Genomic DNA, 62,718 nt, shown 5'->3' on the forward strand with positions numbered 1-62,718 from the left:
GAATTTGAATTCAAACCTCTCAGTATACCCCCACGTATTCATGTGTAAAATTCTGACACTAGGACTTCCCTGGTGGCGCAGTGGTTAAGAATCCGCCTGCCAATGCAGGGGACACGCCAAGATCCCACATGCTCCAGAGCAACTAAGCCTGTGCGACACGACTACTGAGTCTGAGCTCTAGAGCCCGTGAGCCACAACTACTGAGCCCTCGAGCCACAACTACTGAAGCCTGCGCACCTAGAGCCTGTGCTCCGCAGCAAGAGAAGCCACCGCAATGAGAAGCCTGTGCACCGCAACGAGGAGTAGGCCCCACTCGCCGCAGCTAGAGAAAGCCCATGTGCAGGAACGAAGACCCAACACAGGCTAACTAACTAACTAACTAACTAACTAAATAAATAAATAAACATATTTATTTATTTATTTATGGGGAAAAAAATTGTGACTATAATAACCCCTTACTACAGAGAGCTATTATACCATTGAGATAAAGAATATAAACTCCACACAATAATACTTGGCTCATGTTAGGTGCTCAAGAAGATGTGGTGTACATATATATGAAATATGATGCAGCCATTAAAAAAATGAAATAATGCCATCTGCAACAAAATGGATGGATGTAGAGGTGATCAAACTAAGTGAACACAGTCAGACAAAGACAAATATCATAGGATAACACTTATAGGTGGAACGTAAAAATTGATACAAATGACAACTTGACAAAACAGAAACAGGCTGGCAGACTTCAAAAAGACATTTATGTTTACCAAAGGGGAAAGGTGGGCAGGGGGGATAAATTAGGAGGTTGGCATTAACACACACACACACACACACACACACACACACACACATAAAATAGATCATCAACAGGGACCTACTATACAGAACAGGGAACTCTACTCAGCACTCTGTAATAACCTAAATGGGGAAAGAATTCGAAAAACAATAGACATATGGATATCTATGACTGCATCAAGTTGCTGTACACCTAAAACAAAAACAACATTGTAAATCAAGTCTACTCCAAGTTAAAGTAAAAGTTAAATGAAAAACAACACAAAAAAAAGTAAGGAAAGAAATGCCTACTCTGTTACCCTCAGGCCTAGTGACCTGGGCTGGTGTCACATCCCTGGAGCCTGAGCAGCCTTGGGTCCCATGGCTGGAGTACGCTGGTGCTGAGGGAGCCAGCGGGGAGGACGTGCCAACAAAGGAGCCCTGCCCGGACTCAGAGTGCCCCGTCCCCTCTAGATGGGACTACGATCACCAGATCCAGGCAGGCCCTCCTACACCTAAGCCAAGCCTACTGCACCCCAAAGATGGTGGACCCTCTGGGCTCAAAGAGCGTTAACAAGGGACCTGGTCACCAGGTCCCCTAGTGGTAAGGTCCCCACCTCCAGCCTCCTTCCTTAGAGTAGCCCCATGTACGGACGACAGCACCCTCAGCAGAGTGGTTATGCAGGGATTGGCATCTGCCAGGGTAAGGGGGAAAAAGGAATGAGGCACAAGCCCTTGAGTCCTTGTGCTGGCACACTCCCCTCTCTTTTACAAGCCAGGACACAACTTTCCCTAAGGCTCTGGTTGCCTGAGTCACCACACTGGAGCATGAAGAAATCCTGCCGCCGTGTGGCCGCTTCCTGTAACAACAGCTATAAACCCGCTGCTGCTGGGCACTTAATGTTCACAAGGCCTGAGGGGCGTTAGGTGATACCTGCCCTCAAGTAACGTGCTGGGGTAGGTCATCGAAGAAGAATTCAAAAATGGGAAGACTTTCCAGAAGCCCATTTCAAGAGATAACTTTTACTCACACTGTTTAAGGGAAAAAAAATAAAAGCACATGAAAAGATGCTCAACGTGGCTAATTATCAGAGAAACGCAAATGAAAATGACAACGAGCTATCACATCGCACCAGTCAGAATGGCCATCATCAAAATGTCTACAAACAGTAAATGTTGGAGAGGGTGTGGAAAAAAGGGAACCCTCCTCGCTGTTGGCGAGAATGGAAATTGGTTAAGAGCCACTGTGAAGAACAGTATGGAGGTTCCTTAAAAAACTAAAACTAGAGCTACCAAATGATCCGGCAACCCCACTCCTGGGAGTATATCCACAGAAAATCCTATTTCAAAAAGACACATGGGGCTTCCCTGGTGGCGCAGTGGTTGAGAGTCCGCCTGCCGATGCAGGGGACACGGGTTCGTGCCCCGGTCTGGGAAGATCCCACATGCCGCGGAGTGGCTGGGCCCGTGAGCCATGGCCGCTGAGCCTGCGTGTCCGGAGCCTGTGCTCCGCAACGGGAGAGGCCACAACAGTGAGAGGCCCGCGTACCGCAAAAAAATTAAAAAAATAAAAAATAACAATATGCTTCCTTGTATCCCATACTATAGTAGGATATTTTTACTCTCCTGTCAAAGATAAACTTTACTTTGACCTGTAGCTGTGCTCTTATCAAGTGTATGTTTCATTGATTCCTAGCATCAGTCCAGTGTGATAACATCAAGCTAAATATCCTCTCAACAAAGGCATTTGACCATGGGAAACAGGATTCTACTTACTAGGTTTATCTTATGAACCTGCAACAGCAGGCTTATAAACTTATAGGAATTAGTTTCCAGCTCTCCAAAAATGTCCATCTACTTTGTATCCACAGGTTTGTTTTGGTAGAGCAGCTGTTTGTCAGTCAGTTACTTTGCATCTGTAAATTCATCAGATGGGCTATCTATGTCTGAAATGTCCATCATTTTTAAACACTCTGAAGCATGTTGGATGTCATCATAAGTTAAACCTCTCTTTCTCAGGGAAAATAGTTTAAAGCACAGAGATAATCTGAAGTTGTAAAATTAAATTCTAAATCAGTTACAGTTTTAATAAATAAATTGGGATTAATGGATACACACTACTATATATAAAATAGATAACCATCTAGATGGACCTACTGTATAGCACAGGGAGCTATGTTCAATATCTTGTAATAACCTATAATGGAAGAGAATCTGAAAAAGAATACAAGTATATATATATCTATATATCTATCTACATATATGTATACGAACCACTTTGATGTACACCTGAAACATTGTAAATCAACTATACTTCAATTAAAAAAATTTTTTTTTAATTAATTGAGAAAGTCCTGTTTAAACTGGCTACCCTTTTCTGGTGACACTTTTTCGGAGTTCTAAAGCAGTCTTACTTCCAAATATCAAGTCATTTTTTGCTTGTATGAGTTTTTGTTGCAACCTATCCATAACATCTAATGACTCAGATGTACTCAGTTCATCCTTTTTCAGACTTTGTGGCCTCTTCAAAGATCATCAAACAGCTTTGGAGAAAGAGCATATAAATTGTTTTGCTATAATACTTTTCTCCACTCTCATTAATATATTTCCAAATTAAAGAAGGACATTGTTACAAACTGAATGTGCCCCCAACCCCAAAATTCATATGTTGAAGCCCTAACCCCCCAGTGTGGCTGTATTTGGAGATGGAGCCTCTAAGGAAGTAATTAAGATTAAATGAGGTCATAGGTGGGGCCCTGGTCCATTAGGATTAGTGTCTTTATAAGAAAAGACTCCAGAGAGCTTGGTTTCTCTTTCTCTCCACATGCTCACAAAGAAGAGGTCATTTGAGCAGCCGTCTGCAACCCATGGAGAGAGGCTTCACCAGTCACCAACCCTGCTGGCACCTTGATCTTGGACTTCCAGTGTCCAGAACTTTTCTCCACAGTGTGCAGTATGCTCTGTTTGGTTATTCACTGCCCTAATCCAGATGTACACGTCCTTCAATCTGTCATTAAAATAAGTCATTTAGCAATGGAATAGAATAGAGAGCCCAGAAATAAACCCACACACCTATGGTCAATTAATCTTCGATACAGGAGGCAAGAATATAAAAGGGGAAAAAGTCTCTTCAGCAAGTGGTGCTGGGAAAGTTGGACAGCTGCATGTAAATCAATGACATTAGAACACACCCTCACACCATGCACAAAAATAAACTCAAATTGGCTTAAAGGCTTAAACATAAGACACAACACCATGAAACTCCTAGAAGAGAGTATAGGCAAAACATTCTCTGACATAAATCGTACCAATGTTTTCTTAGGTCAGTCTCCCAAGGCAATAGAAATAAAAACAAACATAAAAAAAATGGGACCTGGGCTTCCCTGGTGGTGCAGTGGTTGAGGGTCCGCCTGCCGGTGCAGGGGACACGGGTTCGTGTCCGGTCCGGGAAGATCCCACATGCCGCAGAGCGGCTGGGCCCGTGAGCCATGGCTGCTGAGCCTGCGCGTCCGGAGCCTGTGCTCCACAACGGGAGAGGGCACAACAGTGAGAAGCCCGCATACCACAAAAAAAAAAAAAAAAGGACCTAATCAAACTTACAAGCTTTTGCACAACAAAGGAAACCAATGAAATGACAACATATGGAATAGGAGAAAATATTTGCAAATGATGCAACTGACAAGAGCTTAATCTCTAAAATATACAAACAGCTCATACAACTCAAAAAAAAAAAACCCAAAAAAACCCAACCCAACCGAAAAATGGGCAGAAGGGGCAGAAGACATTAATCGACATTTCTCCAGAGAAGACATACAGATGGCCAGTGCACACAGGAAAAGAGGCTCCACGTCATTCATTATTACAAAGTCTACAAATAACAAATGCTGGAAAGGGCGTGGAGAAAAGGGAACCCTCCTACACTGTTGGTGGGAATGTGAGTTGGTGCAGCCACTATGAAAAACAGTATGGAGGTTCCTCGGAAAACTCAAAATGGAATTACCATCTGATCTAGCAATCCCACTCCTGGGCATGTACCTGGACAAAACTCTAATTCAAAGAGATACATGCATCCCTATGTTCACAGCAGCACTATTCACAATAGCCAAGACATGGAAACAACCTAAATGTCCATCAACAGATGAATGGATAAAGAAGATGTGGTACATATATACAATGGAATACTACTCCGCCATAAAAAAGAAAGAAAGAATGCCATTTGCAGCAACATGGATACAACTAGTTATTATCATACTAAGAAAGAGAAAGACAAACACCATATGATATCACTTATATGTGGAATCTAAAATATGCCACAAATGAACCTATCTACAAAATAGAAATAGACTCACAGACATAGAGAACAGACTTGTGGTTGCCAAGGGGGAAGAGGAGAGGGAGAGGGATGGACTGGGAGTTAGTAGATGCAAACTATTACATCTAGAATGGATAAACAACAAGGTCCTCTTGTATAGCATAGGGAACTATATCCAATCTACTGGGATAAACCATAATGGGAAAGAATATAAAAAAAGAGAATGTATGTATGTGTATAACTGAGTCACTTTGCTGAACAGCAGAGACTGGCACAACATCGTAAATCAACTATATTTCAATAAAAAAATGAGTCATTTAGCCTTCTTTTTCAGTGATGTCTGTGTCATACTGGCACTGGTAGGATAATCATTCTTGTTTTCATTATCTGAACTCTTAGAAAACATGGTCATGATATTCAGTGTCAAAAATTAAACTAGCACTATCTCAATACAAAGTCCAATAGTTAATCCACAAGCAAAATGAAAAATAGACTGTTAGTGCTCATGATTACAACACACTTAAGGTGGACATTTAAGACACATCATTTGGAGTGACGTTACAATGAATGCTCCAGTTTTGTGAACCATAAATCATGGTTGCCTGCATCAATGGTAAGGGAAAAAAATAAGCAACAGCAACTACAGAAGGCAGATAATCTATGCCATATCCATCTGACACTAAAAATCGTATTGATTTCAGCCCCTATTTTTCAGGTAGCCTTGTGGGGTTCTATATTCTCCCCCAGACTTCTGCATCCATCACCCAAAACTGGGACTTTTTGTGTCCTGAGGAGGGGTTTCCTGGGATGCTAAACTTTCAGTGCTAAAACTGGGACAGTAGTGAGCAAACCAGGGGGTTAGTCACCCTTGCCTAAAGGAAGCTCGGAGTCTATATCAGTTATATCAATTTCCAGAATGGATGGATTCAATGAGTAATTAGCTACACTTACTGAGCATCCACAATGATCAGGTATATAGTGCAAGGTTTCTTCATGCGCATTTAATTTCTTTAAAAATATTTATAATGGCCCCACAAGTAGATGTTATAGTCTCCATTTTATAGATGGAAAAAGTAAGCCTCAAAATCTAGGCTGCACCACTCATGGAATTGGGGAAAAGTGTAAAATGGATTTTTGTCCTTGCCTTGGCTAGAGAGGAACCATATCTGAGTAAACTAAGGGTCAGACACACTGTCAAAGAGGAGAAAATTCAGTAACTCTAAGAGAAAGACAACAAATTATAGAGGGGTGAGTTAGGGCCTGCCAGTCCCACTGCCCTTTGCGCCCTCCAGGTGGCTCCCTTTGTTTCTGGAACATTAGGACCTTGTTTTATTAAGAGGTGCATCCCTTATGCAGTAATTCTTAAACTTTGTCTCTAATGGCAGGTCAGAGAAAATTTAGACTCAAGGCACATGACCAGGGATGAGGCTGTAAACCACCTTATGGTCAGCATGTACTTTAACATTAAAATAATTAAATCATTATTAAAATGTTTAAATACACTTTGACTTTGTATTTCAAAATCCTTGTCTGAAATTACTGCTCCAGAAAGCAGTAACTATGGGCAAGCTAATTAACATTTATATTCCTTATAAAAGCAAATATAATATGATGCCTTCCCTCTCTATTCCACAGTCTCTGAGAATTGAGAAGAAATAATTTACATAAGACATATTCTTTAAGCTTATTACTATTTGGGGAGTCAAGGCTCCATGCTTCTGTCACGGCTGCATTTTTTTTTTCTGAAATTCTACCACTAGTTCTCACCTGTAAAACAGTCACAGCTCAGCCAAGCAGGACATACCACATTTAAAGGCTAGTTCCCTGGTCCAGACCAGAGAGTTAAGATAATCAGTATCTCATTTTCATACTTATTTATCTTGTGTTCCAAGTGTAGGCAACAACGTAAGTATTGGCTATTTCAGATTTATTATCTTATCACCACAGATCTGAGCAACACTGTAATAAAGAGTATAACTTCATTACTGATATTTGATCACTAACAGCTTTCAAGCCTCTTTTCCCCCTCTTCTCCTATTGCCCCACACCTGGACAGGCTTGTAAGAAACCCTGCAGGCTCACTCTCCTGGTGCCAGTGGAAGTTCAAACCATGCCAGCCCCTGCAGGCACAGTTAGAACCCTCACCCCAACGCTACTACCTACACAAAAAGAATATCCAAATGGCCAATAAGGATATGAACAAGGTACTCAACATCATTAGTCATTAGGGAAATATAATTAAAACCATAACATGTTACATCTATACTAACACCAGAATGGCTAATATTAAAAAGACTACCCAGGGGCTTCCCTGGTGGTCCAGTGATTAAGACTCCATGCTTCCAATGCAGAGGGCATGGGTTCAATCCGTGTTCGGGGAACTAGAAAAGACTATGAAGGAGGAGGCTGCAAAGTATCTGAGACTCTCATACACTGCTGGAAGCAGGATACTTCATTACAACTATTTTGTAAAACTTTTGGCAGTATCTGTCTAAGCCAACCATATGCCTAACCTGTATGATGCAGCAATTCCACTCATCTAATAATTAATTAATATAAAATTATATCAATGTATCTACCTACCTATAGATATTCAAGAGATATACATGAATAGGTCAGTCAAAAGGCATGTAAAAGAACGTTCATAGTATTTACAAAAGCCCCAAATCTGAAGCCACCCAAATATCCATCAACCAGTGGTATATTCAGTCGATGGAATAGTACTCAGCAATTTTAAAAAGCCTCTGCTACACGTAACAACATGGATAAACCTCACAGACAAAATGTGGTAAAAGCATCTAAACATAAAAGAGCAGATACTAAATTATTTTCTTTGTCATCTACACTAACCTATAGTAAGAGAAATCATTACAGTGGTTGACCCTTGGGAGGAGGCTGACTGGCAGAAGACGTGAGGAAGCCGTCTGGGCTATCTTGATCTGGGTAGGGGGCACGATACACCTCACTGTTTGCCTCCACTGGAGCCTACCTTGCTATTCTCAAGCGTGCTTTTCCTTACTTAGCAATATCTTGTGGCCGTTCCCGTGTCAATAAAAGTAGCTCTCTTTCATCAACTTTGAGTTGCTGTCACCTCTTTTTATTAAACATACTTTCAGGAATCTTGTCTCCTTAAGCAAGTTACAAATGCTACAAGGGCAGGGGCTCTATCTTGCAAATCACATGAAGAAAGAGAATTTGGAGCTGCGGAGAGAGACAGACCTGGTTTTAAAACCGAATTTCACCACTTTGGGCTGTATAACCTTGGACAAATAATGTACCCATCCAGCCTCAGTTTCCTCATCTATAAAATGGGGGTATAATGCCTACCTCATGAAGTTTATTAGAAAGTTTTACATAGACAATGAATGGAAGGAACTTAATACCTAATGGGTGCTCATCAAACGACAGCTGTCTTCTCTTCCAGCCTCATCAAGGCCTTGCTCACAGAGCCCTCAGAAAAGCTATGATGATTCTCTTACCTCGTTCCTGGAACCAAGCAGCAGTCTAGAGACTAAGGGCAGGGCAGCATCAGCTCAGCGTGCTTCCTAATGCCAATCGCTCCTTCTCAAGGTCAGGAGACACTGTCCAGCTGATCACACCATTTAAGACCTGAGGATGAATTCCGAGAACGCATAGTAATGTGTATCCTGAATTGCTCTCCCCAGTCACAGACAGCAATCCCCTCAGAAGGCATAAAAATGAGGAAGTGTGCTGAACTTCAAGGCTGGCAGGTGGGGTTTGACAGAGACCACCTAGGCTAGTCCCAGAATCAGGAGTATAAGAGAAATGTGTTAAATAATGAGGATTTGAAGAAGTAAATAGCACCCCTGCGTGGCCAACATTCCATATGGAAGCTGTTCTGTGCTTTGATTCAGCCTGGGGTTTTTCCTAACTGCTGTATCATGTCCTGGCTTCACAAGGGTGGAGAGAGGACTAAGACACATTCAGGAAAATGAGTACAGTTGTTCCCATAATCTGTTCCTCACCAAGATCTGTGGTCTGAGCCCACTGTGCCTCTAGGGCCTCCTAGCTTCATAACAGGCATTAATTCAACAACCTCTTGCCATAGGCATTGTACAGATCTTAACCTGAGCAAGCCCCACCTCACTCCTTTTTTTTTTTTTTGCGGTACGCGGGCCTCTCACTGTTGTGGCCTCTCCCGTTGCTGAGCACAGGCTCCGGACGCGCAGGCTCAGTGGCCATGGCTCACGGGCCTAGCCACTCCGCGGCATGTGGGATCTTCCCAGACCGGGGCACGAACCCGTGTCCCCTGCATCGGCAGGCGGACTCTCAACCACTGCGCCACCAGGGAAGGCCCTTTTTAAAAAATAAAAATAAATTTATTTATGGCCGCGCTGGGTCTTTGTTGCTGCGCGTGGGCTTTCTCTAGTTGCAGCGAGCGGGGGCTACTCTTCATTGCGGTGCGCGGGCTTCTCACTGCAGTGGCCTCTCTTGTTGTGGAGCACAGGCTCTAGGCGTGCAGGCTTCAGTAGTCGTGGCACGCAGGCTCAGTAGTTGTGGCTCGTGGGCTCAGTAGTTGTGGCTTGAGGGCTCTAGAGCGCAGGCTCAGTAGTTGTGGCACACGGACTGAGTTGCTCCGCAGCATGTTGGATCTTCCTGGACCAGGGCTCGAACCTGTGTCCCCTGCAACGGCAGGCGGATTCTTAACCACTGCACCACCAGGGAAGTCCCCCACCCCACTCCTATATTCTGCTCTCTGATCTTTCAATGTGGGTGGGATTCATGAAACTGTATTTCTTGCCAGACTCCTGCCTTCCACTGTATATGGCTGTCTATCTTCTCGTAGGTTTCCTAAGCAATATGAGGACAGATGCCAGGACTAACTTATTCACAAATGTAATCTTGGCACCTATCACGATGCTTGGCACAAAGAATGAGCTTAATAAATGTCTGCCGAATAAATGAATGTTGACGTGCTTGAACTGTCCAATATATGCTGTAACTACTGATTGCAGAAATCATTTCACTCACTCACTTGATCCAAGATTTATTAAGTATCTCCTATGTGCCATGAACTGTATAAGGTGCCAGGGTGACAAAGATGACTAGAACATTATCCTCTGCCCACAAGGATCTCCAGGTGGGAGAGAGAAGGTGTGGAAGTGAATAATATGACCAGAGCTACCACAAAGGAATGAGCAGGCTGCCTGAATAGGTGGGCTAAGGCTTCTGAGCCAGCTGACTGTTTGGGATGAGTAGCAGCTCTCTAAGTAGGCAACTCGGGAAGGGGAGGCGTTCTACTCAAAGGGAACGGGATGCTGTGCATGAGGCTGGGTCAGGGTCACTTTGCATTGGCCAAAACAAGTCTCATGGCCAAGCCTGACTTCAACAGAGTGTGAAGAGTAACCCTCCCGGGAGGCGCACTGCGAAGACGCAGCTGGTCGGCTCCTTTCCCCCTGGCGCTTCTGCCCAGCTCTGGCGGACAAGTCTCGACCTCGTGCGCGCCCCTCCCCCTCCCGGGACCGCTCCCTCCCCCTTCTCGACGTAGTCGAAGATAAACAATAGTTGGCCGGCGAGCGCAGAGTGTGCATCCCGCTGCCGCATTCGGCGGGCTGCGTGGGACCGGCGGGATCTCGGCCAGCCTGCCATGGCGGGGCTGTACTCCCTGGGAGTGAGCGTCTTCTCAGACCAGGGCGGGAGGAAGCACATGGAGGACGTTACTCAGATCGTGGTGGAGCCCGAGCCCACGGCTGAAGAAGAACCCTCGCCGCGGCGGTCTCTCTCTCAGCCGTTGCCTCCGCAGCGGTCACCGCTGGCTTTTCCTGGCGGCGAAATCTCGGGGAAAGGCCCGGCGGTGGCAGCCCGAGAGGCTTGCGACGCGCCGCCGGACGCCGGGGCCTCGCCGGCTCCCGGCTGCTGCTGTCGCCGTCGTTCCTCAGTGGCCTTTTTCGCCGTGTGCGACGGGCACGGCGGGCGGGAGGCGGCACAGTTTGCCCGGGAGCACTTGTGGGGTTTCATCAAGAAGCAGAAGGGCTTCACCTCTTCCGAGCCGGCGAAGGTGTGCGCTGCCATCCGCAAAGGCTTCCTCGCTTGTCATCTCGCCATGTGGAAGAAACTGGCAGAATGGCCAAAGACTATGAAAGGTCTTCCCAGCACGTCAGGGACAACTGCCAGTGTGGTCATCATACGGGGCCTGAAGATGTATGTAGCTCATGTGGGTGACTCAGGGGTGGTTCTTGGAATTCAGGATGACCCAAAGGATGATTTTGTCAGAGCGGTGGAGGTGACACAGGACCATAAGCCAGAACTTCCCAAGGAAAGAGAACGAATTGAAGCACTTGGGGGGAGCGTGATGAACAAGTCTGGGGTGAATCGTGTAGTTTGGAAACGACCTCGGCTCACTCACAGTGGACCTGTGAGAAGGAGCACAGTCATTGACCAGATTCCATTTCTGGCAGTAGCAAGAGCACTTGGTGATTTCTGGAGCTATGATTTCTTCAGTGGTGAGTTTGTGGTGTCACCTGAACCAGACACAAGTGTCCACACTCTTGATCCCCAGAAGCACAAGTATATTATCTTGGGGAGTGATGGTCTTTGGAATATGATTCCACCTCAAGATGCCATCTCAATGTGCCAGGACCAAGAGGAGATAAAATACCTGATGGGTGAGCATGGACAGTCTTGTGCCAAAATGCTTGTGAATCGAGCTCTAGGCCGCTGGAGGCAGCGTAGGCTTCGAGCGGATAATACTAGTGCCATAGTAATCTGCATCTCTCCAGGAGTGGGCACTCAGGGAGATTTCACCAATGGAGACGAGCTCTACCTGAACCTGACCGATAGCCCTTCCTATAATAGTCAAGAAACCTGCGTGATGACTCCTTCTCCATGTTCTACACCACCAGTCAAGTCACTGGAGGAGGACCCATGGCCAAGGCTGAACTCTAAGGACCACATACCTGCTCTTGTTCGTAGTAATGCCTTCTCAGAGAATTATTTAGAAGTCGCAGCTGAGATAGCTCGAGGGAATGTCCAGGCTGCAGTCATATCCTCAAAAGATCCAGAGCCACTTGAAGAAAATTGCACTAAAGCCCTGACTTTAAGGATACATGCTTCTTTGAATAATAGCCTGTCAGTTGGCCTTGTGCCTACCAATTCAACAAACACCATCATGGACCAAAAAAACTTAGAGATGTCGATCCCAGGTCAAATGAAAGCTCAAGAAGTTGAAAGAACCCCTCCAACAAACTTCAAAAGGACATTAGAAGAATCCAACTCTGGCCCTCTTGTGAAGAAGCATAGACGAAATGGTTTAAGTTGAAGCAGCGGTGCTCAGCCTGCAAGCCTCCCCACAAACTCACGGCGAAAGAACTCTGTTAAACTTACCATGTGATGCAGACTTAGGGGCCAGAAGAAAATGGGAAATCCTTTACTTCACCAGCACAGAAAAACTGTTTGTGTTTGCTGAAATATATCTGGAATTTTTTTTTTCCAGACTTCTAAGAGGGCTTTATGAATTTGGTGCCGAAGCTGAACTTTTTTTAAGGGGACAAAATAAAAATAGTATACAGTTTGACTTTTTGGAATTCAACAGTTTTATCCTGGCCTTGTACTTGCTTGTATTATACCTGTGAATTTTGTAGATGTTAGGGTATAAGTTGCTATAAAATGTGTGTAAATTTGTATCCTTCACACAAACTCAGTCTCTTACACTGATACACAGTAAATGTAACAACAGGGCTAAAGGTTTAAAAAAAGATCAAAAGAATCTATTCGATTTTAGAAATACATTTAAACTTTTAAAAATGCTTATTAAGACATTTGTATAAGTCACGTGTGATGAAAGCTACACAACTTTTTAAAGTAAATTATGAAGCAAACTGGAAAAGTGATGTATTTTCATAGTGACCTGTGTTCCACTTAATGTTTCTTAGAGACAACTAGTGTCTTTTAAAAATTATTCTTTATTTCTGATTTCATAATTCAGAACTAAATTTTTCATAGAAGCAGAAGTGTTGAGCCATGCAAAAGCAGCTGGGTTTTAGTCTCCTTGTCCTAATTAAAATACTATGCAGTATCTCTTATTTCTTTCAGTAGCATTTTTTCTAAACATTAATCATCAGATTTGCTCACCAAATCTTTGAAGTAGAAGGAGGTAGGTTTGCCTAAAAAGATGCCCTTCTCAATCATCCTGGACATTCAGTGGCATTAGTGGGTCTTAAAAGTAGTTATATCCTCTTCTAGTGTTTGCATAAAATATGTGAAGTTTTTCTTGCTATGTCAATAACAGATGGTGCTGCTAATTCCCAACATTTCTTAAATTATTTTATATATCCTATGGTTTTCATTGATTATATGGACATGTTTGTTCATCGAACAAAATCAGTGAACTGTTAAAAAAAAAAAAAAAAAAAGAATAACCCTCCCACAGAGAGAATAAGTGACTCTTTGGTGAATGACAATATGAGCTCATTGCCCATGTGAGCGGTCCTCCCCACAGACAGTAAACTCCAGGACTGTTTGATACAAGTCAACTTTTCCATTCGAAGATTGACCAGAGGGCTTCCCTGGTGGCGCAGTGGTTGAGAGTCCGCCTGCCGATGCAGGGGACACGGGTTCGTGCCCCGGTCCGGGAAGATCCCACATGCCGCAGAGCGGCTGGGCCCGTGAACCATGGCCGCTGAGCCTGTGCGTCCGGAGCCTGTGCTCCGCAACGGGAGAGGCCACGACAGTGAGAGGCCCGCGTACCGCAAAAAAAATAAAGATCGACCAGAATTCAGGAATTGAGGGGAACCTACAGAGTGTCTCTCACATTTGATGAGGCCAACCCACCAGGTACTGGCTTTATCAGTTTTCTCTTTGACCGAGAAGCCCTGTGATCTGGCCATGTTGTGTGTACTTTCCTTCTTTGTCCCATTCTTCAGAATAGGATAGTCAGAGAGAAGACCTGTCCATCTTTGGCTTTGTTTAATAGAGCTTCTATTACTACTGAGCTATTGCAACAAATACTGACATTCTCATCTGGTCCCTCAACAGTCACTCAGTATGCCCTCCTAGCTCCTCCAAACTCAGGGACATTAATAAAACCTTGCTCAAATCTCCTCTACTTGCTGCCTAAGAAACAGAAACTTTCTCAGAAAAGGCTTTGAGTCATCCCTCACGATCAATTCACATCCATCTACACAAGTCTTTAAGAATGAAGAAAAGTCCTTAAGAATTGAGGCAAAAGGTAGTATTATTTGTTCTCTTCTCTTTTGTATTCTTTTCAGGACAAGATCAGTCACAAGGATGGGGAATTAGAGAGTTGGATGTCTGTGCTCAAATCATCATATTAAGTTAAACATTTCTGAGTGGCATTTTAAAATATAAAATTTGAATTGGTCATACCATATCCCTATTGCCTACAAGTTGGTAGATGCAGTGGAATTTAGAAGGACGTAACCCACTTTCTAGCAATGTTAACAAATTTTGCTGTGTCAGTTCCCATTGTACTACAACACTCAATAAAGAAAAAATAAACTTCTAATTTTGTTATAATTACACAGGCTTTTCTCAGGTATCAATATGCCTGGAGCAAAAGCTTTATTAAAGTCAAATCCAGCAACGTGGTGCTCTCAGGACATTGTTTCAGGTATTATCTCAATAACCCTCCACCTTATAGTGTCCATTTGAGGGCTTCTCATCCATTCCAGTTGCTGGACTGGTGGTTGGTTCTCCTGGCATGGATGGCATGCAATGCAGATTCTATCACAGGGTGGCACAAGACTCAGGTGCCTAATTAGGTACCAGCATATTCTTGGCATTGGAAATATACTGAGGCATAGCCACTTCTCCTCACTAAACACTGTATTGCTTAAAATTAATTCAATTTTTAGCAAGTCCAAGCAGCTATCAGCTTCTTGTCATACATGCCTATCTCAACAGTTGGCTCTGCTACATAAACGATCAGATCTTCACATACACACTCGTTTAGGTAACATCGATTGCCAGCCAGCATGGTTCTCTAGCCTTCTTCCCCATCGCCAGGCTCTGATAAATTCTAAAGTTGCTTTCCCCAACTTTTCTGTCTTTTGTTCCTATTATTTTCTGTAAGTGTCTGACTCCTCACCAGTAAGGCCTCTGAGTAAGATCTTCAGCTCTGAGTATGGAAGGGAAGACAGAGGCTGCGACTGGCCCTTCCAGGCTCCGTGTATGGAGCCAGGTCACGGGAGGTCTTTCAGCGGCAGGGCCAGGAGTAGTGAAGAGAGAGAAGCCTGGGATACCTACCTCAAGAACCTAGAGTGGGGCACAAAACAGCAATAGGGGTAGATGAAAAACGAAAGTGGTGCAACCATGGTCACACGTGGAGACATACTCACTGAATTTGAATTCAAACCTCTCAGTATACCCCCACGTATTCATGTGTAAAATTCTGACACTAGGACTTCCCTGGTGGCGCAGTGGTTAAGAATCCGCCTGCCAATGCAGGGGACACGGCAAGATCCCACATGCTCCAGAGCAACTAAGCCTGTGCGACACGACTACTGAGTCTGAGCTCTAGAGCCCGTGAGCCACAACTACTGAGCCCTCGAGCCACAACTACTGAAGCCTGCGCACCTAGAGCCTGTGCTCCGCAGCAAGAGGAGCCACCGCAATGAGAAGCCTGTGCACCGCAACGAGGAGTAGGCCCCACTCGCCGCAGCTAGAGAAAGCCCACGTGCAGGAACGAAGACCCAACACAGGCTAACTAACTAACTAAATAAATAAATAAACTTATTTATTTATTTGTTTATGGGGAAAAAAATTGTGACAATAATAACCCCTTACTACAGAGAGCTATTATACCATTGAGATAAAGAATATAAACTCCACACAATAATACTTGGCTCATGTTAGGTGCTCAAGAAGATGTGGTGTACATATGTATGAAATATGATGCAGCCATTAAAAAAATGAAATAATGCCATCTGCAACAAAATGGATGGATGTAGAGGTGATCAAACTAAGTGAACACAGTCAGACAAAGACAAATATCATAGGATAACACTTATAGGTGGAATGTAAAAATTGATACAAATGACAACTTGACAAAACAGAAACAGGCTGGCAGACTTCAAAAAGACATTTATGTTTACCAAAGGGGAAAGGTGGGCAGGGGGGATAAATTAGGAGGTTGGCATTAACACACACACACACACACACACACACACACATATAAAATAGATCATCAACAGGGACCTACTATACAGAACAGGGAACTCTACTCAGCACTCTGTAATAACCTAAATGGGGAAAGAATTTGAAAAACAATAGACATATGGATATCTATGACTGCATCAAGTTGCTGTACACCTAAAACAAAAACAACATTGTAAATCAAGTCTACTCCAAGTTAAAGTAAAAGTTAAATGAAAAACAACACAAAAAAAAGTAAGGAAAGAAATGCCTACTCTGTTACCCTCAGGCCTAGTGACCTGGGCTGGTGTCACATCCCTGGAGCCTGAGCAGCCTTGGGTCCCATGGCTGGAGTACGCTGGTGCTGAGGGAGCCAGCGGGGAGGACGTGCCAACAAAGGAGCCCTGCCCGGACTCAGAGTGCCCCGTCCCCTCTAGATGGGACTACGATCACCAGATCCAGGCAGGCCCTCCTACACCTAAGCCAAGCCTACTGCACCCCAAAGATGGTGGACCCTCTGGGCTCAAAGAGCGTTAACAAGGGACCTGGTCGCCAGGTCCCCTAGTGGTAAGGTCCCCACCTCCAGCCTCCTTCCTTAGAGTAGCCCCATGTACGGACGACAGCACCCTCAGCAGAGTGGTTATGCAGGGGTTGGCATCTGCCAGGGTAAGGGGGAAAAAGGAATGAGGCACAAGCCCTTGAGTCCTTGTGCTGGCACACTCCCCTCTCTTTTACAAGCCAGGAACACAACTTTCCCTAAGGCTCTGGTTGCCTGAGTCACCACACTGGAGCATGAAGAAATCCTGCCGCCTTGTGGCCGCTTCCTGTAACAACAGCTATAAACCTGCTGCTGCTGGGTACTTAATGTTCACAAGGCCTGAGGGGCGTTAGGTGATACCTGCCCTCAAGTAACGTGCTGGGGTAGGTCATCGAAGAAGAATTCAAAAATGGGAAGACTTTCCAGAAGCCCATTTCAAGAGATAACTTTTACTCACACTGTTTAAGGGGAAAAAAATAAAAGCACATGAAAAGATGCTCAACGTGGCTAATTATCAGAGAAATGCAAATGAAAATGACAACGAGCTATCACATCGCACCAGTCAGAATGGCCATCATCAAAATGTCTACAAACAGTAAATGTTGGAGAGGGTGTGGAAAAAGGGAACCCTCCTCGCTTTTGGTGAGAATGGAAATTGGTTAAGAGCCACTGTGAAGAACAGTATGGAGGTTCCTTAAAAAACTAAAACTAGAGCTACCAAATGATCCGGCAGCCCCACTCCTGGGAGTATATCCACAGAAAATCCTATTTCAAAAAGACACATGGGCTTCCCTGGTGGCGCAGTGGTTGAGAATCCGCCTGCCGATGCAGGGGACACGGGTTCGTGCCCCGGTCTGGGAAGATCCCACATGCCGCGGAGTGGCTGGGCCCGTGAGCCATGGCCGCTGAGCCTGCGTGTCCGGAGCCTGTGCTCCGCAACGGGAGAGGCCACAACAGTGAGAGGCCCGCGTACCGCAAAAAAATTAAAAAAATAAAAAATAACAATATGCTTCCTTGTATCCCATACTATAGTAGGATATTTTTACTCTCCTGTCAAAGATAAACTTTACTTTGACCTGTAGCTGTGCTCTTATCAAGTGTATGTTTCATTGATTCCTAGCATCAGTCCAGTGTGATAACATCAAGCTAAATATCCTCTCAACAAAGGCATTTGACCATGGGAAACAGGATTCTACTTACTAGGTTTATCTTATGAACCTGCAACAGCAGGCTTATAAACTTATAGGAATTAGTTTCCAGCTCTCCAAAAATGTCCATCTACTTTGTATCTACAGGTTTGTTTTGGTAGAGCAGCTGTTTGTCAGTCAGTTACTTTGCATCTGTAAATTCATCAGATGGGCTATCTATGTCTGAAATGTCCATCATTTTTAAACACTCTGAAGCATGTTGGATGTCATCATAAGTTAAACCTCTCTTTCTCAGGGAAAATAGTTTAAAGCACAGAGATAATCTGAAGTTGTAAAATTAAATTCTAAATCAGTTACAGTTTTAATAAATAAGTTGGGATTAATGGATACACACTACTATACATAAAATAGATAACCATCTAGAGGGACCTACTGTATAGCACAGGGAGCTACGTTCAATATCTTGTAATAACCTATAATGGAAGAGAATCTGAAAAAGAATACAAGTATCTATCTATCTATCTATCTATATGTATACGAACCACTTTGATGTACACCTGAAACATTGTAAATCAACTATACTTCAATTAAAAAAAATTTTTTTTTAATTAATTGAGAAAGTCCTGTTTAAACTGGCTACCCTTTTCTGGTGACACGTTTTCGGAGTTCTAAAGCAGTCTTACTTCCAAATATCAAGTCATTTTTTGCTTGTATGAGTTTTTGTTGCAACCTATCCATAACATCTAATGACTCAGATGTACTCAGTTCATCCTTTTTCAGACTTTGTGGCCTCTTCAAAGATCATCAAACAGCTTTGGAGAAAGAGCATATAAATTGTTTTGCTATAATACTTTTCTCCACTCTCATTAATATATTTCCAAATTAAAGAAGGACATTGTTACAAACTGAATGTGCCCCCAACCCCAAAATTCATATGTTGAAGCCCTAACCCCCCAGTGTGGCTGTATTTGGAGATGGAGCCTCTAAGGAAGTAATTAAGATTAAATGAGGTCATAGGTGGGGCCCTGGTCCATTAGGATTAGTGTCTTTATAAGAAAAGACTCCAGAGAGCTTGGTTTCTCTTTCTCTCCACATGCTCACAAAGAAGAGGTCATTTGAGCAGCCGTCTGCAACCCATGGAGAGAGGCCTCACCAGTCACCAACCCTGCTGGCACCTTGATCTTGGACTTCCAGTGTCCAGAACTTTTCTCCACAGTGTGCAGTATGCTCTGTTTGGTTATTCACTGCCCTAATCCAGATGTACACGTCCTTCAATCTGTCATTAAAATAAGTCATTTAGCAATGGAATAGAATAGAGAGCCCAGAAATAAACCCACACACCTACGGTCAATTAATCTTCGATACAGGAGGCAAGAATATAAAAGGGGAAAAAGTCTCTTCAGCAAGTGGTGCTGGGAAAGTTGGACAGCTGCATGTAAATCAATGACATTAGAACACACCCTCACACCATGCACAAAAATAAACTCAAATTGGCTTAAAGACTTAAACATAAGACACAACACCATGAAACTCCTAGAAGAGAGTATAGGCAAAACATTCTCTGACATAAATCGTACCAATGTTTTCTTAGGTCAGTCTCCCAAGGCAATAGAAATAAAAACAAACATAAAAAAAATGGGACCTGGGCTTCCCTGGTGGTGCAGTGGCTGAGGGTCCGCCTGCCGATGCAGGGGACACGGGTTCGTGTCCGGTCCGGGAAGATCCCACATGCCGCAGAGCGGCTGGGCCCGTGAGCCATGGCTGCTGAGCTTGCACGTCCGGAGCCTGTGCTCCACAACGGGAGAGGGCACAACAGTGAGAAGCCCACAAAAAAAAAAAAAAAAAAGGACCTAATCAAACTTACAAGCTTTTGCACAACAAAGGAAACCAATGAAATGACAACATATGGAATAGGAGAAAATATTTGCAAATGATGCAACTGACAAGAGCTTAATCTCTAAAATATACAAACAGCTCATACAACTCAAAAAAAAAAACCCAAAAAAACCCAACCCAACCGAAAAATGGGCAGAAGGGGCAGAAGACATTAATCGACATTTCTCCAGAGAAGACATACAGATGGCCAGTGCACACAGGAAAAGAGGCTCCACGTCAGTCATTATTACAAAGTCTACAAATAACAAATGCTGGAAAGGGCGTGGAGAAAAGGGAACCCTCCTACACTGTTGGTGGGAATGTGAGTTGGTGCAGCCACTATGAAAAACAGTAGGGGGGTTCCTCGGAAAACTCAAAATGGAATTACCATATGATCCAGCAATCCCACTCCTGGGCATACACCTGGACAAAACTCTAATTCAAAAAGATACATGCATCCCTATGTTCATAGCAGCACTATTCACAATAGCCAAGACATGGAAACAACCTAAATGTCCATCAACAGATGAATGGATAAAGAAGATGTGGTACATATATACAATGGAATACTACTCCGCCATAAAAAAGAAAGAAAGAATGCCATTTGCAGCAACATGGATACAACTAGTTATTATCATACTAAGAAAGAGAAAGACAAACACCATATGATATCACTTATATGTGGAATCTAAAATATGCCACAAATGAACCTATCTACAAAATAGAAATAGACTCACAGACATAGAGAACAGACTTGTGGTTGCCAAGGGGGAAGAGGAGAGGGAGAGGGATGGACTGGGAGTTAGTAGATGCAAACTATTACATCTAGAATGGATAAACAACAAGGTCCTCTTGTATAGCATAGGGAACTATATCCAATCTACTGGGATAAACCATAATGGGAAAGAATATTAAAAAAGAGAATGTATGTATGTGTATAACTGAGTCACTTTGCTGAACAGCAGAGACTGGCACAACATCGTAAATCAACTATATTTCAATAAAAAAATGAGTCATTTAGCCTTCTTTTTCAGTGATGTCTGTGTCATACTGGCACTGGTAGGATAATCATTCTTGTTTTCATTATCTGAACTCTTAGAAAACATGGTCATGATATTCAGTGTCAAAAATTAAACTAGCACTATCTCAATACAAAGTCCAATAGTTAATCCACAAGCAAAATGAAAAATAGACTGTTAGTGCTCATGATTACAACACACTTAAGGTGGACATTTAAGTCACATCATTTGGAGTGACGTTACAATGAATGCTCCAGTTTTGTGAACCATAAATCATGGTTGCCTGCATCAATGGTAAGGGAAAAAAATAAGCAACAGCAACTACAGAAGGCAGATAATCTATGCCATATCCATCTGACACTAAAAATCGTATTGATTTCAGCCCCTATTTTTCAGGTAGCCTTGTGGGGTTCTATATTCTCCCCCAGACTTCTGCATCCATCACCCAAAACTGGGACTTTTTGTGTCCTGAGGAGGGGTTTCCTGGGATGCTAAACTTTCAGTGCTAAAACTGGGACAGTAGTGAGCAAACCAGGGGGTTAGTCACCCTTGCCTAAAGGAAGCTCGGAGTCTATATCAGTTATATCAATTTCCAGAATGGATGGATTCAATGAGTAATTAGCTACACTTACTGAGCATCCACAATGATCAGGTATATAGTGCAAGGTTTCTTCATGCGCATTTAATTTCTTTAAAAATATTTATAATGGCCCCACAAGTAGATGTTATAGTCTCCATTTTATAGATGGAAAAAGTAAGCCTCAAAATCTAGGCTGCACCACTCATGGAATTGGGGAAAAGTGTAAAATGGATTTTTGTCCTTGCCTTGGCTAGAGAGGAACCATATCTGAGTAAACTAAGGGTCAGACACACTGTCAAAGAGGAGAAAATTCAGTAACTCTAAGAGAAAGACAACAAATTATAGAGGGGTGAGTTAGGGCCTGCCAGTCCCACTGCCCTTTGCGCCCTCCAGGTGGCTCCTTTTGTTTCTGGAACATTAGGACCTTGTTTTATTAAGAGGTGCATCCCTTATGCAGTAATTCTTAAACTTTGTCTCTAATGGCAGGTCAGAGAAAATTTAGACTCAAGGCACATGACCAGGGATGAGGCTGTAAACCACCTTATGGTCAGCATGTACTTTAACATTAAAATAATTAAATCATTATTAAAATGTTTAAATACACTTTGACTTTGTATTTCAAAATCCTTGTCTGAAATTACTGCTCCAGAAAGCAGTAACTATGGGCAAGCTAATTAACATTTATATTCCTTATAAAAGCAAATATAATATGATGCCTTCCCTCTCTATTCCACAGTCTCTGAGAATTGAGAAGAAATAATTTACATAAGACATATTCTTTAAGCTTATTACTATTTGGGGAGTCAAGGCTCCATGCTTCTGTCACGGCTGCATTTTTTTTTTCTGAAATTCTACCACTAGTTCTCACCTGTAAAACAGTCACAGCTCAGCCAAGCAGGACATACCACATTTAAAGGCTAGTTCCCTGGTCCAGACCAGAGAGTTAAGATAATCAGTATCTCATTTTCAAACTTATTTATCTTGTGTTCCAAGTGTAGGCAACAAGGTAAGTATTGGCTATTTCAGATTTATTATCTTATCACCACAGATCTGAGCAACACTGTAATAAAGAGTATAACTTCATTACTGATATTTGATCACTAACAGCTTTCAAGCCTCTTTTCCCCCTCTTCTCCTATTGCCCCACACCTGGACAGGCCTGTAAGAAACCCTGCGGGCTCCCTCTCCTGGTGCCAGTGGAAGTTCAAACCATGCCAGCCCCTGCAGGCACAGTTAGAACCCTCACCCCAACGCTACTACCTACACAAAAAGAATATCCAAATGGCCAATAAGGATATGAACAAGGTACTCAACATCATTAGTCATTAGGGAAATATAATTAAAACCATAACATGTTACATCTATACTAACACCAGAATGGCTAATATTAAAAAGACTACCCAGGGGCTTCCCTGGTGGTCCAGTGGTTGAGAGTCCGCCTGCCGATGCAGAGGGCATGGGTTCAATCCATGTTCGGGGAACTAGAAAAGACTATGAAGGAGGAGGTTGCAGAGTATCTAAGACTCTCATACACTGCTGGAAGCAGGATACTTCATTACAACTATTTTGTAAAACTTTTGGCAGTATCTGTCTAAGCCAAGCATATGCCTAACCTGTATGATGTAGCAATTCCACTCATATAATAATTAATTAATATAAAATTATATCAATGTATCTATCTACCTATAGATATTCAAGAGATATACATGAATAGGTCAGTCAAAAGGCATGTAAAAGAACGTTCATAGTATTTACAAAAGCCCCAAATCTGAAGCCACCCAAATATCCATCAACCAGTGGTATATTCAGTCGATGGAATAGTACTCAGCAATTTTAAAAAGCCTCTGCTACACGTAACAACATGGATAAACCTCACAGACAAAATGTGGTAAAAGCATCTAAACATAAAAGAGCAGATACTAAATTATTTTCTTTGTCATCTACACTAACCTATAGTAAGAGAAATCATTACAGTGGTTGACCCTTGGGAGGAGGCTGACTGGCAGAAGACGTGAGGAAGCCGTCTGGGCTATCTTGATCTGGGTAGGGGGCACGATACACCTCACTGTTTGCCTCCACTGGAGCCTACCTTGCTATTCTCAAGCGTGCCTTTCCTTACTTAGCAATATCTTGTGGCCGTTCCCGTGTCAATAAAAGTAGCTCTCTTTCATCAACTTTGAGTTGCTGTCACCTCTTTTTATTAAACATACTTTCAGGAATCTTGTCTCCTTAAGCAAGTTACAAATGCTACAAGGGCAGGGGCTCTATCTTGCAAATCACATGAAGAAAGAGAATTTGGAGCTGCGGAGAGAGACAGACCTGGTTTTAAAACCGAATTTCACCACTTTGGGCTGTATAACCTTGGACAAATAATGTACCCATCCAGCCTCAGTTTCCTCATCTATAAAATGGGGGTATAATGCCTACCTCATGAAGTTTATTAGAAAGTTTTACATAGACAATGAATGGAAGGAACTTAATACCTAATGGGTGCTCATCAAACGACAGCTGTCTTCTCTTCCAGCCTCATCAAGGCCTTGCTCACAGAGCCCTCAGAAAAGCTATGATGATTCTCTTACCTCGTTCCTGGAACCAAGCAGCAGTCTAGAGACTAAGTGCAGGGCAGCATCAGCTCAGCGTGCTTCCTAATGCCAATCGCTCCTTCTCAAGGTCAGGAGACACTGTCCAGCTAATCACACCATTTAAGACCTGAGGATGAATTCCGAGAACGCATAGTAATGTGTATCCTGAATTGCTCTCCCCAGTCACAGACAGCAATCCCCTCAGAAGGCATAAAAATGAGGAAGTGTGCTGAACTTCAAGGCTGGCAGGTGGGGTTTGACAGAGACCACCTAGGCTAGTCCCAGAATCAGGAGTATAAGAGAAATGTGTTAAATAATGAGGATTTGAAGAAGTAAATAGCACCCCTGCGTGGCCAACATTCCATATGGAAGCTGTTCTGTGCTTTGATTCAGCCTGGGGTTTTTCCTAACTGCTGTATCATGTCCTGGCTTCACAAGGGTGGAGAGAGAACTAAGACACATTCAGGAAAATGAGTACAGTTGTTCCCATAATCTGTTCCTCACCAAGATCTGTGGCTCTGAGCCCACTGTGCCTCTAGGGCCTCCTAGCTTCATAACAGGCATTAATTCAACAACCTCTTGCCATAGGCATTGTACAGATCTTAACCTGAGCAAGCCCCACCTCACTCCTTTTTTTTTTTTTTTTTTTTTTTTTTTTTTTTTTTTGCGGTACGCGGGCCTCTCACTGTTGTGGCCTCTCCCGTTGCTGAGCACAGGCTCCGGACGCGCAGGCTCAGTGGCCATGGCTCACGGGCCTAGCCACTCCGCGGCATATGGGACCTTCCCAGACCGGGGCACGAACCCGTGTCCCCTGCATCGGCAGGCGGACTCTCAACCACTGCGCCACCAGGGAAGGCCCTTTTTAAAAAATAAAAATAAATTTATTTATGGCCGCGCTGGGTCTTTGTTGCTGCGCGTGGGCTTTCTCTAGTTGCAGCGAGCGGGGGCTACTCTTCATTGCGGTGCGCGGGCTTCTCACTGCAGTGGCCTCTCTTGTTGTGGAGCACAGGCTCTAGGCGTGCAGGCTTCAGTAGTCGTGGCACGCAGGCTCAGTAGTTGTGGCTCGTGGGCTCAGTAGTTGTGGCTTGAGGGCTCTAGAGCGCAGGCTCAGTAGTTGTGGCACACGGACTGAGTTGCTCCGCATGTTGGATCTTCCTGGACCAGGGCTCGAAACTGTGTCCCCTGCAACGGCAGGCGGATTCTTAACCACTGCACCACCAGGGAAGTCCCCCACCCCACTCCTATATTCTGCTCTCTGATCTTTCAATGTGGGTGGGATTCATGAAACTGTATTTCTTGCCAGACTCCTGCCTTCCACTGTATATGGCTGTCTATCTTCTCGTAGGTTTCCTAAGCAATATGAGGACAGATGCCAGGACTAACTTATTCACAAATGTAATCTTGGCACCTATCACGATGCTTGGCACAAAGAATGAGCTTAATAAATGTCTGCCGAATAAATGAATGTTGACGTGCTTGAACTGTCCAATATATGCTGTAACTACTGATTGCAGAAATCATTTCACTCACTCACTTGATCCAAGATTTATTAAGTATCTCCTATGTGCCATGAACTGTATAAGGTGCCAGGGTGACAAAGATGACTAGAACATTATCCTCTGCCCACAAGGATCTCCAGGTGGGAGAGAGAAGGTGTGGAAGTGAATAATATGACCAGAGCTACCACAAAGGAATGAGCAGGCTGCTTGACACCTGCCTGAATAGGTGGGCTAAGGCTTCTGAGCCAGCTGACTGTTTGGGATGAGTAGCAGCTCTCTAAGTAGGCAACTCGGGAAGGGGAGGCGTTCTACTCAAAGGGAACGGGATGCTGTGCATGAGGCTGGGTCAGGGTCACTTTGCATTGGCCAAAACAAGTCTCATGGCCAAGCCTGACTTCAACAGAGTGTGAAGAGTAACCCTCCCGGGAGGCGCACTGCGAAGACGCAGCTGGTCGGCTCCTTTCCCCCTGGCGCTTCTGCCCAGCTCTGGCGGACAAGTCTCGACCTCGTGCGCGCCCCTCCCCCTCCCGGGACCGCTCCCTCCCCCTTCTCGACGTAGTCGAAGATAAACAATAGTTGGCCGGCGAGCGCAGAGTGTGCATCCCGCTGCCGCATTCGGCGGGCTGCGTGGGACCGGCGGGATCTCGGCCAGCCTGCCATGGCGGGGCTGTACTCCCTGGGAGTGAGCGTCTTCTCAGACCAGGGCGGGAGGAAGCACATGGAGGACGTTACTCAGATCGTGGTGGAGCCCGAGCCCACGGCTGAAGAAGAACCCTCGCCGCGGCGGTCTCTCTCTCAGCCGTTGCCTCCGCAGCGGTCACCGCTGGCTTTTCCTGGCGGCGAAATCTCGGGGAAAGGCCCGGCGGTGGCAGCCCGAGAGGCTTGCGACGCGCCGCCGGACGCCGGGGCCTCGCCGGCTCCCGGCTGCTGCTGTCGCCGTCGTTCCTCAGTGGCCTTTTTCGCCGTGTGCGACGGGCACGGCGGGCGGGAGGCGGCACAGTTTGCCCGGGAGCACTTGTGGGGTTTCATCAAGAAGCAGAAGGGCTTCACCTCTTCCGAGCCGGCGAAGGTGTGCGCTGCCATCCGCAAAGGCTTCCTCGCTTGTCATCTCGCCATGTGGAAGAAACTGGCAGAATGGCCAAAGACTATGAAAGGTCTTCCCAGCACGTCAGGGACAACTGCCAGTGTGGTCATCATACGGGGCCTGAAGATGTATGTAGCTCATGTGGGTGACTCAGGGGTGGTTCTTGGAATTCAGGATGACCCAAAGGATGATTTTGTCAGAGCGGTGGAGGTGACACAGGACCATAAGCCAGAACTTCCCAAGGAAAGAGAACGAATTGAAGCACTTGGGGGGAGCGTGATGAACAAGTCTGGGGTGAATCGTGTAGTTTGGAAACGACCTCGGCTCACTCACAGTGGACCTGTGAGAAGGAGCACAGTCATTGACCAGATTCCATTTCTGGCAGTAGCAAGAGCACTTGGTGATTTCTGGAGCTATGATTTCTTCAGTGGTGAGTTTGTGGTGTCACCTGAACCAGACACAAGTGTCCACACTCTTGATCCCCAGAAGCACAAGTATATTATCTTGGGGAGTGATGGTCTTTGGAATATGATTCCACCTCAAGATGCCATCTCAATGTGCCAGGACCAAGAGGAGATAAAATACCTGATGGGTGAGCATGGACAGTCTTGTGCCAAAATGCTTGTGAATCGAGCTCTAGGCCGCTGGAGGCAGCGTAGGCTTCGAGCGGATAATACTAGTGCCATAGTAATCTGCATCTCTCCAGGAGTGGGCACTCAGGGAGATTTCACCAATGGAGACGAGCTCTACCTGAACCTGACTGATAGCCCTTCCTATAATAGTCAAGAAACCTGCGTGATGACTCCTTCTCCATGTTCTACACCACCAGTCAAGTCACTGGAGGAGGACCCATGGCCAAGGCTGAACTCTAAGGACCACATACCTGCTCTTGTTCGTAGTAATGCCTTCTCAGAGAATTATTTAGAAGTCGCAGCTGAGATAGCTCGAGGGAATGTCCAGGCTGCAGTCATATCCTCAAAAGATCCAGAGCCACTTGAAGAAAATTGCACTAAAGCCCTGACTTTAAGGATACATGATTCTTTGAATAATAGCCTGTCAGTTGGCCTTGTGCCTACCAATTCAACAAACACCATCATGGACCAAAAAAACTTAGAGATGTCGATCCCAGGTCAAATGAAAGCTCAAGAAGTTGAAAGAACCCCTCCAACAAACTTCAAAAGGACATTAGAAGAATCCAACTCTGGCCCTCTTGTGAAGAAGCATAGACGAAATGGTTTAAGTTGAAGCAGCGGTGCTCAGCCTGCAAGCCTCCCCACAAACTCACGGCGAAAGAACTCTGTTAAACTTACCATGTGACGCAGACTTAGGGGCCAGAAGAAAATGGGAAATCCTTTACTTCACCAGCACAGAAAAACTGTTTGTGTTTGCTGAAATATATCTGGAATTTTTTTTTTCCAGACTTCTAAGAGGGCTTTATGAATTTGGTGCCGAAGCTGAACTTTTTTTAAGGGGACAAAATAAAAATAGTATACAGTTTGACTTTTTGGAATTCAACAGTTTTATCCTGGCCTTGTACTTGCTTGTATTATACCTGTGAATTTTGTAGATGTTAGGGTATAAGTTGCTATAAAATGTGTGTAAATTTGTATCCTTCACACAAACTCAGTCTCTTACACTGATACACAGTAAATGTAACAACAGGGCTAAAGGTTTAAAAAAAAATCAAAAGAATCTATTCGATTTTAGAAATACATTTAAACTTTTAAAAATGCTTATTAAGACATTTGTATAAGTCACGTGTGATGAAAGCTACACAACTTTTTAAAGTAAATTATGAAGCAAACTGGAAAAGTGATGTATTTTCATAGTGACCTGTGTTCCACTTAATGTTTCTTAGAGACAACTAGTGTCTTTTAAAAATTATTCTTTATTTCTGATTTCATAATTCAGAACTAAATTTTTCATAGAAGCAGAAGTGTTGAGCCATGCAAAAGCAGCTGGGTTTTAGTCTCCTTGTCCTAATTAAAATACTATGCAGTATCTCTTATTTCTTTCAGTAGCATTTTTTCTAAACATTAATCATCAGATTTGCTCACCAAATCTTTGAAGTAGAAGGAGGTAGGTTTGCCTAAAAAGATGCCCTTCTCAATCATCCTGGACATTCAGTGGCATTAGTGGGTCTTAAAAGTAGTTATATCCTCTTCTAGTGTTTGCATAAAATATGTGAAGTTTTTCTTGCTATGTCAATAACAGATGGTGCTGCTAATTCCCAACATTTCTTAAATTATTTTATATATCCTATGGTTTTCATTGATTATATGGACATGTTTGTTCATCGAACAAAATCAGTGAACTGTTAAAAAAAAAAAAAAAAAAGAATAACCCTCCCACAGAGAGAATAAGTGACTCTTTGGTGAATGACAATATGAGCTCATTGCCCATGTGAGCGGTCCTCCCCACAGACAGTAAACTCCAGGACTGTTTGATACAAGTCAACTTTTCCATTCGAAGATTGACCAGAGGGCTTCCCTGGTGGCGCAGTGGTTGAGAGTCCGCCTGCCGATGCAGGGGACACGGGTTCGTGCCCCGGTCCGGGAAGATCCCACATGCCGCAGAGCGGCTGGGCCCGTGAACCATGGCCGCTGAGCCTGTGCGTCCGGAGCCTGTGCTCCGCAACGGGAGAGGCCACGACAGTGAGAGGCCCGCGTACCGCAAAAAAAATAAAGATCGACCAGAATTCAGGAATTGAGGGGAACCTACAGAGTGTCTCTCACATTTGATGAGGCCAACCCACCAGGTACTGGCTTTATCAGTTTTCTCTTTGACCGAGAAGCCCTGTGATCTGGCCATGTTGTGTGTACTTTCCTTCTTTGTCCCATTCTTCAGAATAGGATAGTCAGAGAGAAGACCTGTCCATCTTTGGCTTTGTTTAATAGAGCTTCTATTACTACTGAGCTATTGCAACAAATACTGACATTCTCATCTGGTCCCTCAACAGTCACTCAGTATGCCCTCCTAGCTCCTCCAAACTCAGGGACATTAATAAAACCTTGCTCAAATCTCCTCTACTTGCTGCCTAAGAAACAGAAACTTTCTCAGAAAAGGCTTTGAGTCATCCCTCACGATCAATTCACATCCATCTACACAAGTCTTTAAGAATGAAGAAAAGTCCTTAAGAATTGAGGCAAAAGGTAGTATTATTTGTTCTCTTCTCTTTTGTATTCTTTTCAGGACAAGATCAGTCACAAGGATGGGGAATTAGAGAGTTGGATGTCTGTGCTCAAATCATCATATTAAGTTAAACATTTCTGAGTGGCATTTTAAAATATAAAATTTGAATTGGTCATACCATATCCCTATTGCCTACAAGTTGGTAGATGCAGTGGAATTTAGAAGGACGTAACCCACTTTCTAGCAATGTTAACAAATTTTGCTGGGTCAGTTCCCATTGTACTACAACACTCAATAAAGAAAAAATAAACTTCTAATTTTGTTATAATTACACAGGCTTTTCTCAGGTATCAATATGCCTGGAGCAAAAGCTTTATTAAAGTCAAATCCAGCAACGCGGTGCTCTCAGGACATTGTTTCAGGTATTATCTCAATAACCCTCCACCTTATAGTGTCCATTTGAGGGCTTCTCATCCATTCCAGTTGCTGGACTGGTGGTTGGTTCTCCTGGCATGGATGGCATGCAATGCAGATTCTATCACAGGGTGGCACAAGACTCAGGTGCCTAATTAGGTACCAGCATATTCTTGGCATTGGAAATATACTGAGGCATAGCCACTTCTCCTCACTAAACACTGTATTGCTTAAAATTAATTCAATTTTTAGCAAGTCCAAGCAGCTATCAGCTTCTTGTCATACATGCCTATCTCAACAGTTGGCTCTGCTACATAAACGATCAGATCTTCACATACACACTCGTTTAGGTAACATCGATTGCCAGCCAGCATGGTTCTCTAGCCTTCTTCCCCATCGCCAGGCTCTGATAAATTCTAAAGTTGCTTTCCCCAACTTTTCTGTCTTTTGTTCCTATTATTTTCTGTAAGTGTCTGACTCCTCACCAGTAAGGCCTCTGAGTAAGATCTTCAGCTCTGAGTATGGAAGGGAAGACAGAGGCTGCGACTGGCCCTTCCAGGCTCCGTGTATGGAGCCAGGTCACGGGAGGTCTTTCAGCGGCAGGGCCAGGAGTAGTGAAGAGAGAGAAGCCTGGGATACCTACCTCAAGAACCTAGAGTGGGGCACAAAACAGCAATAGGGGTAGATGAAAAATGAAAGTGGTGCAACCATGGTCACACGTGGAGACATACTCACTGAATTTGAATTCAAACCTCTCAGTATACCCCCACGTATTCATGTGTAAAATTCTGACACTAGGACTTCCCTGGTGGCGCAGTGGTTAAGAATCCGCCTGCCAATGCAGGGGACACGGCAAGATCCCACATGCTCCAGAGCAACTAAGCCTGTGCGACACGACTACTGAGTCTGAGCTCTAGAGCCCGTGAGCCACAACTACTGAGCCCTCGAGCCACAACTACTGAAGCCTGCGCACCTAGAGCCTGTGCTCCGCAGCAAGAGGAGCCACCGCAATGAGAAGCCTGTGCACCGCAACGAGGAGTAGGCCCCACTCGCCGCAGCTAGAGAAAGCCCACGTGCAGGAACGAAGACCCAACACAGGCTAACTAACTAACTAACTAAATAAATAAACTTATTTATTTATTTGTTTATGGGGAAAAAAATTGTGACAATAATAACCCCTTACTACAGAGAGCTATTATACCATTGAGATAAAGAATATAAACTCCACACAATAATACTTGGCTCATGTTAGGTGCTCAAGAAGATGTGGTGTACATATGTATGAAATATGATGCAGCCATTAAAAAAATGAAATAATGCCATCTGCAACAAAATGGATGGATGTAGAGGTGATCAAACTAAGTGAACACAGTCAGACAAAGACAAATATCATAGGATAACACTTATAGGTGGAATGTAAAAATTGATACAAATGACAACTTGACAAAACAGAAACAGGCTGGCAGACTTCAAAAAGACATTTATGTTTACCAAAGGGGAAAGGTGGGCAGGGGGGATAAATTAGGAGGTTGGCATTAACACACACACACACACACACACACATATAAAATAGATCATCAACAGGGACCTACTATACAGAACAGGGAACTCTACTCAGCACTCTGTAATAACCTAAATGGGGAAAGAATTTGAAAAACAATAGACATATGGATATCTATGACTGCATCAAGTTGCTGTACACCTAAAACAAAAACAACATTGTAAATCAAGTCTACTCCAAGTTAAAGTAAAAGTTAAATGAAAAACAACACAAAAAAAAGTAAGGAAAGAAATGCCTACTCTGTTACCCTCAGGCCTAGTGACCTGGGCTGGTGTCACATCCCTGGAGCCTGAGCAGCCTTGGGTCCCATGGCTGGAGTACGCTGGTGCTGAGGGAGCCAGCGGGGAGGACGTGCCAACAAAGGAGCCCTGCCCGGACTCAGAGTGCCCCGTCCCCTCTAGATGGGACTACGATCACCAGATCCAGGCAGGCCCTCCTACACCTAAGCCAAGCCTACTGCACCCCAAAGATGGTGGACCCTCTGGGCTCAAAGAGCGTTAACAAGGGACCTGGTCGCCAGGTCCCCTAGTGGTAAGGTCCCCACCTCCAGCCTCCTTCCTTAGAGTAGCCCCATGTACGGACGACAGCACCCTCAGCAGAGTGGTTATGCAGGGGTTGGCATCTGCCAGGGTAAGGGGGAAAAAGGAATGAGGCACAAGCCCTTGAGTCCTTGTGCTGGCACACTCCCCTCTCTTTTACAAGCCAGGAACACAACTTTCCCTAAGGCTCTGGTTGCCTGAGTCACCACACTGGAGCATGAAGAAATCCTGCCGCCTTGTGGCCGCTTCCTGTAACAACAGCTATAAACCTGCTGCTGCTGGGTACTTAATGTTCACAAGGCCTGAGGGGCGTTAGGTGATACCTGCCCTCAAGTAACGTGCTGGGGTAGGTCATCGAAGAAGAATTCAAAAATGGGAAGACTTTCCAGAAGCCCATTTCAAGAGATAACTTTTACTCACACTGTTTAAGGGGAAAAAAATAAAAGCACATGAAAAGATGCTCAACGTGGCTAATTATCAGAGAAATGCAAATGAAAATGACAACGAGCTATCACATCGCACCAGTCAGAATGGCCATCATCAAAATGTCTACAAACAGTAAATGTTGGAGAGGGTGTGGAAAAAGGGAACCCTCCTCGCTTTTGGTGAGAATGGAAATTGGTTAAGAGCCACTGTGAAGAACAGTATGGAGGTTCCTTAAAAAACTAAAACTAGAGCTACCAAATGATCCGGCAGCCCCACTCCTGGGAGTATATCCACAGAAAATCCTATTTCAAAAAGACACATGGGCTTCCCTGGTGGCGCAGTGGTTGAGAATCCGCCTGCCGATGCAGGGGACACGGGTTCGTGCCCCGGTCTGGGAAGATCCCACATGCCGCGGAGTGGCTGGGCCCGTGAGCCATGGCCGCTGAGCCTGCGTGTCCGGAGCCTGTGCTCCGCAACGGGAGAGGCCACAACAGTGAGAGGCCCGCGTACCGCAAAAAAATTAAAAAAATAAAAAATAACAATATGCTTCCTTGTATCCCATACTATAGTAGGATATTTTTACTCTCCTGTCAAAGATAAACTTTACTTTGACCTGTAGCTGTGCTCTTATCAAGTGTATGTTTCATTGATTCCTAGCATCAGTCCAGTGTGATAACATCAAGCTAAATATCCTCTCAACAAAGGCATTTGACCATGGGAAACAGGATTCTACTTACTAGGTTTATCTTATGAACCTGCAACAGCAGGCTTATAAACTTATAGGAATTAGTTTCCAGCTCTCCAAAAATGTCCATCTACTTTGTATCTACAGGTTTGTTTTGGTAGAGCAGCTGTTTGTCAGTCAGTTACTTTGCATCTGTAAATTCATCAGATGGGCTATCTATGTCTGAAATGTCCATCATTTTTAAACACTCTGAAGCATGTTGGATGTCATCATAAGTTAAACCTCTCTTTCTCAGGGAAAATAGTTTAAAGCACAGAGATAATCTGAAGTTGTAAAATTAAATTCTAAATCAGTTACAGTTTTAATAAATAAGTTGGGATTAATGGATACACACTACTATACATAAAATAGATAACCATCTAGAGGGACCTACTGTATAGCACAGGGAGCTACGTTCAATATCTTGTAATAACCTATAATGGAAGAGAATCTGAAAAAGAATACAAGTATCTATCTATCTATCTATCTATATGTATACGAACCACTTTGATGTACACCTGAAACATTGTAAATCAACTATACTTCAATTAAAAAAAATTTTTTTTTAATTAATTGAGAAAGTCCTGTTTAAACTGGCTACCCTTTTCTGGTGACACTTTTTCGGAGTTCTAAAGCAGTCTTACTTCCAAATATCAAGTCATTTTTTGCTTGTATGAGTTTTTGTTGCAACCTATCCATAACATCTAATGACTCAGATGTACTCAGTTCATCCTTTTTCAGACTTTGTGGCCTCTTCAAAGATCATCAAACAGCTTTGGAGAAAGAGCATATAAATTGTTTTGCTATAATACTTTTCTCCACTCTCATTAATATATTTCCAAATTAAAGAAGGACATTGTTACAAACTGAATGTGCCCCCAACCCCAAAATTCATATGTTGAAGCCCTAACCCCCCAGTGTGGCTGTATTTGGAGATGGAGCCTCTAAGGAAGTAATTAAGATTAAATGAGGTCATAGGTGGGGCCCTGGTCCATTAGGATTAGTGTCTTTATAAGAAAAGACTCCAGAGAGCTTGGTTTCTCTTTCTCTCCACATGCTCACAAAGAAGAGGTCATTTGAGCAGCCGTCTGCAACCCATGGAGAGAGGCCTCACCAGTCACCAACCCTGCTGGCACCTTGATCTTGGACTTCCAGTGTCCAGAACTTTTCTCCACAGTGTGCAGTATGCTCTGTTGGGTTATTCACTGCCCTAATCCAGATGTACACGTCCTTCAATCTGTCATTAAAATAAGTCATTTAGCAATGGAATAGAATAGAGAGCCCAGAAATAAACCCACACACCTACGGTCAATTAATCTTCGATACAGGAGGCAAGAATATAAAAGGGGAAAAAGTCTCTTCAGCAAGTGGTGCTGGGAAAGTTGGACAGCTGCATGTAAATCAATGACATTAGAACACACCCTCACACCATGCACAAAAATAAACTCAAATTGGCTTAAAGACTTAAACATAAGACACAACACCATGAAACTCCTAGAAGAGAGTATAGGCAAAACATTCTCTGACATAAATCGTACCAATGTTTTCTTAGGTCAGTCTCCCAAGGCAATAGAAATAAAAACAAACATAAAAAAAATGGGACCTGGGCTTCCCTGGTGGTGCAGTGGCTGAGGGTCCGCCTGCCGATGCAGGGGACACGGGTTCGTGTCCGGTCCGGGAAGATCCCACATGCCGCAGAGCGGCTGGGCCCGTGAGCCATGGCTGCTGAGCCTGCGCGTCCGGAGCCTGTGCTCCACAACGGGAGAGGGCACAACAGTGAGAAGCCCGCATACCACACACACACACAAAAAAGGACCTAATCAAACTTACAAGCTTTTGCACAACAAAGGAAACCAATGAAATGACAACATATGGAATAGGAGAAAATATTTGCAAATGATGCAACTGACAAGAGCTTAATCTCTAAAATATACAAACAGCTCATACAACTCAAAAAAAAAAAACCAAAAAAACCCAACCCAACCGAAAAATGGGCAGAAGGGGCAGAAGACATTAATCGACATTTCTCCAGAGAAGACATACAGATGGCCAGTGCACACAGGAAAAGAGGCTCCACGTCATTCATTATTACAAAGTCTACAAATAACAAATGCTGGAAAGGGCGTGGAGAAAAGGGAACCCTCCTACACTGTTGGTGGGAATGTGAGTTGGTGCAGCCACTATGAAAAACAGTATGGAGGTTCCTCGGAAAACTCAAAATGGAATTACCATCTGATCTAGCAATCCCACTCCTGGGCATGTACCTGGACAAAACTCTAATTCAAAGAGATACATGCATCCCTATGTTCACAGCAGCACTATTCACAATAGCCAAGACATGGAAACAACCTAAATGTCCATCAACAGATGAATGGATAAAGAAGATGTGGTACATATATACAATGGAATACTACTCCGCCATAAAAAAGAAAGAAAGAATGCCATTTGCAGCAACATGGATACAACTAGTTATTATCATACTAAGAAAGAGAAAGACAAACACCATATGATATCACTTATATGTGGAATCTAAAATATGCCACAAATGAACCTATCTACAAAATAGAAATAGACTCACAGACATAGAGAACAGACTTGTGGTTGCCAAGGGGGAAGAGGAGAGGGAGAGGGATGGACTGGGAGTTAGTAGATGCAAACTATTACATCTAGAATGGATAAACAACAAGGTCCTCTTGTATAGCATAGGGAACTATATCCAATCTACTGGGATAAACCATAATGGGAAAGAATATAAAAAAAGAGAATGTATGTATGTGTATAACTGAGTCACTTTGCTGAACAGCAGAGACTGGCACAACATCGTAAATCAACTATATTTCAATAAAAAAATGAGTCATTTAGCCTTCTTTTTCAGTGATGTCTGTGTCATACTGGCACTGGTAGGATAATCATTCTTGTTTTCATTATCTGAACTCTTAGAAAACATGGTCATGATATTCAGTGTCAAAAATTAAACTAGCACTATCTCAATACAAAGTCCAATAGTTAATCCACAAGCAAAATGAAAAATAGACTGTTAGTGCTCATGATTACAACACACTTAAGGTGGACATTTAAGACACATCATTTGGAGTGACGTTACAATGAATGCTCCAGTTTTGTGAACCATAAATCATGGTTGCCTGCATCAATGGTAAGGGAAAAAAATAAGCAACAGCAACTACAGAAGGCAGATAATCTATGCCATATCCATCTGACACTAAAAATCGTATTGATTTCAGCCCCTATTTTTCAGGTAGCCTTGTGGGGTTCTATATTCTCCCCCAGACTTCTGCATCCATCACCCAAAACTGGGACTTTTTGTGTCCTGAGGAGGGGTTTCCTGGGATGCTAAACTTTCAGTGCTAAAACTGGGACAGTAGTGAGCAAACCAGGGGGTTAGTCACCCTTGCCTAAAGGAAGCTCGGAGTCTATATCAGTTATATCAATTTCCAGAATGGATGGATTCAATGAGTAATTAGCTACACTTACTGAGCATCCACAATGATCAGGTATATAGTGCAAGGTTTCTTCATGCGCATTTAATTTCTTTAAAAATATTTATAATGGCCCCACAAGTAGATGTTATAGTCTCCATTTTATAGATGGAAAAAGTAAGCCTCAAAATCTAGGCTGCACCACTCATGGAATTGGGGAAAAGTGTAAAATGGATTTTTGTCCTTGCCTTGGCTAGAGAGGAACCATATCTGAGTAAACTAAGGGTCAGACACACTGTCAAAGAGGAGAAAATTCAGTAACTCTAAGAGAAAGACAACAAATTATAGAGGGGTGAGTTAGGGCCTGCCAGTCCCACTGCCCTTTGCGCCCTCCAGGTGGCTCCCTTTGTTTCTGGAACATTAGGACCTTGTTTTATTAAGAGGTGCATCCCTTATGCAGTAATTCTTAAACTTTGTCTCTAATGGCAGGTCAGAGAAAATTTAGACTCAAGGCACATGACCAGGGATGAGGCTGTAAACCACCTTATGGTCAGCATGTACTTTAACATTAAAATAATTAAATCATTATTAAAATGTTTAAATACACTTTGACTTTGTATTTCAAAATCCTTGTCTGAAATTACTGCTCCAGAAAGCAGTAACTATGGGCAAGCTAATTAACATTTATATTCCTTATAAAAGCAAATATAATATGATGCCTTCCCTCTCTATTCCACAGTCTCTGAGAATTGAGAAGAAATAATTTACATAAGACATATTCTTTAAGCTTATTACTATTTGGGGAGTCAAGGCTCCATGCTTCTGTCACGGCTGCATTTTTTTTTTCTGAAATTCTACCACTAGTTCTCACCTGTAAAACAGTCACAGCTCAGCCAAGCAGGACATACCACATTTAAAGGCTAGTTCCCTGGTCCAGACCAGAGAGTTAAGATAATCAGTATCTCATTTTCATACTTATTTATCTTGTGTTCCAAGTGTAGGCAACAACGTAAGTATTGGCTATTTCAGATTTATTATCTTATCACCACAGATCTGAGCAACACTGTAATAAAGAGTATAACTTCATTACTGATATTTGATCACTAACAGCTTTCAAGCCTCTTTTCCCCCTCTTCTCCTATTGCCCCACACCTGGACAGGCTTGTAAGAAACCCTGCAGGCTCACTCTCCTGGTGCCAGTGGAAGTTCAAACCATGCCAGCCCCTGCAGGCACAGTTAGAACCCTCACCCCAACGCTACTACCTACACAAAAAGAATATCCAAATGGCCAATAAGGATATGAACAAGGTACTCAACATCATTAGTCATTAGGGAAATATAATTAAAACCATAACATGTTACATCTATACTAACACCAGAATGGCTAATATTAAAAAGACTACCCAGGGGCTTCCCTGGTGGTCCAGTGATTAAGACTCCATGCTTCCAATGCAGAGGGCATGGGTTCAATCCGTGTTCGGGGAACTAGAAAAGACTATGAAGGAGGAGGCTGCAAAGTATCTGAGACTCTCATACACTGCTGGAAGCAGGATACTTCATTACAACTATTTTGTAAAACTTTTGGCAGTATCTGTCTAAGCCAACCATATGCCTAACCTGTATGATGCAGCAATTCCACTCATCTAATAATTAATTAATATAAAATTATATCAATGTATCTACCTACCTATAGATATTCAAGAGATATACATGAATAGGTCAGTCAAAAGGCATGTAAAAGAACGTTCATAGTATTTACAAAAGCCCCAAATCTGAAGCCACCCAAATATCCATCAACCAGTGGTATATTCAGTCGATGGAATAGTACTCAGCAATTTTAAAAAGCCTCTGCTACACGTAACAACATGGATAAACCTCACAGACAAAATGTGGTAAAAGCATCTAAACATAAAAGAGCAGATACTAAATTATTTTCTTTGTCATCTACACTAACCTATAGTAAGAGAAATCATTACAGTGGTTGACCCTTGGGAGGAGGCTGACTGGCAGAAGACGTGAGGAAGCCGTCTGGGCTATCTTGATCTGGGTAGGGGGCACGATACACCTCACTGTTTGCCTCCACTGGAGCCTACCTTGCTATTCTCAAGCGTGCTTTTCCTTACTTAGCAATATCTTGTGGCCGTTCCCGTGTCAATAAAAGTAGCTCTCTTTCATCAACTTTGAGTTGCTGTCACCTCTTTTTATTAAACATACTTTCAGGAATCTTGTCTCCTTAAGCAAGTTACAAATGCTACAAGGGCAGGGGCTCTATCTTGCAAATCACATGAAGAAAGAGAATTTGGAGCTGCGGAGAGAGACAGACCTGGTTTTAAAACCGAATTTCACCACTTTGGGCTGTATAACCTTGGACAAATAATGTACCCATCCAGCCTCAGTTTCCTCATCTATAAAATGGGGGTATAATGCCTACCTCATGAAGTTTATTAGAAAGTTTTACATAGACAATGAATGGAAGGAACTTAATACCTAATGGGTGCTCATCAAACGACAGCTGTCTTCTCTTCCAGCCTCATCAAGGCCTTGCTCACAGAGCCCTCAGAAAAGCTATGATGATTCTCTTACCTCGTTCCTGGAACCAAGCAGCAGTCTAGAGACTAAGGGCAGGGCAGCATCAGCTCAGCGTGCTTCCTAATGCCAATCGCTCCTTCTCAAGGTCAGGAGACACTGTCCAGCTGATCACACCATTTAAGACCTGAGGATGAATTCCGAGAACGCATAGTAATGTGTATCCTGAATTGCTCTCCCCAGTCACAGACAGCAATCCCCTCAGAAGGCATAAAAATGAGGAAGTGTGCTGAACTTCAAGGCTGGCAGGTGGGGTTTGACAGAGACCACCTAGGCTAGTCCCAGAATCAGGAGTATAAGAGAAATGTGTTAAATAATGAGGATTTGAAGAAGTAAATAGCACCCCTGCGTGGCCAACATTCCATATGGAAGCTGTTCTGTGCTTTGATTCAGCCTGGGGTTTTTCCTAACTGCTGTATCATGTCCTGGCTTCACAAGGGTGGAGAGAGGACTAAGACACATTCAGGAAAATGAGTACAGTTGTTCCCATAATCTGTTCCTCACCAAGATCTGTGGTCTGAGCCCACTGTGCCTCTAGGGCCTCCTAGCTTCATAACAGGCATTAATTCAACAACCTCTTGCCATAGGCATTGTACAGATCTTAACCTGAGCAAGCCCCACCTCACTCCTTTTTTTTTTTTTTGCGGTACGCGGGCCTCTCACTGTTGTGGCCTCTCCCGTTGCTGAGCACAGGCTCCGGACGCGCAGGCTCAGTGGCCATGGCTCACGGGCCTAGCCACTCCGCGGCATGTGGGATCTTCCCAGACCGGGGCACGAACCCGTGTCCCCTGCATCGGCAGGCGGACTCTCAACCACTGCGCCACCAGGGAAGGCCCTTTTTAAAAAATAAAAATAAATTTATTTATGGCCGCGCTGGGTCTTTGTTGCTGCGCGTGGGCTTTCTCTAGTTGCAGCGAGCGGGGGCTACTCTTCATTGCGGTGCGCGGGCTTCTCACTGCAGTGGCCTCTCTTGTTGTGGAGCACAGGCTCTAGGCGTGCAGGCTTCAGTAGTCGTGGCACGCAGGCTCAGTAGTTGTGGCTCGTGGGCTCAGTAGTTGTGGCTTGAGGGCTCTAGAGCGCAGGCTCAGTAGTTGTGGCACACGGACTGAGTTGCTCCGCAGCATGTTGGATCTTCCTGGACCAGGGCTCGAACCTGTGTCCCCTGCAACGGCAGGCGGATTCTTAACCACTGCACCACCAGGGAAGTCCCCCACCCCACTCCTATATTCTGCTCTCTGATCTTTCAATGTGGGTGGGATTCATGAAACTGTATTTCTTGCCAGACTCCTGCCTTCCACTGTATATGGCTGTCTATCTTCTCGTAGGTTTCCTAAGCAATATGAGGACAGATGCCAGGACTAACTTATTCACAAATGTAATCTTGGCACCTATCACGATGCTTGGCACAAAGAATGAGCTTAATAAATGTCTGCCGAATAAATGAATGTTGACGTGCTTGAACTGTCCAATATATGCTGTAACTACTGATTGCAGAAATCATTTCACTCACTCACTTGATCCAAGATTTATTAAGTATCTCCTATGTGCCATGAACTGTATAAGGTGCCAGGGTGACAAAGATGACTAGAACATTATCCTCTGCCCACAAGGATCTCCAGGTGGGAGAGAGAAGGTGTGGAAGTGAATAATATGACCAGAGCTACCACAAAGGAATGAGCAGGCTGCCTGAATAGGTGGGCTAAGGCTTCTGAGCCAGCTGACTGTTTGGGATGAGTAGCAGCTCTCTAAGTAGGCAACTCGGGAAGGGGAGGCGTTCTACTCAAAGGGAACGGGATGCTGTGCATGAGGCTGGGTCAGGGTCACTTTGCATTGGCCAAAACAAGTCTCATGGCCAAGCCTGACTTCAACAGAGTGTGAAGAGTAACCCTCCCGGGAGGCGCACTGCGAAGACGCAGCTGGTCGGCTCCTTTCCCCCTGGCGCTTCTGCCCAGCTCTGGCGGACAAGTCTCGACCTCGTGCGCGCCCCTCCCCCTCCCGGGACCGCTCCCTCCCCCTTCTCGACGTAGTCGAAGATAAACAATAGTTGGCCGGCGAGCGCAGAGTGTGCATCCCGCTGCCGCATTCGGCGGGCTGCGTGGGACCGGCGGGATCTCGGCCAGCCTGCCATGGCGGGGCTGTACTCCCTGGGAGTGAGCGTCTTCTCAGACCAGGGCGGGAGGAAGCACATGGAGGACGTTACTCAGATCGTGGTGGAGCCCGAGCCCACGGCTGAAGAAGAACCCTCGCCGCGGCGGTCTCTCTCTCAGCCGTTGCCTCCGCAGCGGTCACCGCTGGCTTTTCCTGGCGGCGAAATCTCGGGGAAAGGCCCGGCGGTGGCAGCCCGAGAGGCTTGCGACGCGCCGCCGGACGCCGGGGCCTCGCCGGCTCCCGGCTGCTGCTGTCGCCGTCGTTCCTCAGTGGCCTTTTTCGCCGTGTGCGACGGGCACGGCGGGCGGGAGGCGGCACAGTTTGCCCGGGAGCACTTGTGGGGTTTCATCAAGAAGCAGAAGGGCTTCACCTCTTCCGAGCCGGCGAAGGTGTGCGCTGCCATCCGCAAAGGCTTCCTCGCTTGTCATCTCGCCATGTGGAAGAAACTGGCAGAATGGCCAAAGACTATGAAAGGTCTTCCCAGCACGTCAGGGACAACTGCCAGTGTGGTCATCATACGGGGCCTGAAGATGTATGTAGCTCATGTGGGTGACTCAGGGGTGGTTCTTGGAATTCAGGATGACCCAAAGGATGATTTTGTCAGAGCGGTGGAGGTGACACAGGACCATAAGCCAGAACTTCCCAAGGAAAGAGAACGAATTGAAGCACTTGGGGGGAGCGTGATGAACAAGTCTGGGGTGAATCGTGTAGTTTGGAAACGACCTCGGCTCACTCACAGTGGACCTGTGAGAAGGAGCACAGTCATTGACCAGATTCCATTTCTGGCAGTAGCAAGAGCACTTGGTGATTTCTGGAGCTATGATTTCTTCAGTGGTGAGTTTGTGGTGTCACCTGAACCAGACACAAGTGTCCACACTCTTGATCCCCAGAAGCACAAGTATATTATCTTGGGGAGTGATGGTCTTTGGAATATGATTCCACCTCAAGATGCCATCTCAATGTGCCAGGACCAAGAGGAGATAAAATACCTGATGGGTGAGCATGGACAGTCTTGTGCCAAAATGCTTGTGAATCGAGCTCTAGGCCGCTGGAGGCAGCGTAGGCTTCGAGCGGATAATACTAGTGCCATAGTAATCTGCATCTCTCCAGGAGTGGGCACTCAGGGAGATTTCACCAATGGAGACGAGCTCTACCTGAACCTGACTGATAGCCCTTCCTATAATAGTCAAGAAACCTGCGTGATGACTCCTTCTCCATGTTCTACACCACCAGTCAAGTCACTGGAGGAGGACCCATGGCCAAGGCTGAACTCTAAGGACCACATACCTGCTCTTGTTCGTAGTAATGCCTTCTCAGAGAATTATTTAGAAGTCGCAGCTGAGATAGCTCGAGGGAATGTCCAGGCTGCAGTCATATCCTCAAAAGATCCAGAGCCACTTGAAGAAAATTGCACTAAAGCCCTGACTTTAAGGATACATGCTTCTTTGAATAATAGCCTGTCAGTTGGCCTTGTGCCTACCAATTCAACAAACACCATCATGGACCAAAAAAACTTAGAGATGTCGATCCCAGGTCAAATGAAAGCTCAAGAAGTTGAAAGAACCCCTCCAACAAACTTCAAAAGGACATTAGAAGAATCCAACTCTGGCCCTCTTGTGAAGAAGCATAGACGAAATGGTTTAAGTTGAAGCAGCGGTGCTCAGCCTGCAAGCCTCCCCACAAACTCACGGCGAAAGAACTCTGTTAAACTTACCATGTGACGCAGACTTAGGGGCCAGAAGAAAATGGGAAATCCTTTACTTCACCAGCACAGAAAAACTGTTTGTGTTTGCTGAAATATATCTGGAATTTTTTTTTTCCAGACTTCTAAGAGGGCTTTATGAATTTGGTGCCGAAGCTGAACTTTTTTTAAGGGGACAAAATAAAAATAGTATACAGTTTGACTTTTTGGAATTCAACAGTTTTATCCTGGCCTTGTACTTGCTTGTATTATACCTGTGAATTTTGTAGATGTTAGGGTATAAGTTGCTATAAAATGTGTGTAAATTTGTATCCTTCACACAAACTCAGTCTCTTACACTGATACACAGTAAATGTAACAACAGGGCTAAAGGTTTAAAAAAAGATCAAAAGAATCTATTCGATTTTAGAAATACATTTAAACTTTTAAAAATGCTTATTAAGACATTTGTATAAGTCACGTGTGATGAAAGCTACACAACTTTTTAAAGTAAATTATGAAGCAAACTGGAAAAGTGATGTATTTTCATAGTGACCTGTGTTCCACTTAATGTTTCTTAGAGACAACTAGTGTCTTTTAAAAATTATTCTTTATTTCTGATTTCATAATTCAGAACTAAATTTTTCATAGAAGCAGAAGTGTTGAGCCATGCAAAAGCAGCTGGGTTTTAGTCTCCTTGTCCTAATTAAAATACTATGCAGTATCTCTTATTTCTTTCAGTAGCATTTTTTCTAAACATTAATCATCAGATTTGCTCACCAAATCTTTGAAGTAGAAGGAGGTAGGTTTGCCTAAAAAGATGCCCTTCTCAATCATCCTGGACATTCAGTGGCATTAGTGGGTCTTAAAAGTAGTTATATCCTCTTCTAGTGTTTGCATAAAATATGTGAAGTTTTTCTTGCTATGTCAATAACAGATGGTGCTGCTAATTCCCAACATTTCTTAAATTATTTTATATATCCTATGGTTTTCATTGATTATATGGACATGTTTGTTCATCGAACAAAATCAGTGAACTGTTAAAAAAAAAAAAAAAAAAAGAATAACCCTCCCACAGAGAGAATAAGTGACTCTTTGGTGAATGACAATATGAGCTCATTGCCCATGTGAGCGGTCCTCCCCACAGACAGTAAACTCCAGGACTGTTTGATACAAGTCAACTTTTCCATTCGAAGATTGACCAGAGGGCTTCCCTGGTGGCGCAGTGGTTGAGAGTCCGCCTGCCGATGCAGGGGACACGGGTTCGTGCCCCGGTCCGGGAAGATCCCACATGCCGCAGAGCGGCTGGGCCCGTGAACCATGGCCGCTGAGCCTGTGCGTCCGGAGCCTGTGCTCCGCAACGGGAGAGGCCACGACAGTGAGAGGCCCGCGTACCGCAAAAAAAATAAAGATCGACCAGAATTCAGGAATTGAGGGGAACCTACAGAGTGTCTCTCACATTTGATGAGGCCAACCCACCAGGTACTGGCTTTATCAGTTTTCTCTTTGACCGAGAAGCCCTGTGATCTGGCCATGTTGTGTGTACTTTCCTTCTTTGTCCCATTCTTCAGAATAGGATAGTCAGAGAGAAGACCTGTCCATCTTTGGCTTTGTTTAATAGAGCTTCTATTACTACTGAGCTATTGCAACAAATACTGACATTCTCATCTGGTCCCTCAACAGTCACTCAGTATGCCCTCCTAGCTCCTCCAAACTCAGGGACATTAATAAAACCTTGCTCAAATCTCCTCTACTTGCTGCCTAAGAAACAGAAACTTTCTCAGAAAAGGCTTTGAGTCATCCCTCACGATCAATTCACATCCATCTACACAAGTCTTTAAGAATGAAGAAAAGTCCTTAAGAATTGAGGCAAAAGGTAGTATTATTTGTTCTCTTCTCTTTTGTATTCTTTTCAGGACAAGATCAGTCACAAGGATGGGGAATTAGAGAGTTGGATGTCTGTGCTCAAATCATCATATTAAGTTAAACATTTCTGAGTGGCATTTTAAAATATAAAATTTGAATTGGTCATACCATATCCCTATTGCCTACAAGTTGGTAGATGCAGTGGAATTTAGAAGGACGTAACCCACTTTCTAGCAATGTTAACAAATTTTGCTGTGTCAGTTCCCATTGTACTACAACACTCAATAAAGAAAAAATAAACTTCTAATTTTGTTATAATTACACAGGCTTTTCTCAGGTATCAATATGCCTGGAGCAAAAGCTTTATTAAAGTCAAATCCAGCAACGCGGTGCTCTCAGGACATTGTTTCAGGTATTATCTCAATAACCCTCCACCTTATAGTGTCCATTTGAGGGCTTCTCATCCATTCCAGTTGCTGGACTGGTGGTTGGTTCTCCTGGCATGGATGGCATGCAATGCAGATTCTATCACAGGGTGGCACAAGACTCAGGTGCCTAATTAGGTACCAGCATATTCTTGGCATTGGAAATATACTGAGGCATAGCCACTTCTCCTCACTAAACACTGTATTGCTTAAAATTAATTCAATTTTTAGCAAGTCCAAGCAGCTATCAGCTTCTTGTCATACATGCCTATCTCAACAGTTGGCTCTGCTACATAAACGATCAGATCTTCACATACACACTCGTTTAGGTAACATCGATTGCCAGCCAGCATGGTTCTCTAGCCTTCTTCCCCATCGCCAGGCTCTGATAAATTCTAAAGTTGCTTTCCCCAACTTTTCTGTCTTTTGTTCCTATTATTTTCTGTAAGTGTCTGACTCCTCACCAGTAAGGCCTCTGAGTAAGATCTTCAGCTCTGAGTATGGAAGGGAAGACAGAGGCTGCGACTGGCCCTTCCAGGCTCCGTGTATGGAGCCAGGTCACGGGAGGTCTTTCAGCGGCAGGGCCAGGAGTAGTGAAGAGAGAGAAGCCTGGGATACCTACCTCAAGAACCTAGAGTGGGGCACAAAACAGCAATAGGGGTAGATGAAAAACGAAAGTGGTGCAACCATGGTCACACGTGGAGACATACTCACTGAATTTGAATTCAAACCTCTCAGTATACCCCCACGTATTCATGTGTAAAATTCTGACACTAGGACTTCCCTGGTGGCGCAGTGGTTAAGAATCCGCCTGCCAATGCAGGGGACACGGCAAGATCCCACATGCTCCAGAGCAACTAAGCCTGTGCGACACGACTACTGAGTCTGAGCTCTAGAGCCCGTGAGCCACAACTACTGAGCCCTCGAGCCACAACTACTGAAGCCTGCGCACCTAGAGCCTGTGCTCCGCAGCAAGAGGAGCCACCGCAATGAGAAGCCTGTGCACCGCAACGAGGAGTAGGCCCCACTCGCCGCAGCTAGAGAAAGCCCACGTGCAGGAACGAAGACCCAACACAGGCTAACTAACTAACTAACTAAATAAATAAACTTATTTATTTATTTGTTTATGGGGAAAAAAATTGTGACAATAATAACCCCTTACTACAGAGAGCTATTATACCATTGAGATAAAGAATATAAACTCCACACAATAATACTTGGCTCATGTTAGGTGCTCAAGAAGATGTGGTGTACATATGTATGAAATATGATGCAGCCATTAAAAAAATGAAATAATGCCATCTGCAACAAAATGGATGGATGTAGAGGTGATCAAACTAAGTGAACACAGTCAGACAAAGACAAATATCATAGGATAACACTTATAGGTGGAATGTAAAAATTGATACAAATGACAACTTGACAAAACAGAAACAGGCTGGCAGACTTCAAAAAGACATTTATGTTTACCAAAGGGGAAAGGTGGGCAGGGGGGATAAATTAGGAGGTTGGCATTAACACACACACACACACACACACACACACACATATAAAATAGATCATCAACAGGGACCTACTATACAGAACAGGGAACTCTACTCAGCACTCTGTAATAACCTAAATGGGGAAAGAATTTGAAAAACAATAGACATATGGATATCTATGACTGCATCAAGTTGCTGTACACCTAAAACAAAAACAACATTGTAAATCAAGTCTACTCCAAGTTAAAGTAAAAGTTAAATGAAAAACAACACAAAAAAAAGTAAGGAAAGAAATGCCTACTCTGTTACCCTCAGGCCTAGTGACCTGGGCTGGTGTCACATCCCTGGAGCCTGAGCAGCCTTGGGTCCCATGGCTGGAGTACGCTGGTGCTGAGGGAGCCAGCGGGGAGGACGTGCCAACAAAGGAGCCCTGCCCGGACTCAGAGTGCCCCGTCCCCTCTAGATGGGACTACGATCACCAGATCCAGGCAGGCCCTCCTACACCTAAGCCAAGCCTACTGCACCCCAAAGATGGTGGACCCTCTGGGCTCAAAGAGCGTTAACAAGGGACCTGGTCGCCAGGTCCCCTAGTGGTAAGGTCCCCACCTCCAGCCTCCTTCCTTAGAGTAGCCCCATGTACGGACGACAGCACCCTCAGCAGAGTGGTTATGCAGGGGTTGGCATCTGCCAGGGTAAGGGGGAAAAAGGAATGAGGCACAAGCCCTTGAGTCCTTGTGCTGGCACACTCCCCTCTCTTTTACAAGCCAGGAACACAACTTTCCCTAAGGCTCTGGTTGCCTGAGTCACCACACTGGAGCATGAAGAAATCCTGCCGCCTTGTGGCCGCTTCCTGTAACAACAGCTATAAACCTGCTGCTGCTGGGTACTTAATGTTCACAAGGCCTGAGGGGCGTTAGGTGATACCTGCCCTCAAGTAACGTGCTGGGGTAGGTCATCGAAGAAGAATTCAAAAATGGGAAGACTTTCCAGAAGCCCATTTCAAGAGATAACTTTTACTCACACTGTTTAAGGGGAAAAAAATAAAAGCACATGAAAAGATGCTCAACGTGGCTAATTATCAGAGAAATGCAAATGAAAATGACAACGAGCTATCACATCGCACCAGTCAGAATGGCCATCATCAAAATGTCTACAAACAGTAAATGTTGGAGAGGGTGTGGAAAAAGGGAACCCTCCTCGCTTTTGGTGAGAATGGAAATTGGTTAAGAGCCACTGTGAAGAACAGTATGGAGGTTCCTTAAAAAACTAAAACTAGAGCTACCAAATGATCCGGCAGCCCCACTCCTGGGAGTATATCCACAGAAAATCCTATTTCAAAAAGACACATGGGCTTCCCTGGTGGCGCAGTGGTTGAGAATCCGCCTGCCGATGCAGGGGACACGGGTTCGTGCCCCGGTCTGGGAAGATCCCACATGCCGCGGAGTGGCTGGGCCCGTGAGCCATGGCCGCTGAGCCTGCGTGTCCGGAGCCTGTGCTCCGCAACGGGAGAGGCCACAACAGTGAGAGGCCCGCGTACCGCAAAAAAATTAAAAAAATAAAAAATAACAATATGCTTCCTTGTATCCCATACTATAGTAGGATATTTTTACTCTCCTGTCAAAGATAAACTTTACTTTGACCTGTAGCTGTGCTCTTATCAAGTGTATGTTTCATTGATTCCTAGCATCAGTCCAGTGTGATAACATCAAGCTAAATATCCTCTCAACAAAGGCATTTGACCATGGGAAACAGGATTCTACTTACTAGGTTTATCTTATGAACCTGCAACAGCAGGCTTATAAACTTATAGGAATTAGTTTCCAGCTCTCCAAAAATGTCCATCTACTTTGTATCTACAGGTTTGTTTTGGTAGAGCAGCTGTTTGTCAGTCAGTTACTTTGCATCTGTAAATTCATCAGATGGGCTATCTATGTCTGAAATGTCCATCATTTTTAAACACTCTGAAGCATGTTGGATGTCATCATAAGTTAAACCTCTCTTTCTCAGGGAAAATAGTTTAAAGCACAGAGATAATCTGAAGTTGTAAAATTAAATTCTAAATCAGTTACAGTTTTAATAAATAAGTTGGGATTAATGGATACACACTACTATACATAAAATAGATAACCATCTAGAGGGACCTACTGTATAGCACAGGGAGCTACGTTCAATATCTTGTAATAACCTATAATGGAAGAGAATCTGAAAAAGAATACAAGTATCTATCTATCTATCTATCTATATGTATACGAACCACTTTGATGTACACCTGAAACATTGTAAATCAACTATACTTCAATTAAAAAAAATTTTTTTTTAATTAATTGAGAAAGTCCTGTTTAAACTGGCTACCCTTTTCTGGTGACACGTTTTCGGAGTTCTAAAGCAGTCTTACTTCCAAATATCAAGTCATTTTTTGCTTGTATGAGTTTTTGTTGCAACCTATCCATAACATCTAATGACTCAGATGTACTCAGTTCATCCTTTTTCAGACTTTGTGGCCTCTTCAAAGATCATCAAACAGCTTTGGAGAAAGAGCATATAAATTGTTTTGCTATAATACTTTTCTCCACTCTCATTAATATATTTCCAAATTAAAGAAGGACATTGTTACAAACTGAATGTGCCCCCAACCCCAAAATTCATATGTTGAAGCCCTAACCCCCCAGTGTGGCTGTATTTGGAGATGGAGCCTCTAAGGAAGTAATTAAGATTAAATGAGGTCATAGGTGGGGCCCTGGTCCATTAGGATTAGTGTCTTTATAAGAAAAGACTCCAGAGAGCTTGGTTTCTCTTTCTCTCCACATGCTCACAAAGAAGAGGTCATTTGAGCAGCCGTCTGCAACCCATGGAGAGAGGCCTCACCAGTCACCAACCCTGCTGGCACCTTGATCTTGGACTTCCAGTGTCCAGAACTTTTCTCCACAGTGTGCAGTATGCTCTGTTTGGTTATTCACTGCCCTAATCCAGATGTACACGTCCTTCAATCTGTCATTAAAATAAGTCATTTAGCAATGGAATAGAATAGAGAGCCCAGAAATAAACCCACACACCTACGGTCAATTAATCTTCGATACAGGAGGCAAGAATATAAAAGGGGAAAAAGTCTCTTCAGCAAGTGGTGCTGGGAAAGTTGGACAGCTGCATGTAAATCAATGACATTAGAACACACCCTCACACCATGCACAAAAATAAACTCAAATTGGCTTAAAGACTTAAACATAAGACACAACACCATGAAACTCCTAGAAGAGAGTATAGGCAAAACATTCTCTGACATAAATCGTACCAATGTTTTCTTAGGTCAGTCTCCCAAGGCAATAGAAATAAAAACAAACATAAAAAAAATGGGACCTGGGCTTCCCTGGTGGTGCAGTGGCTGAGGGTCCGCCTGCCGATGCAGGGGACACGGGTTCGTGTCCGGTCCGGGAAGATCCCACATGCCGCAGAGCGGCTGGGCCCGTGAGCCATGGCTGCTGAGCTTGCACGTCCGGAGCCTGTGCTCCACAACGGGAGAGGGCACAACAGTGAGAAGCCCACAAAAAAAAAAAAAAAAAAGGACCTAATCAAACTTACAAGCTTTTGCACAACAAAGGAAACCAATGAAATGACAACATATGGAATAGGAGAAAATATTTGCAAATGATGCAACTGACAAGAGCTTAATCTCTAAAATATACAAACAGCTCATACAACTCAAAAAAAAAAACCCAAAAAAACCCAACCCAACCGAAAAATGGGCAGAAGGGGCAGAAGACATTAATCGACATTTCTCCAGAGAAGACATACAGATGGCCAGTGCACACAGGAAAAGAGGCTCCACGTCAGTCATTATTACAAAGTCTACAAATAACAAATGCTGGAAAGGGCGTGGAGAAAAGGGAACCCTCCTACACTGTTGGTGGGAATGTGAGTTGGTGCAGCCACTATGAAAAACAGTAGGGGGGTTCCTCGGAAAACTCAAAATGGAATTACCATATGATCCAGCAATCCCACTCCTGGGCATACACCTGGACAAAACTCTAATTCAAAAAGATACATGCATCCCTATGTTCATAGCAGCACTATTCACAATAGCCAAGACATGGAAACAACCTAAATGTCCATCAACAGATGAATGGATAAAGAAGATGTGGTACATATATACAATGGAATACTACTCCGCCATAAAAAAGAAAGAAAGAATGCCATTTGCAGCAACATGGATACAACTAGTTATTATCATACTAAGAAAGAGAAAGACAAACACCATATGATATCACTTATATGTGGAATCTAAAATATGCCACAAATGAACCTATCTACAAAATAGAAATAGACTCACAGACATAGAGAACAGACTTGTGGTTGCCAAGGGGGAAGAGGAGAGGGAGAGGGATGGACTGGGAGTTAGTAGATGCAAACTATTACATCTAGAATGGATAAACAACAAGGTCCTCTTGTATAGCATAGGGAACTATATCCAATCTACTGGGATAAACCATAATGGGAAAGAATATAAAAAAAGAGAATGTATGTATGTGTATAACTGAGTCACTTTGCTGAACAGCAGAGACTGGCACAACATCGTAAATCAACTATATTTCAATAAAAAAATGAGTCATTTAGCCTTCTTTTTCAGTGATGTCTGTGTCATACTGGCACTGGTAGGATAATCATTCTTGTTTTCATTATCTGAACTCTTAGAAAACATGGTCATGATATTCAGTGTCAAAAATTAAACTAGCACTATCTCAATACAAAGTCCAATAGTTAATCCACAAGCAAAATGAAAAATAGACTGTTAGTGCTCATGATTACAACACACTTAAGGTGGACATTTAAGTCACATCATTTGGAGTGACGTTACAATGAATGCTCCAGTTTTGTGAACCATAAATCATGGTTGCCTGCATCAATGGTAAGGGAAAAAAATAAGCAACAGCAACTACAGAAGGCAGATAATCTATGCCATATCCATCTGACACTAAAAATCGTATTGATTTCAGCCCCTATTTTTCAGGTAGCCTTGTGGGGTTCTATATTCTCCCCCAGACTTCTGCATCCATCACCCAAAACTGGGACTTTTTGTGTCCTGAGGAGGGGTTTCCTGGGATGCTAAACTTTCAGTGCTAAAACTGGGACAGTAGTGAGCAAACCAGGGGGTTAGTCACCCTTGCCTAAAGGAAGCTCGGAGTCTATATCAGTTATATCAATTTCCAGAATGGATGGATTCAATGAGTAATTAGCTACACTTACTGAGCATCCACAATGATCAGGTATATAGTGCAAGGTTTCTTCATGCGCATTTAATTTCTTTAAAAATATTTATAATGGCCCCACAAGTAGATGTTATAGTCTCCATTTTATAGATGGAAAAAGTAAGCCTCAAAATCTAGGCTGCACCACTCATGGAATTGGGGAAAAGTGTAAAATGGATTTTTGTCCTTGCCTTGGCTAGAGAGGAACCATATCTGAGTAAACTAAGGGTCAGACACACTGTCAAAGAGGAGAAAATTCAGTAACTCTAAGAGAAAGACAACAAATTATAGAGGGGTGAGTTAGGGCCTGCCAGTCCCACTGCCCTTTGCGCCCTCCAGGTGGCTCCTTTTGTTTCTGGAACATTAGGACCTTGTTTTATTAAGAGGTGCATCCCTTATGCAGTAATTCTTAAACTTTGTCTCTAATGGCAGGTCAGAGAAAATTTAGACTCAAGGCACATGACCAGGGATGAGGCTGTAAACCACCTTATGGTCAGCATGTACTTTAACATTAAAATAATTAAATCATTATTAAAATGTTTAAATACACTTTGACTTTGTATTTCAAAATCCTTGTCTGAAATTACTGCTCCAGAAAGCAGTAACTATGGGCAAGCTAATTAACATTTATATTCCTTATAAAAGCAAATATAATATGATGCCTTCCCTCTCTATTCCACAGTCTCTGAGAATTGAGAAGAAATAATTTACATAAGACATATTCTTTAAGCTTATTACTATTTGGGGAGTCAAGGCTCCATGCTTCTGTCACGGCTGCATTTTTTTTTTCTGAAATTCTACCACTAGTTCTCACCTGTAAAACAGTCACAGCTCAGCCAAGCAGGACATACCACATTTAAAGGCTAGTTCCCTGGTCCAGACCAGAGAGTTAAGATAATCAGTATCTCATTTTCAAACTTATTTATCTTGTGTTCCAAGTGTAGGCAACAAGGTAAGTATTGGCTATTTCAGATTTATTATCTTATCACCACAGATCTGAGCAACACTGTAATAAAGAGTATAACTTCATTACTGATATTTGATCACTAACAGCTTTCAAGCCTCTTTTCCCCCTCTTCTCCTATTGCCCCACACCTGGACAGGCCTGTAAGAAACCCTGCGGGCTCCCTCTCCTGGTGCCAGTGGAAGTTCAAACCATGCCAGCCCCTGCAGGCACAGTTAGAACCCTCACCCCAACGCTACTACCTACACAAAAAGAATATCCAAATGGCCAATAAGGATATGAACAAGGTACTCAACATCATTAGTCATTAGGGAAATATAATTAAAACCATAACATGTTACATCTATACTAACACCAGAATGGCTAATATTAAAAAGACTACCCAGGGGCTTCCCTGGTGGTCCAGTGGTTGAGAGTCCGCCTGCCGATGCAGAGGGCATGGGTTCAATCCATGTTCGGGGAACTAGAAAAGACTATGAAGGAGGAGGTTGCAGAGTATCTAAGACTCTCATACACTGCTGGAAGCAGGATACTTCATTACAACTATTTTGTAAAACTTTTGGCAGTATCTGTCTAAGCCAAGCATATGCCTAACCTGTATGATGTAGCAATTCCACTCATATAATAATTAATTAATATAAAATTATATCAATGTATCTATCTACCTATAGATATTCAAGAGATATACATGAATAGGTCAGTCAAAAGGCATGTAAAAGAACGTTCATAGTATTTACAAAAGCCCCAAATCTGAAGCCACCCAAATATCCATCAACCAGTGGTATATTCAGTCGATGGAATAGTACTCAGCAATTTTAAAAAGCCTCTGCTACACGTAACAACATGGATAAACCTCACAGACAAAATGTGGTAAAAGCATCTAAACATAAAAGAGCAGATACTAAATTATTTTCTTTGTCATCTACACTAACCTATAGTAAGAGAAATCATTACAGTGGTTGACCCTTGGGAGGAGGCTGACTGGCAGAAGACGTGAGGAAGCCGTCTGGGCTATCTTGATCTGGGTAGGGGGCACGATACACCTCACTGTTTGCCTCCACTGGAGCCTACCTTGCTATTCTCAAGCGTGCCTTTCCTTACTTAGCAATATCTTGTGGCCGTTCCCGTGTCAATAAAAGTAGCTCTCTTTCATCAACTTTGAGTTGCTGTCACCTCTTTTTATTAAACATACTTTCAGGAATCTTGTCTCCTTAAGCAAGTTACAAATGCTACAAGGGCAGGGGCTCTATCTTGCAAATCACATGAAGAAAGAGAATTTGGAGCTGCGGAGAGAGACAGACCTGGTTTTAAAACCGAATTTCACCACTTTGGGCTGTATAACCTTGGACAAATAATGTACCCATCCAGCCTCAGTTTCCTCATCTATAAAATGGGGGTATAATGCCTACCTCATGAAGTTTATTAGAAAGTTTTACATAGACAATGAATGGAAGGAACTTAATACCTAATGGGTGCTCATCAAACGACAGCTGTCTTCTCTTCCAGCCTCATCAAGGCCTTGCTCACAGAGCCCTCAGAAAAGCTATGATGATTCTCTTACCTCGTTCCTGGAACCAAGCAGCAGTCTAGAGACTAAGTGCAGGGCAGCATCAGCTCAGCGTGCTTCCTAATGCCAATCGCTCCTTCTCAAGGTCAGGAGACACTGTCCAGCTAATCACACCATTTAAGACCTGAGGATGAATTCCGAGAACGCATAGTAATGTGTATCCTGAATTGCTCTCCCCAGTCACAGACAGCAATCCCCTCAGAAGGCATAAAAATGAGGAAGTGTGCTGAACTTCAAGGCTGGCAGGTGGGGTTTGACAGAGACCACCTAGGCTAGTCCCAGAATCAGGAGTATAAGAGAAATGTGTTAAATAATGAGGATTTGAAGAAGTAAATAGCACCCCTGCGTGGCCAACATTCCATATGGAAGCTGTTCTGTGCTTTGATTCAGCCTGGGGTTTTTCCTAACTGCTGTATCATGTCCTGGCTTCACAAGGGTGGAGAGAGAACTAAGACACATTCAGGAAAATGAGTACAGTTGTTCCCATAATCTGTTCCTCACCAAGATCTGTGGCTCTGAGCCCACTGTGCCTCTAGGGCCTCCTAGCTTCATAACAGGCATTAATTCAACAACCTCTTGCCATAGGCATTGTACAGATCTTAACCTGAGCAAGCCCCACCTCACTCCTTTTTTTTTTTTTTTTTTTTTTTTTTTTTTTTTTTTGCGGTACGCGGGCCTCTCACTGTTGTGGCCTCTCCCGTTGCTGAGCACAGGCTCCGGACGCGCAGGCTCAGTGGCCATGGCTCACGGGCCTAGCCACTCCGCGGCATATGGGACCTTCCCAGACCGGGGCACGAACCCGTGTCCCCTGCATCGGCAGGCGGACTCTCAACCACTGCGCCACCAGGGAAGGCCCTTTTTAAAAAATAAAAATAAATTTATTTATGGCCGCGCTGGGTCTTTGTTGCTGCGCGTGGGCTTTCTCTAGTTGCAGCGAGCGGGGGCTACTCTTCATTGCGGTGCGCGGGCTTCTCACTGCAGTGGCCTCTCTTGTTGTGGAGCACAGGCTCTAGGCGTGCAGGCTTCAGTAGTCGTGGCACGCAGGCTCAGTAGTTGTGGCTCGTGGGCTCAGTAGTTGTGGCTTGAGGGCTCTAGAGCGCAGGCTCAGTAGTTGTGGCACACGGACTGAGTTGCTCCGCATGTTGGATCTTCCTGGACCAGGGCTCGAAACTGTGTCCCCTGCAACGGCAGGCGGATTCTTAACCACTGCACCACCAGGGAAGTCCCCCACCCCACTCCTATATTCTGCTCTCTGATCTTTCAATGTGGGTGGGATTCATGAAACTGTATTTCTTGCCAGACTCCTGCCTTCCACTGTATATGGCTGTCTATCTTCTCGTAGGTTTCCTAAGCAATATGAGGACAGATGCCAGGACTAACTTATTCACAAATGTAATCTTGGCACCTATCACGATGCTTGGCACAAAGAATGAGCTTAATAAATGTCTGCCGAATAAATGAATGTTGACGTGCTTGAACTGTCCAATATATGCTGTAACTACTGATTGCAGAAATCATTTCACTCACTCACTTGATCCAAGATTTATTAAGTATCTCCTATGTGCCATGAACTGTATAAGGTGCCAGGGTGACAAAGATGACTAGAACATTATCCTCTGCCCACAAGGATCTCCAGGTGGGAGAGAGAAGGTGTGGAAGTGAATAATATGACCAGAGCTACCACAAAGGAATGAGCAGGCTGCTTGACACCTGCCTGAATAGGTGGGCTAAGGCTTCTGAGCCAGCTGACTGTTTGGGATGAGTAGCAGCTCTCTAAGTAGGCAACTCGGGAAGGGGAGGCGTTCTACTCAAAGGGAACGGGATGCTGTGCATGAGGCTGGGTCAGGGTCACTTTGCATTGGCCAAAACAAGTCTCATGGCCAAGCCTGACTTCAACAGAGTGTGAAGAGTAACCCTCCCGGGAGGCGCACTGCGAAGACGCAGCTGGTCGGCTCCTTTCCCCCTGGCGCTTCTGCCCAGCTCTGGCGGACAAGTCTCGACCTCGTGCGCGCCCCTCCCCCTCCCGGGACCGCTCCCTCCCCCTTCTCGACGTAGTCGAAGATAAACAATAGTTGGCCGGCGAGCGCAGAGTGTGCATCCCGCTGCCGCATTCGGCGGGCTGCGTGGGACCGGCGGGATCTCGGCCAGCCTGCCATGGCGGGGCTGTACTCCCTGGGAGTGAGCGTCTTCTCAGACCAGGGCGGGAGGAAGCACATGGAGGACGTTACTCAGATCGTGGTGGAGCCCGAGCCCACGGCTGAAGAAGAACCCTCGCCGCGGCGGTCTCTCTCTCAGCCGTTGCCTCCGCAGCGGTCACCGCTGGCTTTTCCTGGCGGCGAAATCTCGGGGAAAGGCCCGGCGGTGGCAGCCCGAGAGGCTTGCGACGCGCCGCCGGACGCCGGGGCCTCGCCGGCTCCCGGCTGCTGCTGTCGCCGTCGTTCCTCAGTGGCCTTTTTCGCCGTGTGCGACGGGCACGGCGGGCGGGAGGCGGCACAGTTTGCCCGGGAGCACTTGTGGGGTTTCATCAAGAAGCAGAAGGGCTTCACCTCTTCCGAGCCGGCGAAGGTGTGCGCTGCCATCCGCAAAGGCTTCCTCGCTTGTCATCTCGCCATGTGGAAGAAACTGGCAGAATGGCCAAAGACTATGAAAGGTCTTCCCAGCACGTCAGGGACAACTGCCAGTGTGGTCATCATACGGGGCCTGAAGATGTATGTAGCTCATGTGGGTGACTCAGGGGTGGTTCTTGGAATTCAGGATGACCCAAAGGATGATTTTGTCAGAGCGGTGGAGGTGACACAGGACCATAAGCCAGAACTTCCCAAGGAAAGAGAACGAATTGAAGCACTTGGGGGGAGCGTGATGAACAAGTCTGGGGTGAATCGTGTAGTTTGGAAACGACCTCGGCTCACTCACAGTGGACCTGTGAGAAGGAGCACAGTCATTGACCAGATTCCATTTCTGGCAGTAGCAAGAGCACTTGGTGATTTCTGGAGCTATGATTTCTTCAGTGGTGAGTTTGTGGTGTCACCTGAACCAGACACAAGTGTCCACACTCTTGATCCCCAGAAGCACAAGTATATTATCTTGGGGAGTGATGGTCTTTGGAATATGATTCCACCTCAAGATGCCATCTCAATGTGCCAGGACCAAGAGGAGATAAAATACCTGATGGGTGAGCATGGACAGTCTTGTGCCAAAATGCTTGTGAATCGAGCTCTAGGCCGCTGGAGGCAGCGTAGGCTTCGAGCGGATAATACTAGTGCCATAGTAATCTGCATCTCTCCAGGAGTGGGCACTCAGGGAGATTTCACCAATGGAGACGAGCTCTACCTGAACCTGACTGATAGCCCTTCCTATAATAGTCAAGAAACCTGCGTGATGACTCCTTCTCCATGTTCTACACCACCAGTCAAGTCACTGGAGGAGGACCCATGGCCAAGGCTGAACTCTAAGGACCACATACCTGCTCTTGTTCGTAGTAATGCCTTCTCAGAGAATTATTTAGAAGTCGCAGCTGAGATAGCTCGAGGGAATGTCCAGGCTGCAGTCATATCCTCAAAAGATCCAGAGCCACTTGAAGAAAATTGCACTAAAGCCCTGACTTTAAGGATACATGATTCTTTGAATAATAGCCTGTCAGTTGGCCTTGTGCCTACCAATTCAACAAACACCATCATGGACCAAAAAAACTTAGAGATGTCGATCCCAGGTCAAATGAAAGCTCAAGAAGTTGAAAGAACCCCTCCAACAAACTTCAAAAGGACATTAGAAGAATCCAACTCTGGCCCTCTTGTGAAGAAGCATAGACGAAATGGTTTAAGTTGAAGCAGCGGTGCTCAGCCTGCAAGCCTCCCCACAAACTCACGGCGAAAGAACTCTGTTAAACTTACCATGTGACGCAGACTTAGGGGCCAGAAGAAAATGGGAAATCCTTTACTTCACCAGCACAGAAAAACTGTTTGTGTTTGCTGAAATATATCTGGAATTTTTTTTTTCCAGACTTCTAAGAGGGCTTTATGAATTTGGTGCCGAAGCTGAACTTTTTTTAAGGGGACAAAATAAAAATAGTATACAGTTTGACTTTTTGGAATTCAACAGTTTTATCCTGGCCTTGTACTTGCTTGTATTATACCTGTGAATTTTGTAGATGTTAGGGTATAAGTTGCTATAAAATGTGTGTAAATTTGTATCCTTCACACAAACTCAGTCTCTTACACTGATACACAGTAAATGTAACAACAGGGCTAAAGGTTTAAAAAAAAATCAAAAGAATCTATTCGATTTTAGAAATACATTTAAACTTTTAAAAATGCTTATTAAGACATTTGTATAAGTCACGTGTGATGAAAGCTACACAACTTTTTAAAGTAAATTATGAAGCAAACTGGAAAAGTGATGTATTTTCATAGTGACCTGTGTTCCACTTAATGTTTCTTAGAGACAACTAGTGTCTTTTAAAAATTATTCTTTATTTCTGATTTCATAATTCAGAACTAAATTTTTCATAGAAGCAGAAGTGTTGAGCCATGCAAAAGCAGCTGGGTTTTAGTCTCCTTGTCCTAATTAAAATACTATGCAGTATCTCTTATTTCTTTCAGTAGCATTTTTTCTAAACATTAATCATCAGATTTGCTCACCAAATCTTTGAAGTAGAAGGAGGTAGGTTTGCCTAAAAAGATGCCCTTCTCAATCATCCTGGACATTCAGTGGCATTAGTGGGTCTTAAAAGTAGTTATATCCTCTTCTAGTGTTTGCATAAAATATGTGAAGTTTTTCTTGCTATGTCAATAACAGATGGTGCTGCTAATTCCCAACATTTCTTAAATTATTTTATATATCCTATGGTTTTCATTGATTATATGGACATGTTTGTTCATCGAACAAAATCAGTGAACTGTTAAAAAAAAAAAAAAAAAAGAATAACCCTCCCACAGAGAGAATAAGTGACTCTTTGGTGAATGACAATATGAGCTCATTGCCCATGTGAGCGGTCCTCCCCACAGACAGTAAACTCCAGGACTGTTTGATACAAGTCAACTTTTCCATTCGAAGATTGACCAGAGGGCTTCCCTGGTGGCGCAGTGGTTGAGAGTCCGCCTGCCGATGCAGGGGACACGGGTTCGTGCCCCGGTCCGGGAAGATCCCACATGCCGCAGAGCGGCTGGGCCCGTGAACCATGGCCGCTGAGCCTGTGCGTCCGGAGCCTGTGCTCCGCAACGGGAGAGGCCACGACAGTGAGAGGCCCGCGTACCGCAAAAAAAATAAAGATCGACCAGAATTCAGGAATTGAGGGGAACCTACAGAGTGTCTCTCACATTTGATGAGGCCAACCCACCAGGTACTGGCTTTATCAGTTTTCTCTTTGACCGAGAAGCCCTGTGATCTGGCCATGTTGTGTGTACTTTCCTTCTTTGTCCCATTCTTCAGAATAGGATAGTCAGAGAGAAGACCTGTCCATCTTTGGCTTTGTTTAATAGAGCTTCTATTACTACTGAGCTATTGCAACAAATACTGACATTCTCATCTGGTCCCTCAACAGTCACTCAGTATGCCCTCCTAGCTCCTCCAAACTCAGGGACATTAATAAAACCTTGCTCAAATCTCCTCTACTTGCTGCCTAAGAAACAGAAACTTTCTCAGAAAAGGCTTTGAGTCATCCCTCACGATCAATTCACATCCATCTACACAAGTCTTTAAGAATGAAGAAAAGTCCTTAAGAATTGAGGCAAAAGGTAGTATTATTTGTTCTCTTCTCTTTTGTATTCTTTTCAGGACAAGATCAGTCACAAGGATGGGGAATTAGAGAGTTGGATGTCTGTGCTCAAATCATCATATTAAGTTAAACATTTCTGAGTGGCATTTTAAAATATAAAATTTGAATTGGTCATACCATATCCCTATTGCCTACAAGTTGGTAGATGCAGTGGAATTTAGAAGGACGTAACCCACTTTCTAGCAATGTTAACAAATTTTGCTGGGTCAGTTCCCATTGTACTACAACACTCAATAAAGAAAAAATAAACTTCTAATTTTGTTATAATTACACAGGCTTTTCTCAGGTATCAATATGCCTGGAGCAAAAGCTTTATTAAAGTCAAATCCAGCAACGCGGTGCTCTCAGGACATTGTTTCAGGTATTATCTCAATAACCCTCCACCTTATAGTGTCCATTTGAGGGCTTCTCATCCATTCCAGTTGCTGGACTGGTGGTTGGTTCTCCTGGCATGGATGGCATGCAATGCAGATTCTATCACAGGGTGGCACAAGACTCAGGTGCCTAATTAGGTACCAGCATATTCTTGGCATTGGAAATATACTGAGGCATAGCCACTTCTCCTCACTAAACACTGTATTGCTTAAAATTAATTCAATTTTTAGCAAGTCCAAGCAGCTATCAGCTTCTTGTCATACATGCCTATCTCAACAGTTGGCTCTGCTACATAAACGATCAGATCTTCACATACACACTCGTTTAGGTAACATCGATTGCCAGCCAGCATGGTTCTCTAGCCTTCTTCCCCATCGCCAGGCTCTGATAAATTCTAAAGTTGCTTTCCCCAACTTTTCTGTCTTTTGTTCCTATTATTTTCTGTAAGTGTCTGACTCCTCACCAGTAAGGCCTCTGAGTAAGATCTTCAGCTCTGAGTATGGAAGGGAAGACAGAGGCTGCGACTGGCCCTTCCAGGCTCCGTGTATGGAGCCAGGTCACGGGAGGTCTTTCAGCGGCAGGGCCAGGAGTAGTGAAGAGAGAGAAGCCTGGGATACCTACCTCAAGAACCTAGAGTGGGGCACAAAACAGCAATAGGGGTAGATGAAAAATGAAAGTGGTGCAACCATGGTCACACGTGGAGACATACTCACTGAATTTGAATTCAAACCTCTCAGTATACCCCCACGTATTCATGTGTAAAATTCTGACACTAGGACTTCCCTGGTGGCGCAGTGGTTAAGAATCCGCCTGCCAATGCAGGGGACACGGCAAGATCCCACATGCTCCAGAGCAACTAAGCCTGTGCGACACGACTACTGAGTCTGAGCTCTAGAGCCCGTGAGCCACAACTACTGAGCCCTCGAGCCACAACTACTGAAGCCTGCGCACCTAGAGCCTGTGCTCCGCAGCAAGAGGAGCCACCGCAATGAGAAGCCTGTGCACCGCAACGAGGAGTAGGCCCCACTCGCCGCAGCTAGAGAAAGCCCACGTGCAGGAACGAAGACCCAACACAGGCTAACTAACTAACTAACTAAATAAATAAACTTATTTATTTATTTGTTTATGGGGAAAAAAATTGTGACAATAATAACCCCTTACTACAGAGAGCTATTATACCATTGAGATAAAGAATATAAACTCCACACAATAATACTTGGCTCATGTTAGGTGCTCAAGAAGATGTGGTGTACATATGTATGAAATATGATGCAGCCATTAAAAAAATGAAATAATGCCATCTGCAACAAAATGGATGGATGTAGAGGTGATCAAACTAAGTGAACACAGTCAGACAAAGACAAATATCATAGGATAACACTTATAGGTGGAATGTAAAAATTGATACAAATGACAACTTGACAAAACAGAAACAGGCTGGCAGACTTCAAAAAGACATTTATGTTTACCAAAGGGGAAAGGTGGGCAGGGGGGATAAATTAGGAGGTTGGCATTAACACACACACACACACACACACACACACACATATAAAATAGATCATCAACAGGGACCTACTATACAGAACAGGGAACTCTACTCAGCACTCTGTAATAACCTAAATGGGGAAAGAATTTGAAAAACAATAGACATATGGATATCTATGACTGCATCAAGTTGCTGTACACCTAAAACAAAAACAACATTGTAAATCAAGTCTACTCCAAGTTAAAGTAAAAGTTAAATGAAAAACAACACAAAAAAAAGTAAGGAAAGAAATGCCTACTCTGTTACCCTCAGGCCTAGTGACCTGGGCTGGTGTCACATCCCTGGAGCCTGAGCAGCCTTGGGTCCC

General features: G+C 44.0%; 4 protein-coding genes across 4 annotated transcripts; all 4 read left to right on the plus strand.

Moving 5' to 3' along the window:
* The first annotated feature begins 10,272 nt into the window (after positions 1-10,272).
* LOC309797729 (protein phosphatase 1D-like) lies at positions 10,273-14,601 on the plus strand. The gene has a single exon (XM_082646165.1). The coding sequence runs from the start codon at positions 10,695-10,697 to the stop codon at positions 12,363-12,365; it is 1,671 nt and encodes a 556-aa protein (XP_082502291.1). The 5' UTR covers positions 10,273-10,694; the 3' UTR covers positions 12,366-14,601.
* Positions 14,602-25,027: 10,426 nt separating this feature from the next.
* LOC309797724 (protein phosphatase 1D-like) lies at positions 25,028-29,872 on the plus strand. The gene has a single exon (XM_082646160.1). It carries the CDS (start codon positions 26,098-26,100, stop codon positions 27,766-27,768), a length of 1,671 nt encoding a protein of 556 aa, XP_082502286.1. The 5' UTR covers positions 25,028-26,097; the 3' UTR covers positions 27,769-29,872.
* An 11,174-nt stretch (positions 29,873-41,046) lies between these two features.
* Positions 41,047-45,375, plus strand: LOC309797732 (protein phosphatase 1D-like). Its single transcript, XM_082646166.1, has one exon. The coding sequence runs from the start codon at positions 41,469-41,471 to the stop codon at positions 43,137-43,139; it is 1,671 nt and encodes a 556-aa protein (XP_082502292.1). The 5' UTR covers positions 41,047-41,468; the 3' UTR covers positions 43,140-45,375.
* Positions 45,376-55,801: 10,426 nt separating this feature from the next.
* Positions 55,802-60,646, plus strand: LOC309797725 (protein phosphatase 1D-like). Its single transcript, XM_082646161.1, has one exon. The coding sequence runs from the start codon at positions 56,872-56,874 to the stop codon at positions 58,540-58,542; it is 1,671 nt and encodes a 556-aa protein (XP_082502287.1). The 5' UTR covers positions 55,802-56,871; the 3' UTR covers positions 58,543-60,646.
* The last annotated feature ends 2,072 nt before the right edge of the window (positions 60,647-62,718 follow it).

Source organism: Mesoplodon mirus (assembly GCF_964341445.2).
Source record: "Mesoplodon mirus genome assembly, contig: HAP1_SCAFFOLD_928, whole genome shotgun sequence".
Classification (NCBI taxonomy): domain Eukaryota; kingdom Metazoa; phylum Chordata; class Mammalia; order Artiodactyla; family Ziphiidae; genus Mesoplodon; species Mesoplodon mirus.

Bases quoted from the DNA above. Each gene is read 5' to 3' on its own strand.
- LOC309797729 (XM_082646165.1), top strand. From the start codon at position 10,695: ATGGCGGGGCTGTACTCCCTGGGAGTGAGCGTCTTCTCAGACCAGGGC.
- LOC309797724 (XM_082646160.1), top strand. From the start codon at position 26,098: ATGGCGGGGCTGTACTCCCTGGGAGTGAGCGTCTTCTCAGACCAGGGC.
- LOC309797732 (XM_082646166.1), top strand. From the start codon at position 41,469: ATGGCGGGGCTGTACTCCCTGGGAGTGAGCGTCTTCTCAGACCAGGGC.
- LOC309797725 (XM_082646161.1), top strand. From the start codon at position 56,872: ATGGCGGGGCTGTACTCCCTGGGAGTGAGCGTCTTCTCAGACCAGGGC.